The sequence below is a fragment of the Artibeus jamaicensis genome, unplaced genomic scaffold (assembly GCF_021234435.1).
Source record: "Artibeus jamaicensis isolate MK-2021 breed Jamaican fruit bat unplaced genomic scaffold, CSHL_Jam_final scaffold_916, whole genome shotgun sequence".
Lineage (NCBI taxonomy): Eukaryota > Metazoa > Chordata > Mammalia > Chiroptera > Phyllostomidae > Artibeus > Artibeus jamaicensis.
Genome location: NW_026522059.1, coordinates 9,064,580 through 9,136,668, shown reverse-complemented (window position 1 = coordinate 9,136,668; position 72,089 = coordinate 9,064,580). Strand labels below are relative to the sequence as shown.

The 72,089-nt window shown below is 45.3% G+C and overlaps 1 protein-coding gene across 1 annotated transcript; it reads right to left on the bottom strand.

The window, feature by feature from the left end:
- Window positions 1-40,858: 40,858 nt before the first annotated feature.
- Window positions 40,859-46,496, bottom strand: LRATD2 (LRAT domain containing 2). Its single transcript, XM_037166694.2, has 2 exons — window positions 46,054-46,496; window positions 40,859-45,508 (listed from the first exon to the last, which is right to left on the bottom strand). The coding sequence occupies exon 2, from the start codon at window positions 45,410-45,412 to the stop codon at window positions 44,480-44,482; it is 933 nt and encodes a 310-aa protein (XP_037022589.1). The 5' UTR covers window positions 45,413-45,508; window positions 46,054-46,496; the 3' UTR covers window positions 40,859-44,479.
- Window positions 46,497-72,089: the final 25,593 nt, after the last annotated feature.

Here is a 72,089-nt window from a genome sequence, read left to right as displayed (position 1 = left end):
GCAGGATCCCCCTGGGGGAAGGCCTGGGTAGAAATTTGGGAGTGAAAGAACTGAGTTTGAGACAGAGTTACCCAAGAGGAAGAAGACCAGGGATATTGCCCACCAGGGTGCCCTCTGCTGACCTGGGCAGTCAGGGTCAATACTGAACTAAATATCTGTGGATCCACAGAGCTTCTCCGGCCACACCACAGGCCCTGCTGCCTGCAGGGACTTTGCATTGAAAAGCAGAAGCACAAGGCAGGGGATGGTAGGGACTGAGGCTTGGATGGCTGCACCTCCCTTTGTCATCTCTCTGAACGGAAGGAGGGGCCCCTCACTCACATCCTTTCTTCTCAGATCACTCGTCCTGAAAGGTGAGGATATCACCAGCACTTCTCTCAAAGTTGTTTTTTGAGGATTAAATGGGTTACTGTATTTTGCCGTGTATAGTGCACATTTTTTGCCCCAATTTTTGAGGAAAAAATAAGGATGCACATTATACATGGGTATAATGATTACATACCATGGGCAGAGTAATGTGTATAATAATCCCACACATGATATGCACACAGCATGAGTGTGCACTATACATGGTGAAATACAGTAATGCCCAGAAAGCCCTTTGAACAATGCTTGGCACATGGTAAGTGTTTCTTAATGTGTTAGCTATTAATATTGTAGTTGTTAGAATATTATTATTGTATTATTATCTAGTGGATGAAGTTGGGGGTAGAACTCAAAGAGTCAGCATTTCAGTGTCTACCTGGACATGATGTCTGTGATGGGTGAGAGGGGAGAAGGGAGGAAAGGGTATTGGTTGTTAAATAGAAGCCAATTTGGTGTCACGCCAAGATAAAAATTTAGAGCCGAATCAGAGCCCTTGGCTTCCAGAGAAGCCACAGTTCTTAGAGCAAGGACAGTGATTCTTTTGAGAGTGAGCTGGTTCACTCCTCAGGGTTGTCCTGAGTGACAAGGGCCCACATCCAAACAGGTGGAGCCTCAGGTATGATGGCCTCACTGCCACTTCTTTTAGCTCAGGCCCAGAAAAACAATATTCTCAGGTACAAGCCAGACTCAGAAGGAACTGGCTCCAGCATCCTGACCCTACAGACCAGTGGGCATCATGACTGTTCTCATTGGACACTATGTAGAAACAGACTGTTTGTGAATGTAATCAAGTTAGATGCAGTCATACGAGACTAGGGTGGACCCTAATCCAGTGACTGTGTCTTTAGAAAGGGAGGGAAATGGAGCTCGATCACAGAGGAGAGACACAGCAGAAAACCACATGGTGACAGAGGCAGGAACCACACGATGTACCTACAAACCAAGGAACACCAAGGATTACCTGCAACCACCAGAAACTGGGAAGGACTTTTCTCTAGAGCAGTGAGAGAAAGTAGGGGCCTTCTGACATCTTGATTTCAATCGTCCAGCTCCTGAGCTGTGGGAGAATAAGTGTTTGTTATTTTAAGCCACCAAGTTTGTGGCAGTTGGTTAGAGCATCCCTAAAAAGCAAGACAAGAACTACCATTTATCAGTCACTCCATCTGCCTACCTGAGAGCAGGTCATGTTCTCTTTGCCCACTGTATAGCTCTGTCTGATTTGGACATCTTTGGAGAAGTGATTGGGGGGAGGTACCAGTCCTTTTTTACTCAAAATACCACCTGGGCCCCTGAAGCACATTGGCCCACCTGTACCCCAGAGCTCTGCTTACCACAAGGAGCAGCTGGAAATAATCCACATGGAATATAATTAAAAAGAAATACAATTTTGGATTAATCTTTTCCTTTGCGTGGGGCCATCTGACATCTACCTGCATGCCTAATGGGGGCCTGAAAGGTCAACACAAAGGTGACGTTGTTACCTCCACCTGTTCTATCTGTTCTGAAAGTACTTGGTCATGGGTTTTTTTGGGCAGCTTTATTAGAAATTTGTTTATTAGAAATTTGTTTATTAGAAACAAATCTCTAGTGAGTCCTTCCAACTTATTCCTAATTGAAATATTAAGGTACTAAGACTCATAAAGGCAAACCAATGCATATAGTAGAAAATGAACTGCAATGCTTGTGTCTCTAATTTTAAGTGTGTCCCTTTTCCATAACCATAATAAACTCTCCATGTAAAATAGAAGAGGCATGGACTATAATCAAAAGACCAGGGTCCCTTAAATGCTCTTCTCTGCATTCAATTTGTGTTGTTTTTGTGTTTGCATTACAAGGCATGGCGTGATCTTAATGGAATAATGACATGGATTAACCAAAGTTGGTACTTGCTAAACACTAAAGGAAGGAAGAAGGGCACTTGAGAAAGTTGAGGAAGAAAAGGAAAGGAAAAGAAAGAACAGGTTTCAGGAAAAAAGGGAAAAGAAAGAGGAAAGAACAAACACAAGAAATCAGAGGCTCCAGTTCTGAGCTGAGGCACCATTTGACAACAGCAGGCAAAAGCAAGTCCAAACTAGAAAAACCCACAGCAATGAGTGGGGCTGAACCCAGCTCAAATACTGCACCTATACCTCGGACTATAAGACCCAATGGCTTTAATAGCAGACTTCCGGAAGGGGGTGGGGGAGTTGGGCACCAACCCCTCATTAAGTGTGCTCAGAGCAGTGGTTTCTCAGAGATTATAATTATGCTCCTTCATCTTCTGAGTTTGGAACCCACTGAAAATAAATACCAGCATCAGGTAGAAAATGAAATGTCACCTTCATCATGGATGGAGCTGGATTGGAGAACTACCACCTGAATCTGCTGCCCAAGAGGTGTGGTTGTACACGGTGCCCCAAGACTAGACCATCACGCTAGCTAGTTCGGGTGGGCTCTGCGAAGTAGCAAGGCCCTTAGAGGAAGCTTTCAATGCAATAGAAAAAGGTGCCATTTGCAGCCAGGGCAGTCCTGTGGGTACAAAGTTTCACATATACAGGGAGGGTCGAATTCCAGCCCTCTGCTGGTCCCCATGGCTGGCTGGGTGCTTTCGTCAGAGCACTAACCACCCAATTCCTGGCACCTGTGCTCCCAAGTTCAGACTCACTCCTGGGTCTGCGGCATAGAGAACTTCAGTCTGACTCCAACCTCCTGACCCTCACAGAGTGCCAGGGGAACCATGGGCTTCTGGACCAGCCTCGAGAGGAGGCTCTGAGTCTGGCTGTTCCTACTAGGTTGAAGATGTGGCAAGAAAAGTACACATCCCACTAATTAAACAGGTCAAATGGCGTGCAAGAAGGAAGACAGGGAGACCATGCAAGACCCATGGCCTGCAATGGTCCATCACAGTCAAAAGACACCAATTAAAGAAGGGGTTTAAAATATTTTGGCCAAGACTCACAGCAAGAGATATGTACTATCTTGTGACCTGATACACATGCACAAGCACATACAAATATACACATACACACCCCCCCGTATAAAAGTTTTCAGAAACTATATATACAATGTTTTCTGTGTTTATGTAATGTACAGCTCAAGTTTTATTGCTTTCTGGACCTCTAATTAGTCACAACCACAGTTTGAAAGACTCTGAACTAATTCAATTTAAATTTCCTCCCCATTAATCAGACAAATAATTCCTCCCTCCTTAGGGAGGGAAAAGCAAGTATCACCTTCCTGAGACTTGAAAGGTGGGTACAATTCACATTCTAGGGGCCCCAAACATGTGGGGAGAAAAAGATAATAGGACCCTGGTCCTGCCCAACACAGACACATTAGTTGGAATGATGGGTATTTCAGAAATACCCAAATGGCTTTAAGTACATCTTTGAATTAAAGAAACAGCATTTTGTTTTGTTTTTCCTTGAACTGTGACTTGAATCAAAAGTATTTTTTGTTTGGTTTTTTTCTGCAAATATGCCTACTGGAGGGTTTCAAAGTGTGACCAGACGAGTATGCTGTCTGAGGTGACTCAACTGAAACAAACCAAAACAACAAATCTTCCTTCCAGCAAAGCCAATATTTTGTTTCCTTCAAGCCTCAGTGGTTGAGACTGAAGGCCTCTGAAGGGCTGATCCTGGAAGCAGAAGGGCCCTCGGCTCTAGGGTGCTCTGTCTCCCTCACTGGCACCCTACAGCTCTCTCTAGCTGCTCTCCCTTCCCCTGAAGACCTCCAAAGTCTTCATGCCTCCAAGCCGCTGCTCATGCAGCCTGTTCTGTTTGCACTGCCCTTCTTTCTACCCCCTGGCCTCCCGATCTGCTCTGCAAACACCTACTCAATCTTTTAAAACTCAACTGAAGGATCAATTCATTCATCTAGTCATTGACTCACTTTTCAACCAACTTTAATCGAAGATTCAGCATATGCCAGGACCTATATACTGGTTATTGGGGAACCCAATGGAGAACAGCAATACATAGTCCCTGTTCTTAAAAAGCTTACAATCAAGTCAAGTGCAATAGGCACTTATAACATAATGTGGTGATTGTGATCATCCAAGCACTCATTCAAGGTATTATCAGAGCACAGAGGGGAGCCCTTAGCTCAATGTCACAGCCTACAAGAGGCTCCTTGGAGGAGCTGATGCTCAACACAATGGACAGGTGAAGGAGAGCGTGGGATTACCAGGGGGCAGTGATAATGGAGTTAACTACCATTAGTCCCAATTTAAAGGTGAATAGACTAAGTCATGGAATGGTTAAATACATTTCCCAGGGTACAGTTATCAATTAACAGAGCTGATCATTTCATCTCAAAGTGCATTTATTCTAAGGCAAGTCTCTTAATCATTAGCTCAAATCGTCATTCATTTGCTTAGGAATCCAGACTAGGAGACTTAACAAACAGGAGGAAGAAACTGAATGGGATAGGCATGTTCTACAGATCCACAATGAAGCCAAGTACTAACCTTGGGGATCACAAAGGGTCAGGGGTTGGGGTGAGTATGCAGACAAATGCTGATGTAAGAATCTGCCATAAAGCCAGTTTCCCCCATTAAGTCCTTGTAGAGAATCTGTGCCAATGCTACTTGTTGATTGGCCACTAGTCATTTCAAAGTCAAACCAAACTAAGTATAAATCCTGTCTCTGAGAGTTATTAGAAGTGTGCCCTTGGACACTGCATTTATCCTTTGTGAGTCTCTCTTTCTGTGTCTGTACATGGGGAAAGCAGTGTCTATCTTATGGTGCTGTGATGAGGATTTGTTTAAGTGCCAGGAAGTGTGGAAAGCACCAAGCAGAGTTCCCGGGACACAACACATGCTGAATTCACGTTACTTCTGCTTCCTGTTTGCATCCATTAGTCTTCCCTCCCTTACTAAGGAGATATCCGGGTCCATGCTTCACAGAGCAGGCAGGAGCCTGGAACCCAGCCCCATTCCCTGGCAACAGCCCAGCGAGGAAGTGGCTGAGAACAGAGTCCCCTGCACTGAGCCGAGCTTGTTAGAGTGAAAATGGAAAGAACAGGGTCTATCATTAAGAGCTGCCAAGGGAGCCAGGAACCACCCATCCCCTGCAGGAAGGAATTGTTAATTGTGTCATTAATAATACTTAGCATTGTCCCTGTGCTCTTCCAAGCTAATTAATTCCACTCCAAATCCTGGAGAACAAATGACTGGGTGTGCCGGAGACAGACCTCTGTTTCTGAAATAGAGGGTAGAGAAGTGTGTCCTCTACAATTACTGGGGGAAGACAAGAGTTGCATTACCACTTCCTAAGGTCATGTTAACTGGGTCAGGAGAGGTCACTGAGGCCTGGTGAGGACTTACCTTCCATTGCCAAGACCCTCTTCAAGAAGGTATAATCACCAAGGGTACAATGTTATAACAAGACTCACCCTGCCCTAGGACATGTTGCCCAGAAGTGGCAGATGGTGCCACGGTCTACCCCTCTGTTTCCCAGAACACAAGATGAAGTTCATGTGCCAGAGGACAGGATGTATAGTTAGCTGCACAACTCTGCTGCCCTTGGCTCAGTGGAGACTTACCCAGAGCCCTACCTGTCCCCTCCCTTCCCAGGAAGGCAGAGTCCAGTGTGAGACACAGAAGAGGCAGATGACCAAGGAGGAAGCTGCAATGCAAAGAGGAGCACAAAGGACCAGTGCCAGTTCTGAAAGGTGCAGGAAAGGTTCCAGGAAGAGACCATGTTGGGAAGATAATTAAGAGACAACACAACAAAAAAATGGAGAAACTGGTCGAGTGAGGACTAAGTATGCAGATGCTTCAAGTCTAGAGAAGGCCAAGTCCATTCGGGGACTTGCACACAGTTCCGTGCAACTTGCAGAGCTGGAAAATTGCAATCAGACAGTGACACATGTCAATTCAAAGTGACGGAGGACCATGGGAAGACAGACAAATGTATACACATGTAAAGCACATGAGAAGGGCCCAGACCAAGCACAAAGTATTAAGGAAGAGGAGACTATTTTTTGTCTTTCAGGAAAGGATCAAGTAAGTGACAGAATGACAGGTGAGAGTCCTGGCTTGATGAGACCAGAGGAAGTATTTCTCAGGCATGTCCTGGAGAGACGCTCCTGTCCCATAAGATCCTGATTCAATAGGACTGGATTGGGGCCCAAGAACCTACAGCTCTAGCCAGCATCCCAGGTGACCCAGATGGGGGCCATCCAGAGACCTCACTTTGACAGGTGTATACAGAGGCCCTGGTGCCCAGGCTGACCTCACGTGCTCTCTGACTGTGGCCTGTTTTCAAAGACGTCCTGGAAGTTACTGCAGCCACTGTGGGATGGGCATGGTGCTGCCAGAGGCTCTCTTATCTTTTTCCCAGTGTTCTGTCTTTTCAAACCCAGAAAAGCACCTGAAACATCTATATCCAAAGACTCTGTCCCTTATAGCAAATCCCTTGAGGGAAGGGACTCAGCTTATTTGAAGGCACATCTCAGCTCCTGATACAGAGACTGACTGTCCAGGTAGATAATGTGTGCTTGTTTAGTTCATGGAAGTGAGCTTCACTGCTTTTCTGAAGGTGTCCTGTGCACCTGTGAGCAGCCATCATGGTTATTTGCATGGATGTAACCTAGTTGGGTGATGCCCTGTTATAACGTCTCTCCTGAAAACCAGGAATGTAGTCTCCAGCTATTCCCACCTCACAGCTGGAACAGGGGCCAACGACTGTGTATTTGAGGTGTCACATTGCTTCTGAGGGTTCTATGTGGTCACCACCAAGTGTGATCGATGTAAGAAAACTCAGGTGTGCAACTTTGCTGCTTATTAATGATAGGACCCTGGGAAAGTATCCTGTGTCTCTATATTTATTTAGTAAAGTGAAGGATTTAGGCAATGTATTCCCTTGTTCATTCAATAAATAATAGCCAAACACATACACACAGTCTATCACACACTCCCCTAGTGGCAGGGAGTCAATGTTCAGGAAGACACACTCAATCCCTGTCCTGACAGCAGGATGATGAATGATGAGACCACCCACTCACCATATAACTACCCATATTCAAAGTTTCGAAGCATCTTGAAGCTGCCCTCCTTTCTCAGCCTCCTGTCAATCACCAAGCCTAGATAATTTTATTGCCTAAATAAGTATATAATCGATCCCCCCCTCCTCCATCCTTGTCATTGCACAGATATCCCAACCACCTCCTAAATGGATCAAGCCTTTTGTAGGACCTATTAGTGCTCATCCTGGTCCACGGCCCCCAGCTGCGCTTTCTCAAATGCAAATCTGATTCTGTGACTGCTCTGTATACCCTGCCTGACTCCCTCGTGCACCAGATCCTACAATAGTAATAATTACTAACAGCAATGTTTACTATGTGCCAGGCGTTGCTCTAAAGGGCTTTGCCTGCTTTAACTCATTAACACGAGCAACCACAGAAGGCAGTTCCATTAATGCTGGTTACTTGTCTGTTTGCTGTCAGCTGCATTCCTACCCTCCTGTGTCCTCCTTTATGCCACAGAAGCAGAGGAACCCACAGACAACACTTCCCAGGCTCCCTGGCCAGCTGCCTTCTGGCTGGGTTCTCCCATTGGGAGAGTTTGCTTTTGCATTGCTTTGATCCCCCCTCCACACCCCCCCCCCGCTTGTGCTGGTGCCTCCCACAGTGGGAGCAGCGTTAGTAGGAGCAGTGAGAACACAGCTTCTCTCTGCCCAGGTGCAGGAGTGTCCTGAGAGCAGCAGCAGCAACAGGAGCTCCGGGAGATCAGCAGCACATGTGGGCTGGGCTCCTGTGCCTTATCCTGAATCTAAGTCATGTGTTTCTCATTATTTGGGGATGTCCTGCTCAAGGAACTTTTCCAGCAACAGTTGGTAAACTAATTCATTCCTCACCTTTGAGTCACTCTCTTCTCCCCATGACTCCTCCACCTCTTCTCAAATGAACTGCCTGCATGAAATCCTTCTCTGTTGTAAATACGGGCAGTGCATTTGAGAGTTCTCTAGTCTTGACTGCCTACTGATGCATACACCGTTGAACACAAAGGAAAATGAGGCACAGATAGGTTAAGTCACTTGTCCCAAGTTAAAACACTAGGGAGTATTAGAGAGCCCAGAGAAGGGAAAAAGATGCTAAGTTATATCAAAGCCCCTTAAGCACATCACTCAAAGCCTTTCATAGCTGTTTTCCTGTCCATCCGCATCTCACCGCCCAGTAAGTCGGCACTGGCACTGTGTTTTGTCGGGTTTGCTGCTGAATGAATTGCACACTTGTTCAAAATCCCAGCAGGATCGGTGACTACAGTGGGTATTTGATGGCTCAGTGAGGGGATACATAATAATCAAATGAATAAACACAGCAAATTGACCTGAGACAATTCTCTACCTCCGTATTCCTTCCAGCTTCCGTATCAGAGCCTGCTGCATACAAGGCACTGAAATTTCACCTTCCTTATGCAGAATCAGCATACCCTACCTGCACATTTATTAAGTGAATGAATCAACCAAGCAAGCAAAATGTGATCAATCAAGCCATGGCTCAATGATGCTTAAAATCCAGGTTTATCAAAATACAAAATTTTCCAGGAGTACCACACAAAAGAACATCACATTTCCCTAAAAATAAAATCTCCAGCATAGCAGCCTGCAAATAATTAGACATTAATTTTTTAACTTAAAACAAACAAACTTAATACCACAGTTAATCTCGGGGGACATCCTATATGAAAAGGGAAAAACAATGTGTCATAAATTCTAACATCCTATTTATAACCTGGGCCCATGAATGATCTGTTGCTAAAGGAGAAGAAAGCCATTAATCTCTCAACTCAGGGAGCAATTTTATATTTTGAATGAAAACAAAATAAACAGCATTAAGGAGGGAAATAAATCAGATATGCCATAATTAGTTTGAAAGAGCTGGATCTTCCTGCCTCTTTGGAATTGAAGCCTCATCCTTCAAAGCAAAAGTGTATCCAATGACACAGAGATTTTCCATTCCCTTCACAGACAAAATTAGCCAGTGGATCTGAATAGTAAGCTGAGGGGACCTAGGAGGGAGAGCAGGAGTGATGGGATCAGAGGTGAGAGCGAGGCTTAATCGAGTTCGGTGAAGCCCTGACTCCTGCATTCTCAACAATGCTGGATTCCTTAGCTCCTTTTCTAACAGGGAAATCATGGAAGGCCCAGGATTCATTATAAAAATAGAATCTAATTCATATTTTAACTCAGCATCCTATTTGACAGATTTGAGAAGCTCAGCCGACTGTCAATAACTGACTTAAATTTGCCCAACAAAATCGGCTGAAATTACAGGCCCGAAATCCTGGACCTGGACCACCCAGCCCTTTACCACAAAGCTCCATAAAGACAAAGGCACCAACAGGCACAAGGTGGCCCTTTACTTAAGCAACCTCTGACTTTATGCAGCACTTTCTGGGGAGGACCCCCCTTCATGCTGAGTTACGAGGAGGAGATGTGCTGTCCATTTCAATCACTGTTCCTGTGCATGCCTCTTCCTGGAGCGTTTTTCTTTCCAATCAAAAACCCTCCTAAGATCCCTCTATATAACATTTGCCCCTTGTTCTGAGCTCTAACAATTTGGGGATGTTCTGCTCAAGGACTTTTTCAGCAAGTTTGGTAACTAATTCATTTGAGGCATAGGCATAATACATTTCTCCAGACACATTTACAAATCCTTGCACAGGATTTTAAAAATTAGTGTGAATGAAGCTCCGTGAAGAGCTTGCTCCTATTATCTCCCATCATCCCAGCAACTTGGTTTGGATCCATATAGCCAAAGATTTATAATTGCACTCATGGATAGAGCAGGGAGATACAGGAAGATTAAGGATTTCATCAAAGCCTTGGTTTCTAATAATAACCTAATAATTCAAAAGCTGGCTATAAGTTAAATGCCCGTTACTAATGAACGGTTGAATAAATGATGGCTCATTCATACAACAAGCAACTATGTAGCCATTTAAAGTGATATGCAGAGGAATACAGATTGACATAGAAGGATGTTCAAGGTGCATTGTTCATGTGGGAATGTGAATGACACTTATTATACAATCCTACTTTCCACCACAAAAATAACAACAGATTCTTACTGAAAAAAGCATGCCGTAATAATACTCCGGAATTTGTAAGATACATATATATATATATATAAAGCTTTTGTACTGCATTATATAATAAATATGTGTGTTCCTTTTGATAAGAAAATACTTTTATTTATGTACTGTTTATTATTTAGTCACTATTCTACCTATTATATATAATTCACATATTGTTATTTTCATTGTTATTTATTCATTGTTGTCTTTAAAATTACCACTTTCTTTAAAATATAAAGTAAAACTACCCCAGCAGTTGCCCTGCACAATTAGAGATACACAATGTGAGAAATTAAACCCAAGTGTTCTCAGTGATAGGTAATATTTGAGGGGGGGGTGGAGGACTATGTGGTCCCATCCATATTTCCTCACTCTTCTTTACTTTATATACATATAAAGTAAATATATATATATATATATATATATATATATATATATATATATTGTTTGTGCTCATATATGAGGTTGTACTTGAACAAAAGTTCCTAAGGGTAGATACATGCATGTGTTTTGCTCAGTTTCCTCTTGTAATGAACAGAATAAGACTTCATCTGAGAATAGTTTTCTTGGTGCGGACAAAAGCAGGCACATAAACAATTATCGAAAGGGTTTGATGTATCGGATCTTGGCTTAGGACTGAGATAAGCAGAAGGACTGATGCTATTAGTCTTTGTGAGATAATAAATTATTGTTATTTAGGCCACCCTGCTTGTAATACTTTGTCACAGCAGCCCTAGCAAATGAATGTGCTCATGGGGAAACACGTGCAACGTCACTTTAGATGGCAGAAAGTGTGCCTGAGCAACACAGGTGAGTTGGGGGCCACTAGACGGAAGCAGAACACTTTGAGGAGTGGGAAGGAGGAGACAGAAGAAATGCCCAGCAGGAGAGAGGCCCCATGCAGCCCCGCTGCCCTCCTACTTATCCGACCCATGCCAGTCCTGCTACCAGGACTACATCTATGAGTCAGATTATTCAGAGCCATCTGTAATGGGGCCAGAGATGCATTATTTAGTGTTTTTTTTTTTTTTTGCAGCAGATGTACCTTTTTAATTCCATTTTGTTTGAGGCTAAATTTACAAAATTAAAATTTAACATTCAGATACTAGCATGAGTTTGCATTCCCTGAACAACCCTTTTCTTCAGCACGTGCAGAATGGTAATAGAGAAGGGCCAGGCACAGAGTGCAGCAAAGAGGATGAGGCTACAGTTGCTGCTCCTCATCCTGCACCAGAATGGCCGTGTGACCTTGAACACATCACTTCCCTCCTCTTGGGTCAAATGATGGAGAAGACCTGGATGTTCTTTAAGTTTCCTCCAGCTCAAAGTGTCTGCTAGTCTGTGTATCTCTAGATCAGGAGTGTCAAATTCATTTTCACTGGGGGCCACATTAGCCTTGCAGTTGTCTTAAAAGTGCCAAATGTAATTTTAGGACTGTATAAATGTAACTACTCCTTAACAGTTAAGTGAGAGCTCAATGCTGTCACTAGGTAGAAACAAGGTGCCGGGCTGGATAAAACAAGGTGGAGGGCCGGATTCAGCCCTCGGGCCTTGTATTTTCCACCTGTGCTCCAGAGACTATAGGGAATCACCTGGAGATCAGCAAGAGATCAGCAGGGGTTGAGTCTTTATCTGTAGCTGTGACTTTGTCAGGGCTGGGAGGGGTGTTGGAGAGGAGCCAATCGGAAGTGAGCATCTCTAAGCGTTGACAGGTGTTGCCTGAGCAAGAGACCTTTAGAACCCTAAACAAAGAAAAGTCCACACTGCCTGTTCCTACCCTCCTTCGTAAAGGATAAAACATAGAAATCTATTATGGTAAAAATAAAAGATTTCATGACTGCAAAATCTTGGTCATTTATTGAAGCTCCCATCACTGAGTAGGTCTGACTCTGGGTGTGTGTGCATTCACATCACATACGAACACGTCTCAGTTTTCCCCGTATCCCAAGCAGGCTCTTGGTCTCCTTTGAGGGTAATTGAACCTAGAACAGCAAGCATGTCAAGACTCCTTGTCTTCACCCTAAAGGCTGCCTCTTCATTTCTACTATTGGTGGGACTAGGAGTTAGTGTCATTTGACTCAGTGCTTGGGCCTTCTCTTCAGCAGCCCAGGCTGAGAGTCCCTCTGCTGTGACTGAAATCCTCACCCAAATCTACCCAAGGAGAAAATCCAGCCAAGACAAATTCTTTGCCAGTGCTTGGAATGAAATGATCTCTCACGATCTTTCTTCTGGCCCCCTTCCTCATCAGTCCCACCAGGCAACTCCAGCAGACTGTAAAAACACTGGAAGTTCTTCACTGGAGAGTCAGGGAATGCCAGAAAAGCATTATGACATAGTAAGAGCAAATGGTGACTTTTCCGCTGACTTAGAAGTTTCCTAAAGAATGCATCTATACTTAGGCCTTGGAGAGAAAAGACATTCTTTGCCATAAAACAGAATCTAATCAAGGAAATGACATCCCTTCACCCTTGCCTTTTTGCAGCTAGAAAGTAGTCACAGGTTCTGCCTACACTAAAGAGGAAGAGATTTTGTATACAAGGAGTAACTCATTGGGCAACCCATGGTTCATTGACCCTTTTTCTATTTTCATGGCCAGCAGCATCTGAATCCTTTTGTGCTGCCATCCTTCTCTCTTTTTTCTTCTTACCCCTTTAAGGTCCCTTGTGATTATACTGGATTCACCTGGATAATCCAGGATTATGATCCTATTTTAAGGCCAGCCAATTAGCCACATAATTCCATCTGTGTCATTAATTCTTCTCTGCCAGGTGACATATTCACAGGTTCAGGGGATGAGGATGTGGACATCTTTCAGGAGCTATTATTTTGCCTGCTATCACAACTGTTGTTTTTTTATGGGCTTGGGGAGTAATGTTTATAGTTGTTATTCTTTTAAACCCTTATCTTTTGGAAATACATATTGCAAAAGTTACAAATGAAAGGATGCGATGCTTGAAATTTCCTTCAAAATAATACAAAATGAAAATCATGAAGATAGAGATGAAACAAAATTGGCCATGGGCTGGTAACTGTTGAAGCTATGTTTTTCATATATAGTGGTTCACCCTGTTAGTCTGCCAACCTCTGAATACATCTACAATTTTGCATGAAAAAAATAAAAACTAAAAAAAAAGAGACCAAGGAACCAAGAGATCTTAGTATAAATTAAGCAATTTTCTGTGCCAGGCACTATGTTCAATGTCTAATTTACATCCTCTCATTTGAGTCTCACAGCAGCCCTCTGAGGAAGATATGAAAAATCCCACTTATGAATAAGAAACCTGCTTTTCTAATAGGTTAAATGATTTACACAAGTATACCAGGAACTAGGTGCCAGGAACCAGAAATCCAGGTTCCCTTTGATTCCAAAGCTCATACTTTTAACCACTACTTTAAGTTAATCAACAAATATAGGCTAAGTGACTATACAAAACACTGATAGAGTGAGGCAATATTTTAGAAAATATGGTGTTTGGTCTCAAGGAGATAAGACCTAGAAAATATTTCTTGAATTTAAATTCTCATTCTGGCTCATCCTCTTATAGATGAGGAGACGCAAGTTAACGCAAGCCTCTAGAGGGCAAGCCCTTTTTACCCATACGATGAGATCATGGAACCCATTCCTCAAATGGTAGAAGAATGCAATAGGGATGATCAAATGAAGTCACTTAAGTAAAAAACATTACCAACAGTAAAGGACCATATAAGTCAAAAGGACAAAACACAATGACAATGATGATGACAGTGTGGTTGAAGGTAAAAAAGCTCTGGTCCACACACAAAAAATATATTTAGTGCACTCCTAAACCCGAGTTCTCCTAAACCCCATGATTTTTTCTTCATGCAAGTGCCTCAGAAAATTCACATACAGTGAGGCAGACCCTAGAAACACCCAGGACAGTGACACTTCAGAGATTTGTTCTTTACACTGAAGTCTGCTCTCCCTCAGGTATTATGCTTAGCACCGAGGGAGAGCCAGGGAAGGGGAACAGGGATTACTTATTTTAGATGTGGTAACTGGGAATCTGTGACATGGTGTATTAATAAGGAGACAAGAACAGATGGTGGCCGATGGATAGTAACCTTTAACATCATGTCCTTCAGGGTCTGGTACCCACTGCACCTCCAGCTTTATCTCCCACCACACCCATTCCCTAGCCATAGACCCTCCACTCTGGCCTGACCCAAAATGCAGTTTCCAGCAAAGCTATCTCACTCACATGCCTTCTTGTTCACAATTCTCCTGCAAGAACACCCTTCCTCCACCCTTTGTGTGGTTCTTCCTCATTCTTTCAGATTCAAGTCACTTCCTTCATTAGGAAATCTTGCTTGATTCAGGTCCAAGTTGAATTAGCCATCCCTACTTTGATTCCCATGAAATCTTATGACTTCCAAACCATACGTCTCTTTTAACACTAGACCAACAGGTGCTGAAGGCAGCAGCTGACTCTCACTGCTGTACCTCTAGTGCTTACAAAAAAGGCAGAGAACATATTATGTATTTTGTGATTGTCTGTTGAATGATACAATGACATGTCACAGAAAATAAATACTATTTAACATACCCCTTCTTTTAAGGGTGCAGTTCTTTGTAATTGAAGGTTTCTTTGCTGAGCAGTACACTGGTTGTGAGGGTGTAGGCATGAAAATGGCAGCCTGAGATCTATGTTGCTCATCACAGGCAAGAGGAAAGAGATTTAGAGGAACACAAAATCAAAACATGCAGAAGAGGCATCCTCAGGAATACAGCTGTATTAGTTTATGTAAAGCCAGCTGCTATAACAGGTAAACCTTGAAATATCTTTGACTCGATATAATCTAAGTTTATTTCTCACTCACTCAAAGTTTAATTCTCATATATATAGAATTTCTCAGTCCTGTCAGCCCCCCAAAGGTGGTTCTGATGGCAAGGGGTAGAAGTGTGGGTTAAAGTTAGGGTTGGTTCTGCCCTGACACAGCCAGGTTGATAGAGGCTTCAACACCATCAGCAGCCCTGGACTTCAACAACAAGCCAGAAGGGGAGTAAGAGAGAGATGGTTGTCTATTGTGAGAGTATTTTTTATGGGCCAGACCATCAGAAAGTGGTACACATCATTTCTACCCATATTCCACTGGAAAAACTCAGTCATATGACTACACCTAACTGCAAAGGAACTGCATGGGAAATGTAGTCTAATTATATGTCCAAGGGCAACAAAAAATCACCTTTGAGGAACACAGCAGTCTACTGCAAGAGCTAAAGGATGAGGAGTGTCAAAAAGGAGGGAAAGCACTGGCAAGACAGAAGGGGAGAAGAGGGCAATGGGGAAAGGAAGAAGGAAAAAGGAAGAAGGGAATGATGGTGAAGGAGAACTTAAAGGATTTTATGGTGAATAGTGTTATAGAGCCCCAACCCCATTGCCCCTAGAGCAAAGAATCTTTGGTGTACTACATTGTTCAGTAACGACTGTGCATGAGCAAATATATTTGGAAATGGACCAGAATTGCCAGGTTAAATGACTTACCCATGTATATCAAAAACCAGGTGCCAAATCAGGGTGATAGAATGTGGCTTATACAATTAAAGAGATGACATGCTTCTTCCAATGATGATTCCATTTGTTAAGACATGACTGACATCGCTTTTGATGAACTGCCTCCAGAGCCAATGCTCAGCCTTTCAAGAAAATCTTTTTTTTTTTAAGAAAAAGTCACTAAATGAAAATACTAGTAATGGCATAGCCAAGATTAAGTCCCTAGTCTATAAATCTTGCTGTCTCTCTACTCCACTAGTGGACTTAAATACAAAGAAAGAAAATGTGTGTCCTGAACCACTCAGGGATTGAGAAAAAAGCCTCCATAATCCACGTGTCAATTACGAATCTGCTTTATCTCACTTAATCCACCCAGCCTCTCAGTAAGGAAGTGTCATTAACTCCAGTTATAGATGCAGAAGCTACGATTTCCAGGGTTGTGTGGCTGGTAACTGGCAGAACTGGGAATAAGAATCCACACTACAAATAGTACCAACAAGAATGAAAAGTAATATTTACTTAGCATTTCCTATTTGGTAAGCAGAATATTAAGAACTGTAAGTTACTAAATTTTACAACTCAAGAGAAACATATGAGGGTGGTACTAAGTATTATTTCCATTTTGCAGATAAAGAAACTGAGATAGGAAGAGAAAAATCATGTATCTGAGTTTTCTTAGCTGTTATACAATAAGGCTGGCATTTGCCCCTGTGTTCTAACTCAGTTTCCTGATTAGCTTCCTCTCTCCCCGAATCAGTTTCTATCAAGAAACATACACATACAGCTTCCCAATGACACATTTGCAAGGCACAACCCCCTTTGAATATCTATCTAGTCAGAATTCCCAGGGGAGAGAATACATGTATTTTGAAACCGTTACATCTGAGGAGATCTCTTTAAGGTCCCTTCTATCTGGGTGATCAATCATTCCAATTGTCCTGGATCTGTCCTGGGTTAGCTCCGAATGTCTCATGTCGGGAGACCCCTCGGTCATGGACAAATTGGGACTGCTGGTCACCCTACTTCCAACTTTGAAATCAGCATATATAAACTTTATGCAAGACCCTCTCTGTTTTTACCTTAGAAAAAGGAGGGTCCATTAGGTGCACCCTCAGAATCTTTCCCCTCAATTACAGCTGAGTCACCTCCTATACTATGTCCTGTTTTTTCATAGCTGGTTAAGGAACACATGTGAAAAATTTGACACCACTGTCAGTAGTGAGGACCCATAATGTGCTCAATGGGTTGTGCAGTTTTATGATCTGTGAAGACTGCAATGGAGGGCCATTTTTCATTTTCAGTAAGTCATCTAAGCCATACATTTGAAACCAGGCACCATTAGAAATTAGCAAGTCTCTGGCCTCTGATCTTTCCAAACCAAGAGAATTGAGAGAAGCCATGGGCAGAAGCTGAGAAGGGAAGCATCTGGGGGAGCTGGGACAACATCTTCAAGGGCTGCATATCTTTTAATATTTTTGGGGGATTCACCCTAGAGTAGTAATTCAAATGTGGCACAAAAGTGAGCATTGGAGATGCCATAGTTTGAGCTGAGGCCATTTTAGCAGGGCATCCATAGAAGAAAAAGTTGGCAGAGGCGGAATCAGAAATTTGAGTAAAAGTTAGCCATTACCAACTTCCTCACATTCCTGTGATTTCATTTTATAAGTATTATTCCTTTAACTTGCCACCCATAACAAAGTATGTGATCCCACATGTCTTAGTTAACTGTGCTGTTATAACAACATACCACGGATTGGGTGACCTAAACGATAGTTATTTATTTCTCACAGTTCTGGAGGCAGTGAAGTCTAAGATCAAGGTGCTGGTAGGCTGAGTTCCTGGTGGGAGCTCTCGTCCTGGCTTATACAGGGCCACCTTCTTGGTGAGTCTTCATATACTGAAGAGTGAGCAGTCTCTGGCCTCTGTTCCTTTTCTTATAAGGATACTGATCCCACCACAGGGACCTCATTTTCATGACCTCATCTAAACGTAGCTACACCCCAAAGGCACCACTTCCAAATACCACCACACTGTGGATTAAGGTTTCAAACATGAATTTGGTGGGGGTGGGGAGCATGAACATTGAATCCACAACACCTGTGTCAGGAACACCAGCTGCTCCTTCACCACACTGAGTAGTGAGCCCTGACCCACAGGTTTGCCCCAGGCCCTGGGGGAAAGACTGTATTTGCACTCAGTAAGGGGAAAAAACCAATTTTGTTAATAATAACCTTCCAATTTTGGAATGCTTTTAAACGTATAGAACTATGTAAAGATAATACAGACAGTATGCCTATGCCCTTCCCCCCTGTAACTACTATTGTTCAGTATCGTACATTACCATAGGGCAGTGATCAAAGGTAAGGAGCCAACATTGGTGCATGATTTTCAACTAATCTTCAGACTTCACCTGGATTCTGTCAGTTTTTCGTTAATGTCTGTTTTCTGTTTCAATCTAGGATGCCTCATTGACTGTATTTAGTTGTCATGTCTCTTTAGTCTCATGTGGTCTATGACAGTATCTTGGCCTTTTTTTCTTTTTTTTTATAAACTTGACAACTTTGAGAAATATGGGTCAGATATTTTATAGGATGTCCCTCGATTTGAGTTTGTCTGATGAAAAACACAGTTTTTATTTAGCGATACATCAACCAGGCCTTTGGTTCTGCTCTGGCCAGGTGACATAACATAAATTGGACCCTGCCTTTCTATTGGGAAGCACATCTACTTTATATACAGAATTTCTGTAGTTGAGTATTAATCCATCGGTCCTCAGTCCTTCCAGCACTGAAGGGCGTCTGGTCCAGAGGAAAGGACACAGGTATTAGAGCTCTAAAAACTGGATTCAAAAATTGACTTCATATTTATTAACTTTGGTCATTCAATTTCTATGGGCCTTAGCTTAGTCTTTTTTTTAAAAATGAGAAGTATTTTTACTGTGTTGATGGTATGTTGTAAAGATTAAATGAGCTATGCATGCAGCACTTAGTATATTATGTAGCACATGTGGGTGTTTTATGAACATCAGTTTTCTTCCCCTACATTCAGTCTTTTTAGTCCCCCCAAAAGCCTGCCTCTGAATATCATCTTGCTCATAACAATACATGAAAAATATATTGGAGTGATTACCCAGGTTATAGTTAACCTGGTAGTCTCATCTATGTGATTCATTCCTTTCTTATATTAATGGGTCCTGCTTTGATGGACACAGGAGGGATGTGTGACCCAAATGGACCAATAATAAGCCCCCTTTCCCCTGGCTATAGTGATTGGTCCAAGCCCAGCGAATCAGAGATCTTCCCTGGGATTTTTCTCAACAGAATTTCCTCTCTGTTCATACAGTGGTAAGGATGAACTGCTGGTACTCATGTCCCCTGCTGTGGGGAGGCAGCCAGCCTGAGAGCAGGGAGCCAGAGACCCTGAAGAGGCAGAACTGAGAGATGGTGTGAGCACTCCCTGGAATTCTGGTCCTTGGGTCCATTGATCCCTGAGGTCAGTTCCCCTCTGGCCTTTCCATAGTTTGCTGACTTGAGCAATTCAATTACCCTTTTTCTTTAGGTGACTTTGGATTGCGGATCTATAAAGTACAACGAAAATGATCTCAATAGATTGCCTTTCTGGATTTTGCTGCCTTCTGCAACCTGTTCTAAGTGCCTTGCTCCACAGCCTTCAATCCTGTCCTCCTTTCTATATAATAGGTGGCACCAAAGGGCCCTCTCTCCTTGGCCTTTTCCCCAGCATTGGCTCTAAATTTAAATGTATAATGTACTCTGAAACAATCTATTAAAGGAGCAAGCTTCGAAGGACCTAGGAGAGGGTCTGTGAGAATGTGCTGAGAAGAAACAAAGTCCAGCATAAGTCACATAGTCCTTCAGAACATGGGGCCTGGAGTCCATCAGATCTGCATTCACATCCTGCCTCCATCACTTACTCTGAAGTCCTATGACTTCAGACAGCCTACCTAACGTCTCGAAGCCTCGGTTTAGTTTCCTCATTTAATACAAAAAGATGCTAATACCTTTTCACACAGTCTTTGTGTAGATTCTCCAAGATAATATGTGTGTGATGCCAAGGACAAAGCCTGCAACACTGCTATTGCTTAACTTTATAATATCATTATTAATAATGATAGTTAAAATTTTTATGAGTCATCTCAATCTACCAATTAATTGTAGCCACATGAAAGGTGGGATAGTTGGGCTTTGTGTCTATCCTCATGTGCTGTAATATGAAACACACAGCCACCACCCTTTAAGGGTTCCTGTGAAAAACAAAACAAAATGAAACAAAATCTGAATCTGAAATCAGTCCTCAAGGGCTCACTTATGGAAAATAGGGCAGGTGATGGAGGGACAAGTTGAATTAAATGAGAGAGAAAGAGAGATTGAGAACAAACCGAGGCTGTCCTATTATCTCACCATATTATACCCCATTGAAAAGCACTTGAAAGAGCACTGACTTCGAGCCAGATGACCGAAGCTCATATCCTATTTCAGCTGCTGTCATCACACCAATAAACATGGGTGACTCCTCAAGGAGCCATAATTCAAGTGCTGATGTGAGGTTTCAATGAGCCAATGTACACAAAATGCATAATATCAAATTAAAATTGTAGAGACATCACCTCATTTTAATGCTTACACAGGTAGTTACTGCAACGCATACCATTTCTTTCCCTTTGCTCACAGTCCCCATGTGTTTCAAGCTGATCTGTAGCCTGTCCCTGCAGCCACTGGTTCATTCAAACTTTCACTGAACGTCCATGTGTGCTTGGAATGATGATATTCATGAAGACAGTAAGTAGTCCCTGCTCTAAGAGCACTCACAATACAGTCAAGGTATCGTGGTGACATAACAAAATAAGGGCAGAGGCAACACAATGTGGCACAGGGTTGAAGGCGGGAAGACATGGTTTTAGTGGCATTTTCAATGGCAGGTCTGCCATTCCTGGTTGAGTGGGCTAGATCCACTCTCCACTCTTCAACCCCTGACCCTCTGTTCTGAGAGCTGGACCTGTAGGGACAAGCTCAGGTGTCCTCTGGCTCCCTACTGAGTTTGGTCCCCAGAGGATATGGGAGGTTGAAAGGAGAAACAGGCAGGACAGCTCCCTCCCCAAATTATGACTTAAGACTGGCTGTCTTCTACAAGCTGAGATCCCTGCTCCTCTCAAAGTGGCCCTCTGGGTACACTGCTCTCTTGTCCTCTCTTTACTTCTACAGGTAACAGCCCTGCTGCTAACGAGCCCTGGGGAACTGTACTATCCCTTATGGCTTCCTAATAATACTGCCCACACCTTTTTGAGTAATCCTTTATTAAGCTGTCTTTGAAATAAACCTCCCCTGCATGAGTCATCTGTTTCTGTAGGGATCCTGACTAGTCCAGGTGGTGATCTTAAGCAAGTCTCTTAAACTCTTTGAGTCTTTGTTTACGCATCTGTAAAATAGAATTAAGTGGGGTTCATTTCTTCTGGTGCTGGGTAACTGGTTAAAGAGAATGCTGTGGAGCACAGGAAAATCTTGGAGTTTGGGAGAAGGATACCTTGGGGTTTAATCTGACTTTCACTCTTACAAGTTGAATGATCACCAGCCTTTTGCAACAAATCTCTTTGATTCAGCTCTTTGTGGGTAAAAAGGTTATAACATATGTTCAGTAGAGCTAGATTTTTGGCTGAGACCCCAAAGAAGGGAACAGAGCTAAGTACCCATTCATTAAAGGGAGGAGCTGGACCCTTCCACACAAGAACTGCTAGTTGGTGACTGAATCTAACACTCCAAAAGCTTAATTACAGGAAAGCTAGAAGCTTCCCTAGAGAGAAGGAAATTCCTTCAAAGAGCCCTTGAAGTATTGGGGATCAGTTTGCTTTAACTTACCCACAGCAAAATGAAGAAGTCTATGATAACCAGTCTTGATTGTTGCAAGAGGGCAGACTGGCACCTTATTCCCAGGCTGGATGCTTGTTTGTATGCAGAAATGCAAAGACCTCCCCTGAGGTGGAGCAAGGTGGGGTTCTTGGGGGATCTCAAAATATGTCCCCTTGGCATTGGGAACATAGACACTAGTGCTTAGCACTTGCCTGGAGAAGACTAAAAGTGGACTCATCAAAATTACCTATGATGGCCGAGCAAATGTGTGTCCATTTTACCAGGGCCAGGGGAATACCTTGGAAGGCAGCCAGCTGAACTCTCATCTGCTCAAGAGAACTAGAGCACCACAAGGGACAAGAGCTGAGAGAAGTCATGAGATTGGCCTAGTACATTGTGAAGGCATGAAAGGTACTCTCTGGAAGAGCCAACATTTGGATCCCAGCCTTTGGAATGACTTCAGTGGCCTGGAGAGCAACACAAACAGCATCTGCCACCTGATCTCTCCTCCTTCCCATGACCCCAACCTTGGCAAATCCATCAGCAATAAGGTCAGTCAGGTAGGAAGTAGAGTCAGACAAGTTGGAGAACAGACAAAGAACCTTATGCCCTTACCTGAGCATTGGAACATGCCTGAGCTAAGCAGAGGGGAGGGACTTGATACTGAATGTGAGATTAAATTTTGATTTAGATTGGAACAGACACTTTAATTCTTGAAAGCTACTGGGAAGCTCTAGAGGCTCTTGATAGCCATCAGGGAGAGAAGAAAGGAAATACAAGTAAGTGAGTTTGGAAGTGATGGAGAGAAAAGTCAAGCTCTTCCCTGATTGTATCAACCAGATCCAACCTATTTCCAGCAAACTTTTTATACTGACTTTGCAGAATATTTGTGAAGAATAAGTGCAGTAGCAGAAAGCAGTCCCTAACATAGTACATCCTTGTTATCCTTATTAAAGATTCAACTGCATGCTGCATGTTCAAGGTAACACATGAAGTAGCCACATGGTTGCCCCCAGTAAGATTCAAGCCCAGATATCTGCTTGTAGGGGACTTTATGCTCCGGAGTGGCCAGGGTGGCATCCAGAAGGCCACGAGCAAAGGGAACAAGGCCCACAGGACTTTTCGCAGTGATTAATTACTGAATTGATGTCTCATCTAAATCCACACCACCCTTGACCTCCTGGCATGTCAGATCCACGTAATAGACTTCAGACTCTCACAGCAGCTTGTAAAACATCCTGTTTTCCAAACCCACTTTCAACAAGTCCCACCTTACCTGTTAGGGTCTTCTTCCTGGAAGCAGTTTACCCTGGTGTTTTGGTCATAGTTGCCCATTCAGAACAATTAAAGTCTTTCCATTAAAACTAGAATACCTAGGTTTCTACATTCTTTCAGGCCTCATTTTTCCCTTAGTGATTCAGCAACTCTATCATTCAACTATTACCTCCTCACCTGGATCAAACAGATAAGGAAACCCTGGCTGGTATAACTAGGGACTCGTCAAAATTCACATGCAAAACACAGAGAGGAACTTGCTAATGTATCATTCGCTAAGAAGACTCACTCTCTGGTTTTGTGGGTGTACTTGTGGGAGTCCATCTGTGGGAGCACATGGAAGTCACTGAACTTGTGTAATCAACGTGCCCTTTCCTGGCTGTCTCTGTGGCCAGCTAGCTCTGTGGACATGAAGCAGATTCTGGAATCCAGGTTTTGGGTTGGCCAAAAAGTTCATTTAGTTTTTTCCATACGATGGCTCTAGTTGTGCATAGTTGCCTTTAATGTCATTCAAAATAATTTTATTAGATTATACTGTGATAGCTGTCATATCAGCATGCATTAAAAAACTTATCAAAATTGGTAAATTTTTGTATAGCCATCTTAATATTGAAGATGGAAAAAAATAAGCAACATTTCTGGCATGTTATGCTTTATTTCAAGAAAGGTAAAAATGTGCCCTGGCTGGTGTAGCTCAGTGGATTGAGTGCAGGCCTGCAAACCAGAGGATTGAGGTTTGATTCCCAGTCAGGGCACATGCCTGGGTTGCAGGCCGGTTCCCAGTGGGGAACACATGAGAGGCAACCATACATTGATATTTCTCTCCCTCTCTCCTTCCCTTCCCTTCTAAAGATAAATAAATAAACTAATTAAAAAAAAACAAAAAAATAAAATTAAATTTAAAAAAAAGGTAAAAATGCAACTGAAACACAAAAAAAGATTTGTGCAGTGTATAGAGAAGGTGCTGTGACTAACCGAACATGTCAAAAGTGGTTTGCAGGGTTTCTTGGTACTATTGACATTTTTGGCCAAATAATTCTTTGCTGTGGGACTGGCTTATGAATTGGAAGATGTTTAGCAGCACCCTTGGCCTCTGCCCACTAGAAGCCAAAAGTAGGAGAGAGCCAACATACTCAAAATATCCAATCAATGAAGTTATTGGTGAAGATGAAACATGTGTCTTTTATTTTACAGAGAAACATGGACTTTTTGGCCAGCCCAGTAGCATCAGAGTCTTGGCCACAACCAGCCGCACTTACCATGACCCGCTGGCCGTGCCACACTGCCTCCACACACCGCTCTCTCGTTGACCTCCAGGCAAGGAGAGAGAGTCCTATAATAGAGGAGAAGGAGTGTTTTATTTTCCCTCTGAGTTTTGCCTAAAATACACTGTGTGTAGTTAACAGAATGCTTCGATGAACCCTCCAGGTTAGTGGTTCTTAACATTTTGGAGAGCGTGTTCAACAATGAGAATCTCCTGAAAGGTATGACAACTTCCTCAGAAAGAGAAGCTCGCTGAAGACCTAGACGTAAGTGTTGCATAAACATCAGAAGGCTTGTGGACACTATGCAGAGACCTTCGTAGAGATCCATGAACCCCAGGCTGAGATTCCTGTCCTCATGGAACTGAGAGAGGACCTTCTTCTTGGGCACCTGCAGAACATCAGTAAGAACCAGAGGACTGATGAAGCTGAAGTGGTTCTTCTTCCCAGGAGTGCAGAAGGGGAGGGATGGGATTACTTGGGTTAAGGTCACTGACAGATGCTTTATGGGAAATTCCCAAGTTCCCATGCATTTTCTTGAAGCAGGAAGCAATGTTTACCAGAGCCGAGAATTTCAGGTGAGTTTGCTTAAAGTCGAACTTCATATTCACTGAGCTCCATGTTAGTAGGAATCATCAGAATCCCTATTAACCCAGTGTATGGTCAGCTGATGGGTTTTATAAAAGTGGTTTTTAAATGTTTAGTGATCTCCTGGGAGGAAAGCTGCTACATGCCTTATATTTCACAGCCCCAGGTTCCGGCCTCCTGTCTCCTCCTCCACCATCCAGGTTGCATAGGAGAGTGCTGAGCACATGCTAGGGACCCAGCAAACACGAGCAAGGAGAATCCTTGCCTGCAGCCTCCTGGTCGTACCACAGGTGATTATACTTGTATGAGAGACAGTGCCAGTTCAGAGAGCAAGGGGGAGTCAGTCCACACCATTAAATGTCATTTTAACCGACCGTACCACTCAAGAGAAAGATTTGGGTGGAGTGAGGGGTGGAGGTTATGGAAATGTGGGTACAATTATGGTGAGAAGAATGAAGGCAAAACGATTCTAACTTTTACAGACTAGGAAAAGTTAACAGAAAAATAAAAAATAAATAAAAGAAAAATAGTCACAACGAACCTAGAGAGGACCTGCTGGAGCACCCAGCTCATGGTCCAGGGTCGCCCTGGCTTGGGAAGGCTGAGCAAACCCCTGCAGGGACAGCTTCCACCCGAGAGGACGCGGTGGCATGGCTGTTACACGTTCCTTTTCAACAGCTGTCAGCGGCAGCCAGTGAAGCTGCCCAGCCGTGTTGATAGTAGTTTACTAGATGGGCACCTATCAGTAAACTGTGTCAGTAACTGAGGTCACCTTGCTACCTGTGCAGCTTGCCCATTTGCTCTCTTCTCAAGGGGGAGCCTCAAGACCCGTTTGTTCCTTCAAAGGAGCTGCTTGGAAATAAACTCGCTCAAATAATGGAGGGAGCAAAAAAATAAAGAAACCCTTAAGGGAAGTTACTCCTTCATTATCAAGGTCACTGTCATCATATCATCCTGGTTACCTTGCTGGATGCAAGTGTTGAGTGTGTGTGTGTGTGTGTGTGTGTGTACACATATATACATGCAGTATATTGACATACATGTAGTGTGTTAGTGTATGAGTGTTAAGTGTGTGTGCGTGGTGTGTGGTTGTGGATAACTTCTCCACAGACGTGGGGATTTCTCATTTCAGTTTCATGTGTGGGCACACTAAGCCTTACAGGGCCTAGATGGCCGCCCCCTGGTTTCTCACTCAGTAATCAGCAGGACCAGAATAATGTTGCTGATATCATGGACTCCAAAACCCTCCATGGTTCCGCTACCTGCTTTATTTCTAGTTTTCGGTTTAACAAATATTTACAGATATCGGCTACTAAGTAGAACCACGCAAGGTGGTAGGGATACCACACTGGGAAGGTGCCTTAATAGCCTACAGTCTAGTCCAACAAACTACTATCTAGGAAAATATTTAGGAATTGGCTTTAACCACTAAAGCACCATATGAATATTAGTTGCTTCAGACGGACTATTCTCATCTTTCACCAGTTTCTCAGGGACCTGTGCCAACCTTGCTCACAACAGAGCCACCCTTTATTTCTTTTCCCCTTGGGCTGGCCTCCAGTCTACAGGTGAAAGGTCTGCCCCTGCTCCCTGTATTCCTTTCGGCTGGTTCCATGTTCATGGTTGCCTGGCTCTGTCTGTCCACCACCTGCCAGCGTTCGTGTCCTGACCCTACTTGGTCAGGTCCTGCCTGTTAGTGCCTGGACCCAGTTTCTTAATGTGTGATGATCAGTGACCCAGTCCACATTAGGAGAGGAAGGAAAAGCAAGGAACCAGGTCAGACAGCTCCTTAGAAGTTGAGGAGGAGAAGTCTGGCCCAACGGGAGGGTGGTGGTTGTGAGCAAGCTCTCGGGAGACTTTTTCTTTTTCTCGTCTGTCTTTCTCACTGTGTGACTGGGGGCAGATAATTCATCACTATCTGTGTTGGTTTGGGTGGAGGTAATAGTGAACCTCTTTCATGGTGACTCAAAATGCAGGGTGCATGGAGGAAAATAATGATCATTATCCAGTATTTTGGTATTTAATTTGAGAATAATTAGCTAGTCAGGTGAATACAGAATGAGTTGTGGTCTCCATGGTTTTTGTGCTGGGCGTATTCAATCAACCTGCCCAGACCCCCCACCCCACACTTCTCTGTGTCCCAAGAGGTCAACCTGAATGACTCACCAACTGCCTCCTTGCTATTTGCCTTCTAGTTGGCTTTGGCCCATTAGAAATATCAGCAGAAGAGAGAGAGACAGGAGAGTGAGGCGGGGTCTTTATTCTCCGAATCACCCAGGGAGCAGGCCCCTCCCTCTTAGACTCAGTTCACACAACTTTCTCCACACCAGGTAGGTCCTTCCTAGCTGTTCAGCATTCCACTCTTTCCCTCTAACTCAGCAGATAAAGAATCCTTCCTCTTATCAGCTCTAATACTGCTGCTTTTTCCCTGAGGATTTCCTTATACCCTTGTACCTGCTTACAATGTCACCATCTCTCAATGAAACCCTCCTTGAATTTGACTAACCTGAAAGGGATGACTCCTCCCAGGACCCTGACAGAAACCACCTTCTTCACTTTGTCTTAGGCCCTGCTTCCCTTGAGAGAGCGCCAGAGTCCAATTCTCAAGTTGTTTGACTTCTGGCTTGAGTCTTTGTTGGTGGGATGATTGAGAATGAATTACCGGTTAAAAATATATTATCCTGGGGAGGGCAGGTCAAGCCCCAGAGGATCAAAGGGGAGCCTTGCAAAGAGATTTTAGCCCCAGGGAACCCTATGGAAAGAACTGGTCATTGAAACTAGGAACTAACTACATCAATTTTCTCACCTTCGGAAATCACCCTACCACATTCCTCCCTGACTAGCACCCTGGGGTCCCTTCCCAGGACTCTAGAGAGCAGGTTTGGGACCATACTGGCTGGAGGGTGGGGGGGAGGGACAACTGATGAAGAGCAGGGCAGATGTTTAATTTCACCAGTAACCAGGGAAAGGAAATTCATCAACAATTATGACTTTCAAAGGAGGAGCGCTCTCTAAACCAGACCACATTTTTAGATTCATGATTTTAGCAGAAAGACTTCCAGTGTCAGCTCAGAGATGTGGAGAGCTGGAGACAGCATTGCTCCCACTCTTACAACACAAAAAAGATGGACAGAGGGCAAGTTAACAATTTTGCTTGGACCCATCAAAGAACCTAGGTCACAAAGCTAACCCCAAATCTGGGAGAATCAGGCATCAAAAGCAGACCCAGGAGCCAAGCACTGGCTTGTTTACTAACCTGGGCTACATGTTATGCAATCTGGTAAGAAGATTCAGTTAATACCCTGTGTGTGATACACACACACATGTGGTTAAATGTTATATGAAAAATATGTACATATTGATATAGACATATACATATATGTCTATAAATTCACTCACACATATACCCAGTGTTAATACATTAATTTGAGTGAGTTGAGGGTAGTGTAAATTTTACCATGTTTAGTTCATTCCATAATGTGCAATCATTTTTATTTAGTCTTTTGCTACCTTTACTTTTATTTTTAAAAACTTCACTTAAATAAAATTACAAAGTAAGGCAAACATCTATGGTGCACCCACCCCGCAGACTTAACCAGTGCCGACATCTGTCACCTCCCACACTGGCTGTCCCTCCTCTGTCGGAATGAGGCTGACCCAGCTCCTTGGGCTCTGCAGACTTCCAGGGGCCCAGGACACTGCCTGTCCCATCTTTGCATCCACACACGGCTTACCATGCCTGGAGAACTGCAATGCACACTCTCCCCTGGTTCAGTAACCCGTTGCCCTCTTCCAAATGGGACTCCGTGTAATGAGAGACAACATCACCATTCACTACTGTATCACTTGGAGCTGGTGTGTTTCCGGTTTGTGGGTTAAGAAAAAGAATCTGCTCTCTGGCTCAACTTTGAGACAGAAATTGGCCTATAACCAGACTAAAATAGCATGCTCCCTGTCACAGGAAGACCTTAATAATAAAAGCTCTGGTTTTTGAAGCCCTGAGGTGTACTAACCCATTTAATGTATTGTAGCATTTGTCTTCCCAGCCACACTGCCAGGTGCATGGGATGACCCCTGTATTAGAGGCAGTAAACAGAGCCGGAGAGGTGATCAGCTTACTCAGGTAAAATGTATAGATCTGTACCTGTCAGGTGCCAAAATCTGTACATTTTTTAATGATGAAGGTACAGATTGCCTTTTATTTTACAATATCTAGAGTAGTTAGTTGCTCATAGCCCCTTTCTATATTTTTGACTATGTTCCAGGTAACTGAGGTTGAGGTAAATGATCTCTATATTAGTGAGAAAATTGGAACTACCTTATTTAAAAGGATGTTTCTTCATAGCAAGGCCTTTATTACCTGAATCTAATTTTTTAACCTAAACAGATGAAGGGTACAGCTGAACTTTTACATTTTTTTAAATCCTCACCTGAGGACATGCTTTATTGATTTTAGAATGATGGGGACAAGAGGGGGAGGGAGAGAAACATGAATGTGTGAGAGAAATATTGACCTGTCACCTCTCATGTGCACCCCAAACCTGCAACCTAGGCATGTGCCCTGATCAGGAATCAAACCTGGGACCTTTTGGTTTATGGGACAATGCTCTAACCCACTGAGCCACGTGGGCCAATGCCATTGAAGCAGCACTTGAGACAGTGATTGGGTGAATGTAGTAATTCACTGATGGGAAGGAAGCAGGATGGGCAGGGGAGGAGGCACAAGGAGAATGTGTTCTCAGCAGGATCCAGCCTCAGCCTGGTCCTCTGGAGCAGAAATCTCACCCCTGGAGTTCTTTCCACTTCAAAGCAAGGGCATGGCCTCTGCGGAAGGTGAGAATTGCCTTCTCACAGCAGCTGGGGAATCTGTACAGGGGCCAGGGAAGAGTATCTTCCCAGGAAAAGGAGCCAACATCCCAGCCCCACTGCCCTCACTCATCTGAAGGATCGAAGGATAACGACCCTAAGCAGTCACCTGTGCTACCACAGAAACACACAGAAGAATGAAAAGGTTTGAATTGGAACTCAAGAAAACCCTGTAGCTTTCAGCTGATTGGACACACTGAACCAGGAGATTAAGTACAGCGAGGCAGGAAGACTGGTCTTGAATGGCCAGTGTCTTCTACCACCTGCCAAACCATCCAATTTAAATGAGAGTGAGTTTGGTCAATGGCCGACTACCTTCAGAGCCTCTGCTGTTCTTCCTGAGGGTGGATTCACTGAGGGTCCATTGCCAGCTGTGAGATTGTTGATTTCAAGGCACTTTGAAGACAAACATAAAAATTCCATTTACTTTCTGTGGGAATGACTGTCTGCTCCCTTTGAGCTGGGCCAGAGGGAACATTCAGAATATATTGCTGGAAGTAAATGGAATTTCTTAGCTATTTAAATTGCAATTCACCCCTGAAAACTCCATTTTGTCAAAACTCCTGGTTAATACTATTTTCCACACTTAGGTATTTTCTGCAAACATGAAAGCCGAAGATGCAGAAGCCCAGGGAGAGACTGTCTCAAAGACAAAAGTCCCTTAAAAAGGCCTCAGGTACTAACACCCTTGCCATATAGAAACCCAAACTTGGACAAGGCTGACCTCTAACATGGAAGGCAGGTGTGTGATTGCTATTGCTATTTGCTATTATTAGCTATTGCTAATTGCTATTTCTGGGGAGTGAGGATCAGCAGTAGAAGGGAGAAGGTTTTCGACTTTCCTTTTGCCCCTTCTGTACTACGGGAAACAAACCAACCCCTAAATTATGAGCTGTCTCTTGTCATTCCCTCTTCCTCCTATAATGAAGGCCAGGCCTGCAGTGGCTGAGCACCCTCTATTGCTGCTAGCCAGGGCTGCTGGGCAGTCAGGGCACGAGAGTACAGCAGCTGAGAGGTTTCCATCCTGTGGGGAAATAGCCACATCTTGTCCCCAGCATCTCACAAGGGAAGGGTTCACTGCTGCCTGCAGGGGGCCTCTGGGAGCAGCAGGGATGCTGATTCACAGTGACTGGTTTCTGTGGGCCCTGGAGTCCAGGTTAGGAAACGTCCTCACTCTCGCTCCCGGTGCCAGGCACTGAGCTCTAGGCTGTGCCCCCATGGTTTCTGACTCTAAATAACTCTTCAAGGGACTTATTCTCATCTTGTAAATAAGGAAACGAAGGTTACTTATCACATGACTCGCCCCATGGGACGCAGCTCGTACGTGGAATCTACCTGGCTCCCCAGGCCACGCTCCTCTCACCGTGTCTTCACCTTCACTGGTTCGGATTCCCTCTCTAAAAATATTCGTCTGCTCTGCTCCGACTAGTTATTTTCAACAAGTTTGTTTTACCCGCTTTGTAGTTGTGGCTTGTCGAAACTGGTTTAAGCAGTTTCAAAAGACAAGCAGTTTCCAACTCTGTGAATAATTAATGAGTTGAGTTTGCTCTCTGGCCTAAAACTGACCCTTAACTTGATTATTTGCCCTGAACAAAGAGACAAGGGAGTTTTCCCTCTCTTGGCGCGTTTCAATGCCTAGAGAGGTAGGGAAGCCAGAAGAATCATTGTCACTGTTCCCCCTCTAAGAGACGCAGTCCCTTGCCCAAGGCCACAGGGTCGAATTAGACTCGGAGACAGGGATTCTACTCCACAGAGACTGGACATGGTTTAGAAATTAAGTAGTCTCAGGTTTAAGACATTATTAGTTGTGTGACCTTGGGCAAAATTACTCATTCCCTCCTTCATTTCCTTCACCATTTGTAAATGGATGTGATACTACTCACAAGTATCAAGCTAATATGCCGCCGTGATGTTAACATATTTCTGAAGTCATCAGCCAATCAAAATGCTCCATGTAGAGGCGCAGCAGGGTGCCGGAGGCTCCAGCTCCGCAGGCATGTACCTGTAAGTAGGACGGTGGAGTATCCATGGGGGTAGAGTACCCCAGTGTAACAGTGGATAATTGTAAGAGTGAAAAATTGTAACCCACCCCACTATTCTTTTGACATTGTTTCTGTAAGTGCAGAATCTGACTACTATGTAGCTTATAGATAAGCACCATGTTTGTATAAGAATCCTAGGAACTAATTTTAAAAGATACAGACCCCAACCTTCAGGCATCTCAGTTCCGGGGAGATTTGCTGACCTTCAAGCATGGAGCCAGGATGATGAGAATCCACGATGACTAAACCAGGATGCTGCACACCGGACCACCACTTGCCTTGTCGGAATGGACCGTGCTAGTCTGCGTGTAGAGAACTTGGCAACCCCCTCCTTCCACCTCTTCTCTCCCCCTCTCCCTCCTTCTAAAAACCTCTGCCTCCACTGACACGGGAGATGGGCTCTGAGACGTGAGTCCCCTATCTTCCCAGGTGGCTGGCACCTGAAAATAAACCACTTTCCTTTACATCAGCACCTGCCCCTCAAGCACTGACTTTTGTGTCGCAGACAGCCGGACCTGCTTTTGGTTACAATGGCTTGAGGAAAGACTGCAAAGATCAAATGTGATAATCTGTGAAACACGTTTTGGAAATGCACCATGTTACAAATGAGTGCTGCGTTGCTGGTGATAACCAAGATGACCCAAATGTCCTCTGGCCCCTCACTTCATGTCACAGTTGAATGTCTCATTTTGTCTCTATTTACTTTCAAGTTCCTTTTGACTCTTTGATTTGATTTCTGCAACAAGCACACAAATATTAAATCATTATTTATACCTCTGAACACGATTCCTATCTCTGTAGTGTAATTAACCCAGTAATGTGGATGTATCTAGTGTGGGGTAAACATTCATACTTTCAAAATGAAGCTTAAGAATGTGATAGGCAGTAAAAGGAAAGGTTTGTCCAAAGTGATGTGGTACACTGGTGAAAATAGGAGGCTCTGGGTATTTGCTCCCCTTCTCAATGGATCCTTAACTTTGGGATTTTGACAGGTCAGAAAACATATTCACAGGTCTGAGGATTAGCATACAGACATCTTTCAGGGGGGTAGGCATTAGTGTACTATAATATCATCTTACACATGGCATCATAGTATAGCTAGGAATTCTTTGGCATGGTTTTAGTTTCAAATACACACACACACACACACACACACACACACACACACACACCTGCTCTAAAGCAAGAAAGAAAGACCTTGGTGAGCTTAGGAGAATAGGTAAATAAATATAAGCCTGTACATCTGGAATAAGACTGCAAGGGGGAGGGATAGGTAGTAAAGCCAGCAATAAAGCAGAAGGCAGATTGTACAGGCAAACAGGCCACTGCGAGAAATTTCAATTTAATTCTAAGTACTATTGGAGCCACTAAAGGGTGTAAATCACCAATTTACATTTTTAAAAGGAGGATAATTTTGGATATCTTCTTGGATACCACTACTTTCTACTGTTCATTCAAGTTCATAGATTGGACTCTAGAATTTGCTAGGCTAATCCAATAACCAAATACTGAAAGAATTAGAATGTGTGTAATGTTGGATTGGCCAAAAGTCCATATGGTTTTTTCCCATTAAAAACATTTTCCATTTTCACCAATAACTTTATTGATTTGGATATTTTGAGTATGTTGACTCTCTCGTGTGGTAGAACATTGATTGTGCTCAATTAATGTCTCAGTTTGATCGCTGTCAACTTCAACTGGTGCACCCGACTTTGGAGCATCTTCCAGGGAGAAATCTCCAGCATGAAACTTCACAAACCACTTTCAACACATTCAATCAGCCACAGCAACTTCTCCACATTCTGTGCAAATATTTTTTATGTTTCAGGTGTACTTTTATGTTTCTTGAAATACTAAAGCATAATATGCCAAAAATGTTGCATATTTTCTTCTATCTTCAATATTAAAATAGCTATGCAAAAATTCACCAATTTTGGTAAGTTTTTTTAAATGCACATTGACATGACAGCTATCACAATAAAATCTAACAAAATTATTTTGAATGAAGTTAAACACAGCTAAGCACCATCTAAGTGCCATCTTACCGAAAAAAAAAAACCAAAAAAAACCAAGTGAACATTTTGGCCAACCCATTACCCTACAAGGGGGCATGATGAGAAGTGAAATGGGCACATAAGCAGAAGCCAGATTGGGCAGGCGAACAGGCCGTGGTAAGGAACTTGGAAGTCACTAAAGGGTGGAAAACACTCTGATTGACATTTTTAAAGGAAGGGTAATTTTGGATACCTTCCTCTACTACTTTCTACTGTACATTCAAGTTCATAGATTGGACTCTAGAATTCACCAGTCTGATCCAATAACCAAAGGCTGAGAGCATTACAATGTCTGTAATAGAATAAAACTAGTAAACCACTGGTTTGAATTCTTGGTGATACCAACGAGACTAGCCCACATGGTAAAAAATAAAACTCTCATAGAAAATCAAACAACAAATATTCTCAAACATGTGAGAATGTTATTAGCAATACTGTAAATTGGCACAATCTTTTATCTAGAGCCATATGGTTTTCCTATCAAAATATAAATATCGCATAACCTTATATCCAGAAATTTCATTACAACTACATCCTTCAGAAATACATATATGCCAAGAGCAGGTATAGTAAGATGTTTGTGGTATCATTTACAATTAGGAAACACTGGATATAGTTTAAATATGCATCAATGAGAGAAGTTTTATTCTCAATGAGAGAAGTTTCATTCTCAATGGGAGAATAAAACTATTCTGCATAGATAAGGAACAGAAGCTTTTTACTATGAAAAACTTAAACAGCTGTTTCAAAAGAATGTTCTAGACAATCTATTAATGTAAAAGAAAGTCTTAATATATTGATGAGTAAAAAAAGTGGCAGAACAATATGGGTAAGGTAATCTAATTTTTAAAAACTGGGGAAATGGATGCAGATAGCGTATCTGAATATTTGTAGAAAAAAGTCTGGAAGAAACACACAGACGCACCTACTATCGATAATCCCTGTAAGAGGAGGAACAGGGTGAGAGAAGGCAATGGAGGGTGTCCTTTACTTTTCTTTTATACACTTTGGTATTTGAACTTATTTTATGCTAAACACATACTAATTTTGAAATGGAAAAAAGTAATAAAATGACAATAATAAAAAATATCCATAGGCTTAAAGGGCAGACAGAGAAAGGCATTATTACCCTGGGAGGTAATGAAACAATTATAGCTTTATGATGATATTAGTACCTAAGCTTCACCTTCTAAGTTGTCAGGGGACAAGCCAATAAGTCAGATCAAATGATGTACTTGGCTTTTTGGTGTATGTGTGTGAGAGAGAGATACTTATACTTATGATTTTCCTCCAAATACCTGGAGCCAGAGAGTGTTAACTATTATAAAACCAAATGTCTCACCATCTGTGACCAAACTCAGGTCAAGTTTGGCTCATCCTGCTCCAATCTCAATTTCACCGGTGAGATTTTGGTGTTAGAGTCACAAGCACAGGGCAGGGCAAAACCACAGACCAGAAAACAGGCAATGATGCTGCGTAGTCCCTGAGCATATAGCTTGATGCCAGGACTGCTCCTGAATGAGTTATGTGTATTTCCACTAATGCTATAACCCCACGAGGTAGGTGAGGTATTATCCCCACTTGACAAATGAACACATGGCTGCCTCCTGAGCCAGGTGAGGTCCAGGGGGCCCAGAGAGGGGAGGTGCTGGGCTGACAGCCCTTGGCCTGACTCTAGCACCAGCCAGTGCTTCCCACAGTGCCTCCCAGCCCCCCCAAAACACAGAGCAGCCTGTCCTCACTGCACTGGCGCTGCGTGGACTGCCTACAGTCCGCTGGAGGACGGTGCTCGAGGCATCCTTTCAGCGTTCTCACAAACGTCCCAGAGTGGGCTGAACTCTCCATCAGCACTACAAAAAAGGAAAAGGGAATTCCTACCCAATTTATAATATTTGTCCTCACAAACACCCCTGCCCCCGGTCACACAAAGACAGATGTGCACTTTACTCCTAAAATAAAGGATTGATGAGAGGGGGGCCAGGATTATGTCCGAATCTTTCTCTGATAAGACCTATCCTAGCTGCTTACCCTCCCCAGGAAGCCCACTCGGGACCCTTCCTCAACCCCATGGCGGGGAGGGGGAGAAGAAATGAGTGAAACTATTCTGCATGATGCCATGATGATGATGGACACATTTGTCAAAACCACAGAATGTGCAACACAGAGAGGGAAACCCAATGTAAACTATGGCTGAGAAGGATGTGTTAGTGTTGGTTCACCCACTGTAACCAGGTGACCTCACTGACACCCATGTTGATGGCGGGGAGGCTGTGAGGTCGGAGACGGGCAATGTGGGAAGTCTGTGTTTTCCACTCACTTTTGTTGTGAGGCCTAAAACTGCTCTGAAGAACAAAGTCTATTATTTTTTTAAGGACTACAGTAGATGTTGGCACAAAGAACTGCCACCATGTAATGCTTTATGACTTTATGAACAGCCTTGCTCTTTCTGAAATACAAAACAAATAGACTTCATAGAATAAAGTAGAATGAGGCATGCATATTCCCTGAGATACAGGAGAATTCTCTCCATGTATTGGCCAAGAGTGGAGCCAGGTAGCAAAGAGAAATGCACTCTAGTGTGGGAGAGAAAGTCAATGTTCAAAAATTTTTTAAAAATGGAAAAAAAAAATCCTAAATACCTAAAGGAGACTTGATTTAACTTACTCCTCTCATCAATTTTTTTCCCTCACCCTTGGCCCACATTTGGTCCCAATACAAAATCACAAAGTGTGCCAGTACAAAAAAATGTTGGTGTACAATCCCTACTTGTCACGATAGAAGCACTCCCTAAAATTCAGTCCTTACTATTATTCATACTAATGTTTTCACATTTACTATAGCCAAGGCATCAGCACTAATTAGCATTAATGAATTATAATTAAGTAGAGCACCTAGGAACTTCTAAAACGATCTCAAAGGATTAAGTTGCACTTAGCATCTTGTCATGGACTCCTCTGGCTCCATAGATCCAGGGTCCTGACGTAGTAAAGGGACTTGCTCAAGGCCCTCTGTCATATTCGCAGCAGAGCCACTTGTGGCAGAGCCAATAGGGCCACCGTGCCACACCTAAGTGTCCCATGGGGCACTGGGTTTACATTGACTTACGGAAAGCGATGAGCAGTCCCGTGGACCAGGTACTCCTAGTAGCCCCATTTTTTACAGAAGTCACAGTGGTTTAAGCATGTTACTAACTTAATAACTTGCCCAAGGTCACATAGCAGGTCAAGGGTTAGAGACTTGATTTGAGGCAGGCCTGTGTGGCCTGACCTTGGCCTGAAGGGAAAAATAGAGTCACAAAAGAGCAGGCAGAGAGCAGTTCCAGCAGGAAATGGCACAGTGTTCACCAGCAGGGAAGGCAGGAGTAATTATGGGAGACAGAACACTGGCCCCAGGCTTGTCACTGTTGCTCAGCGTAAGGATGTAAAATCCTCCTTGGCTGTGAGTTGCCTCCCTCCCTTCCTGCCTCTTCCTGCTTCCCAGTGCCTCAAAGAGTTGCTGCAAATACAGGTGCTGTTCAACTAATGCTGCATACAAGACGTTGATGCAGAAGATAAGGCCTTCTTCACAGGTAAGGAGAAGGGAGAGAGGTGGACGAAGGCCCGGGAGTGGTTGGATGACCTCTCAGTGGAGCGACCACAGCCTGGGGCTTGGAGATCAGCAATCCTGTTCCGGGCCAGAAGTTGTCATTTATTAGCTATGTGACCATGGACAAACCACCTCATTTCTCTAAACCTGTTTCCTCAACTATAAAATGAAAATACTAGCATCTGTCCAGAAGGCTGTGTGATGATTAAAATAGGACAGAGTGGACAAGGTCACCTCATCATTATTAATATTGTTACTGCCATATCCCTTCTTACCCGCCTCCCTTGGCTCTCCAGCATCTAGTACCTTCAAAGTTCTCAGGAAATACTGGAGTTAATGAGTAAACATAATACAAAATATTAAACGGTTCATCCACTAAAGATCAAAGCTCAAAAAACATTTAAAACACTACAGCAGTGGCTAAACATCTAAAGTGTTAACTAGAGTTATCTCTTTCTTATCTTACTAATTTCTTGTATTTGGCTAAGAAATTCTCCAAGACTAAAGGGAAGACCACCTCTCTCTCCCAGACAATAACTTTATTTGTTTAGAATAAGGCTTCCGAACACATGCAATAGACCAAATTTTCTCTAATCATAATAGGTATTGATCTGGGCTTTATGGACATTGTTCCATTTTGTGCTCACAATGTCCACATGAAGTATAGTTATTATAGTCCCATTACATTACATTAATTAATTACATTATTTTACAAATACAACTGAAATGGAGAGTTAAGTCAACTGATCAGTGACATGAGCCACATTGTACAGAAAAGGAAGTACATTTTTTTTCAAGCAAGTATGTAACTTCTCCCGAGGTTAATTGTAGACAGAGCCCAGAGTAGAGAAACCCAGGTAGTTTGACGGTCAAGCCTTAACCACTATGTGACCGTGTGTGCCTAGGTCAGATGTTCTACCTCCAGTTTGACCTAACCACTGGTAATTCTCAAACTTATAAAGCTGAAAAGAATGCACTGAATATCAAGGTAAACAGACCTTGGAAGTTAATGACATTGTTGTACAAGTTCCCTGAAGAAAGTAGCTGAGAGCTCACCTTTTGAGTCATTATGGTCACTCTTGACAAGGCACAAGAGACTCTATTACAGCAGTGGCCTGTGTTGGCCAAATGAACGAAATAAACTCTCAATCATGATTCCACAGCTATGGCAGTTGGGCTGCAAAGCCTCTGCCTCTGGGCCACTTCACCTCTCACTTCTAGCAGGCAAAGGCCCCAAACTGCCCTTTACTTCATAACCTGCCTGGTAATTTAAGTCACCAATAGGATTAGCAGTATAACCTCTAGTTCTGGGAGACGGCTGGATAGTCACTCATTTGCTCTCCTTGTTCAATCCATCCTAAAAATGACTGCCTTCATCAAACTATGCTTTGCGCTCCTCAAACTAGTCATGACATCACCTTGAGATAATGAGGGCTTTCTAGTCTGCCAAACCCCATCCCCAAATTCATCCACTTACTCCATCTTTGAGTGAGGGTCACCTTGCCTGGTCCCATGTCAAGCTCCTGAGGTGCATGAATGAGTTAGCATGGTACAGAGGAAACCCCAAGGAGACATGCTATTGGAGCGTGAAGCCAAGGCATTTGGAGAGCACTCAATGTTTATCCATCTATTCCCCAGCCTTCCTCCCCAAATGAATGTCATCAAGCCTACCTTGAAGTACCTGGCTTTCTCCTCTACCTGTTCCAAAGTTCAGCATAAACACTTCCTCAAAGAAGCCTCCACCGATTCTTTTATGGACATTGATCCTGCCACATACACCTTGTACATATCTTTCATTGCACGTATCACCAATGTAATGATTAATGAAGAACTTCTTGTGAACTTCTTTTTGGTAAGTAGTGGTCTGCCTCACCTATTAGAATATGAGTCATATGACAGAAACTATGCATCTGGTTTATCTTTGTGTTGGGAGCCGCCCAGTTAAGTACCTCGTGAATATTAGATTAGTTGTATCCCATTCTCCTTTATCATTTGCACTTCCAGGGTTTTTTGATCCAATTTCTCCAACCGGAGTACCTTAGTTAAACCTACACACATTTACTTTATTTGAATACCTATCAACCATCAGCATTTACAGGGCCACCTTTGATTATAATCTGTACTCCACGTAGGATTGAAATTGACTTGCCCTTACAAACAAGCTCAGGGGCAGGGACTACCCCCAGCGGTTCCTGTTTAACTTCTGCATGTTCTAATACTCCAGGCTAGGGCTCAACATCCTTTAAGTCTTCATCAATACTTAGTAGCCTGTTGTGATCGAAAATGGATGCTAATCATTCTTCCATCTACTCTGCAGATAAAATTGCTGTATTTGTTCAATCAGCAGCTTTTCCAGCAAATTCAGTAAGAAGTAAAAGCCCTTATGCACATATTCTGAGACTGTTCATTTTGAGCTCTTTTTAAATGCTTTCCAACATGTCATTTTCCTACATTAAGCAAACTCAGTCCATTTAGGAGAAATGGGAAGAGCAGCCTCCATCAAAATCACCCAAGAATAAATACACATTCCAGATTAGCCCCCTCCCCCCACTGGCTACTTTGTTGGCAATGAGAACCATGGCAAACTAAGGATTCCCATGCTAGGGAGAAAGGGTCTCACTGTTACTTGAGCTCCTTACAACCTCCACAATCAACTGTCTTCCTATTTAAAATTCTCACAGGAGTCTGTTGATAAAACTCAGGCTTTTGAACCTCATAGGATTGTGGTAGCATTTTCAGGTGTTGGCATAAGGAGGGCAGGTGGCCTTCCCCACACCAGTCCCAGATGCCACATCTGCTCCTTTACCAGCCATAGCACCTGCATTCCTTATCGTGCCAACAGTGGTACAAGCTCACACTTACCCCTTTTCTAGAATCACATGACTCGTTGAGCCCATTCTCTTCCTCTGGGACTCAACAACTACCCAAGGTGCAGCCTGGCTTACTGATTGTAGTCCCACAGGTCTCCAGTGCGGATTACAAAATGTGTGTGTGGTTTCCAGCCTTGTTGGCATGAATCCCCCCAAATCGATGTGTATTGAAGATTTATATTCACGAGACATTTCTCATGAACACTGATAGCCTAGAGACCATGGGTGATTAATTCTCACAGTCAACACAGTGAACATTTTCAGTCACTCAATGATTCATCAAAATGTTTACTAAGCAACTAAAAGGATGATACGCACTAATATCCTCAGAAAAATCTGCAGGTAGGCTGCGTAGCTTGGCTATGGAACCAGAAATGTCAGAAAAAAAAGGTATACAAGTGGGAAAAAAATACATAAATTTGGTTAACTCCAAGTGATGGTTTATTGGAGACCCTCATAGCATTTTTCAAAAGAACCTGACAGATTTTATTTTAATAAGACATAGTGAAAAGGAAATGGTTTAAAAGATGTCATCAATCTTTTATTTAACTAATAAGCACTGCCCTTCATTTTGAAGGAAATGATACAGTTTCAAATTGGAACCTCCTTCTCAAGAAGTCATATGAGAACACATGGATTTAACATACAAGCTCAACAAAAAATAAGGGTTACGCAATTCACTGGGAAATAAAATACACGTAGCATTTATCGCATTAGTGTGATTCTCTGTGGGTTACAGTGTTATCGCGAAGAACAAAACATAATGAAAAATTGAACAATCCAGTCAAGTTTATAGTTAAGTTACCCTGATTAAAAAAATTCATAAATAAAATATAACTTCCCAAACAAACCCATTCGATAACCATGATCGTATCAGATTTTATTCCAACTTATGAAAAATGGTTAGACAGTCACATAACATCAAGAATCTTCAACACAGTGGATTCCATTTTGTTAAGAAAAAATAGAAAACAAGTAGTCCTTAAATTTTCTTCACTCTCCATAGCATATGTCATATAAAATTAAAGTTTTGCTTCCAAAAATATGTTCCCGCGTGGCTGTGTCGTCTAGTGGTGCTAAGTAGGGTCAGGAGCACCAAGACACGAAACGTTTAACCACTGAAGGGCCATTTTTCATAAAAACTAAAAATTTCCTCACAGGTCTGGAACACGGCCTTCTGCTAGGCATGTTAGTGCTATTAAAGTTATTTTTAAATTAAATGTGGAGTAGGAACTACAAAAAGTTGAGTTATTTCGGTACAAAAGTTGCGTAGCTGAAGTCATGGGCTCCTCCGACATCCATAAGCAGTCTCAATAAAATAGTTGCTCAAGTAAGAAAATATAGTTTGTCTGATTACACTTAGCACGCGTTCTAGTCGGGTGTCCTGCTTATCCTGCCAGAGCTGCCAAAGGACGTTAGAGTCGGTATGTCTTTCCTTCACAGAGCATCTGTTATTCAAAGTACAAAAACAGGTCTAAGGTCCTGAGCCTAAGGAGAAGCAAAAGTTATTAAATATGTGTATTTTTAAGTGCCAGATGTGATCATTGCCTGGGATTAAAAAGTCACTTATCCACAACACTGCCATCTTGAGGACAGAGCCAAGGGTGGATTCTCTTTTCTTGGCACCTGCACTGGTTGGTTGTGGCTTTTACTTGAAGCTCTACAACCTTACAGAAACTTTGATGGAATCACTGTTCCTAAGTATGACATATTTCACATCTCTGGTGCCCTGTACAAAATGCTTGCTTTACACAGGAAAGCAGCCCCATGGAGTCCATCTAGTCCCTCTGCTAGCTCATTTCTGTGCAATGCTATCAAAGACCTCTTCTCTAGAGGCAGAATGCAATTGTTGGTGCAGATCTCACAGTTCTCCTTCAGGTTGAGATGTCTCACAAAAAGCAGTTCATTTGCAACAACAGATACTCACTGCTCCACCTCAGTGTGACCAAGGACATTCACTTTCCACTTGGGGGGCAAAGGAGGAAGACAGAGATGGGGGGCTGGAAAGGACACCTGGCCAGCTAGCCCAGAAGTGCTGGACAGTGATGATCTTCTCCCTTCCTGCTGTCTGCACATTAGTCATTACTTTTAAATTTTACTACTATGTTAAGCATAAAAGCAAATCCAAATCTGTAAGGTAGAGTAGGCTCTCATCAATGTCTTCACCCATGTTTCTCTTGCTCCTCTTTTCCATGAGCAAGAGAAACAAAGAGAAAGGGGTGAGATTTACTAAACACGGAAACTAGACTGATGTGTCTCCAAGTCGTAGACTGGAGCTGAGTGTGGTTCATCTCTAACAAAGTGACAGACCTGCTTGGTGAGCCCTGTCACCAAAAAAAACAGGGAACACAGTTAATGCCCTTGTAACTAAATAATGTCATGTGAAGGGGCTGTGAAGACAACAACGGTGACCTCAAGTGCCACGTTTGGAAGAAGTATACGAGGAAACCCTTCAAGTCTGGTTGCCCTGATTTAGAGATAATCCAGGCAGAAGACCCAAGGATGACCACAGCTGTAGAACACTGAACTGATTCTACTCCAACTGTAAGAATTAGGTCACAAAAATGACCTGTTCAGTGCAATCTCTCATGACTCCCAAGAGAAATAAAAACTTTAGTCAACTTCTGAGACAGTATTAGCAATGCCATTGTGCAGCAGAGATGCATTCTGAAATACAGGGCACACATCCTTAAAGAGCTCACATGACTACAAGGAACAGAGCAAACTAACTCAGCAGCAGATCCAAACAGTACTGGCCAGTCTGCTGTCAACAGATTTCACAACCACTAACCTGTGCTTTAGGACTGTCACCGGATTTGGCACTGACTATACCAGGTAGCATTTGTGATTGCTGTCAGGTCTCTTGAGAAAGCCTTTCTGAAGGTGAGTTCTCTAAGCCACAAGCAGAATGTTACAATAACAAGACTTTGCATCTTGAATTAAGTGTGCATCAAGGCAGCTACCCAAATAAACACCTTATCATTAAAATATGCCTTAGGCCTGAGATTTTTTACCAGCAGCAGAACAAAAGTGAGAGATGGAGTGGTGAGGGAAAATTAAAATTCACAGGACCACCACCAAAGCCTTACATTTTAAAAAGGTTACCTTCACTGTTCAGGAATAGGGTTCAGTGGGAAGTGGGAGTGATGGACTAGTTCCTATCAGGGCAAACCTGTTTGGCTGCTTCTGTAGTGGATAGTTTACAGGGTGGCACCAGCCAATGCCATGCGTGACCTGGGGATGAACACAGCCAAGCAGGTTTAATTAGATCAGAGACACAAAAGGCTATTCCCACCTTTGATAACAAATAACACAGCTGTAAGTGCCTACAATAGCAGGCGAGGAACAAAGGCAGCCAAACAGAGCTATAATTGAATCCTTCCCCTAGTTGGCCCATGACAATGATTTACTTGTAACGTAGGAAGTGGCTGGTGGAGCAGGAGGAGGCAGGAGGCTCAGCCAGCCCCAGAAGATGAATTACCTGCGGATGGGGGGGGGGGGAGGTAGCAAAATCTTTGTTTTGTGGCCCAAGTTTACTGACTCTTTGTTACACTTCACAGGTGGCTGATCCGTTTTGGTCTGCTGCTCCCAGCCAGACCTGGTCCTGCTTTCTCCAAGCCTGCATCCCAGGAATCCTATAAAACAAATCGCCCCATCCTTCTGGATCCCATACACAGCTCCACAGGGGTAGCCAATAGGCATCTGGGCTGGCCACAATCCCACTCTGGCCTTAGCACAGGGCATCCTGCAAGCCCAGAGTAGGAGGGCAGCAGGTAGAAGGCAATGGCAGACATGGGTAGTCCGAACTCTTCTCCACCCCTGGTCATAAGGAGGGTCGATTTTGGTCCCAGGTCCAGCAGGGACATAGTGTCAGGCATGCCTACAGTTTGCCCCACCTCAGAAAGAAGACAGATTGAGAAGGTGGGCAGGCAGTGTCCCCAACCAAAATGTTCCTATGTGCTCCCTCTTCCTCCTCTGTCCCAGATAACAAGCTCAAGCCACAGCTGGCTGCGCATTTCACCAACTCTCCGTTTTCCAAATGGCCCAGGAGCCCAGATGGGTCCCAGAAGGTGGTGGAGGAGGACTAGAGGGAGGGAGCAGCGGCTGCTGGCAACAGCTCCCTACTCAGCTCTCCCATCAGTGCACCACCGCCTCCCGGTCCTCCTCCTCCCAGCCCGGCGCAGGAGGGCGCTCGGGAGGCGGCTTAGTCCTTGTGGCATCGCTGTCGCCCTCTTCGGGCTCAGTGGGGTGCAGGTGCATGGCGAGCTCCTGCAGCACAGCAGCGCGCCCTATCTGGTCGTTGCGCCGTTTCTCCATGATCAGGTCCTCCAGGCTCTGGAACTCAAGCGTGTGGCTGCGCTGCGCAGAGAGCTGGATCTGCAGCCGGTAGGGCTGCTTGCCAATGCGTAGCTCGCCGCCGATCTTAAACTCGCGCTTGCCATAGCGGCACCAGGCTGCAAAGCTCTCAGAGTTGCGCCAGCTCAGCTCTCGCTCCTTGGCGCCCACGTGCGCCAGTGCATTGCGTACCACCGCGCTGGGGCTGAGCGGCTTGTAGCGATACAGATCGTTTACCACACGGCCGCGCCGCCCCTGGCTCGCGTCGGTGAGAAAGCTGTTGCTCACCTCCAGCCGGTGCAAGTGCACCACCTGGAAGTTGCCCACGTACACAGCCCAGTGCGGGTACTGCGCCTGCGACACGAACTCCACCAGGTCGCCAGGCTTGCACTTGTTGAGCAGGTTCTCTGGCGTGTAGGTGCTCAGCGCCGAGGAGCCTGGCGCGAAGCTTTTCTGGTAGATGCACTCCTCGCGGTAGAACACGGAGCACTCCACCTCGTGCAGCCGAGGGTCGTAGGGCTGCGGCGGGGGCAACGTTGGCCCGTCCCCTCCTTTGGGCAAGCCACCGCCATCCGGCCCCTGGGGCGGCGGCTGCTGCTCCACGTCCTCGTCGTCATTGGAAAAGATATAGGAGACCCCAATTCGAGGGCCGTCGTCTCGGTCCATGCCAGTTGGGTCGGCTGTGGGAACTTCCTTATAATTTAGGTGAGTCAGTTTCTCCACCTGGTTGCCCATCACGCTGCGGACACACGTTCACACCGCCGAGAGGGGAGAAAGCGAAACCACCCCTAGGGTCATTGGCACTTGTCCCCGGACAGGGGCTGAGACCACCTGTTGGAAGAGGAAGGCAAGGAAGCCATGTAGAAGCCCCTCCGTGTAAAGGACGATTTGTTGAGAGGCAGAAGAAAGGTTTGGGTGGAGCACCTGGAGCCATTCTAAGAGGAGTCTCAGGTACCGAGCCTTCCTTCATTTCTCCACCTCTAGGGTCACGGTCTCAGGAAGCCAGGCGATTCCAGGTCTACCCCCCCTCCGCCCCGCCCTCACTTCGCTCGGGCAAAAGTCCATTGCATCAGCAGCTCCTAGGGCTTCCGCCGGCACCCCACTTGCCAATCCCAGGCAGGAGGGGTAAGAAAGAGAAACTTTACTCCAGTCCCTTCTTTCCTGACATCCCCTCCATCCTACGGCCCTAACTTAACCCCTGAGACGATCCCCAACCCCCAAGCCTCCTTCCCTAGGAAACCAGCGAGGACTGCGTAGCACGGTCCTAGCAGGTGAGCCACCTTACCTGGCACACCTGCGGCGCTTTCTCCTTCCGTCTCCCCCGCCTTTCCCCCCGCGCGCGTGCCCTCTAGCTCGGGTTACCTGCGCAAACTCACCCGCGGAGAGGTGGAGGCCCTGGGGAACAGGGAGGAGGCCCCCGCCGCACGCTGAGACTTCTAGGACGAGTTTGCAGGTGCGGGCTCCACAGTCTTTCCTATCCTGGCGCGGGCGGCAGCGAGGCTGGACAGAGGGGAGCGATGCATGTCTTGCCCCACTCGGCTACACAGTCTCAAGATTTGAAAGTGGGAGTCAATGTCTATTCACCCTGCACCTCCTCCCTTCTGCTGGTGTTGCCGCTCCCCTTCAACCGGCTCTCGGGGAGGTGGAGTGCGAGAAGGAGGAGATGGAAGCAGCTTGGCTGCCTGGCGGCGCCAGCTCCCGCTCGGTCCCGGCGAGCAACAAGCGCTGGAGCGGGAGGAACGGGATTGTAGATCCGGCTCCGGGCTCTCGGGGCGGGAGCGCAGCCCCTAGCATTTAAAGAGACAGGCGCTCCCTCCCGGAACCCGGGTCTTTCCCACGCGGTGCAGAGCCTCTGGGTTACCCGCCCGCCCCGCCCACCGGAGCCGCAGAGCTCCGCCCAGGCCACGCCCCCACGCCACAGCAGGTTTAAATCTAGCTGGTAAATTATCAACGCGCGGGCTGACTGACGTTCTGAGCACGGGTGTCTGTGCTGGTCCCTTCGAACTCGCTTGCCTTCTTAGAGCCTGGGCCTGCTGTGGGAACTCTGTGCCTGCTCAGTTCGCATTTTTCCGAGCTGTGGGCTTTAAAAAGAAGTTGGAAGGTTAAAGCCATCTGCCAGTGTCAAGATGGGAGAGGGAGTAAGTGTGCTGTTTGTTTTCTTTCCCTTTGCCTCTTTGCCAGAGTACCTGGAGAGGGAGGGACAGTCATTAGGAAGCAAACGCAAGTCTTTTCCTTCCTGGAACATATTTCTTGCCAATATTCACAGCGAAGATTGTTTTTTTTTTTAGTGGAACAGCTGGGAAAGTGTGCCAGTTTAGAGGTATTTCCAGGATGAGTTCTGTGAAACTTCCCAGTAGGGGAAAAAATTTCACAGAAAAGACACAGTACAAAACAGTAGGAAGACTTATTCACCGACGTCCCCCCGAGGTTAGCAAAAGTCAATTTCACCCGTTCCATTGTTTTGAGTTACTAGTTGGCCTGGCAGTGAGAGAAGGTATTCAGTTCTGTTTTTCTTGTCTGTGAGGGACGTAGAAGTTGCCTAAATGTCCTTAAATTAAGAACAAATAAGCAGAGGCCCCTGGTGAATATATTTCCTTCCGGCTGATTTACAGAAGGAAGTGACAGAGTGATTTACAGAAGGAGAGGAGCATTGCCTATTAACCTCCACAAGAGGACACTTCCTCCCTTCCCCCTCCATGCTGGTTTGTATTTTGTACTTAAGATACAGGCTACCAATAGATCTGAGTGGAGGTGGAGGGTGCACAATAGGCTAGTTTAGGCATTCAGTGAAACACCCTAACTCATTCCTGCTGAGTTTAAGAATGCAACTCAAGACCTCCTCTACCCTGTTTTCCATCACTGTTTCTTTGGGCTAAGTTTTTCCAGGTAACGCTATTATTTATTCAGTGTATATACCAACCAGTGGAAACAGAAATATACTAACACTGCCACGATCCTTTTCAGTTTGGACGGAAGGGGAAACCAATTTACTTATGTACTTCTGAGCCCAAACAATCGATATCACCTGGGCTGTAATGGGAGTTTGTCCTTCGGCAAGTCTGAGATCACAGTATAAGTTAGACCAAAAAGAGACTTCTGTGTGGACTGCGTTTACTTAGGTATTGTCTGACCAGCCTTAAGCAAGTGTGACCAGATGAGTCCCCACTTCCCACCTTTTGATAACAGTGCTCTGGAGGCTGCTGTTACCTACGTGGCATTTGTCACGACCATGTGAGCTCATGTAGACAAACATTGCACAGCGAAGACTTAGGCTTAGGAAGGCAATGGGGAATCATCCCATGTCTCCTAGACTGGGAAACCTTTGCTACGGTCAGCTGCCGAAGGCCCCTGTGTATGTTGGCTGGTGATCCGAGAATCCCTTGGACACAGTAGTATGACAGTTCACAGCCAGCACTCTCAGGTGAAAGCTCTAATAGGGAAAAGCACTGAAAAATAAGACAAGCAAAGCCACTTTAAAATCATCAGAGCTGCCATCCCAGAGGAAATGCCTCGCCTTCTCACCCCTCAAGTCTTTGGAGGTCAAAACAGGCTAAAATAACCTCCGGACTGGTTCTAATGCAGCACTGTATTCCAAACAACTGGGTGTTATAACTATATAGGGCTGTGGTTGAAGACATTCTTGTTAGAATCACTATGTTAGCTTACCTGCACCTATAGTAATTCCTTCCTTTTCTTCAAGTAATTGCAGTTCGAAAGGTGGAGAAGCTCTGGGGTTTTAAGATTGGCACCCTGGCTGCTCTGTGGGACATGAATGAGAGAGGAGGCAGGTCTCAGAGGCAGGCAGGAGCCTGGCCAGCGAAGAACAAAGCCTACAAGGCACCTTTCCCAGGAGCAGCCGCTCAGACCAGAAATGTTAGTTGGATTTGAATTCTCAGTCATACTGTCCCCGTATCAGTGACCCAAGTATCGAATCCCACACACCTCCTCCGAGAAGGCACTTAGTAAAAATAAGGGTTGAATGCCAGTTAGTGACTCACAGTATTCCTGTCCGGGGCAGTGGAGAAGTGGCGTTTCTACCTGACCAGACATGGACACTGAGCCTGCCCTTGTGGTAGAGATCTTGGTTTAGATGGCTACCTCTAAGAATGTACAAAATAGGAGCACAAGGGCAGAATTATGTGATTAGGAGCCTGTTCCTCGGGCTGGGCCCCAGGTTCATGGCAGCAGCAGCAGCAGCAGCAGCTGTGTGAGCTGGCTGGGAAATAGGTCCCTCCACACCTCCCTCGTCAGGGGACTCCCAGACTTCCCAACTTCTGTTACCCACTGCTGGGGTTTTGATGTGACCTCAGGAGGTGAGAGGTAGCAGAACGGAAACTGATGCCCCAGACTGAAGTCCTGCTTGCCAGGTGCATGACCTTGGAGCAGACTCTTCTCCATCCAGGCCTCCTTTTCCAGTCTCTACAATGACACAGTGTATATGGAAGCACCTTGTAAATGCTAAAGGTGGTGTGTGCCCCACATTACTGAGACAGCACGTAAGAGCCAGATGATGATTTTACTATGGTTGCAAAATGATAACCGTGTGATGTGGGCAGCCTCTAACTAGATCCTACCAATCCTGTTTTCTACATTCCTGGCTAAGAAGACAAAAGCCCAGAGACGTGAATGTTGCTGGATTCAAATCCCTATCTGCCTGGCACCCAAGCTGCTTCTCATTCTGTGTCACAACACCTAGGAGCCCCAGCCTATGGGTTCATCCAGACCCTGGTCAGGGGGCTGGTATGTCTTCTGGATGTAGAGTGACCAACTTCTCCTGGTTTGCCTGGGACTATCCTGGTCTTAGCACTAAACGCCCCACATCCTAGGAAACTGGGACAGCTGACTGCCCTGCCTAGTGCCTCCCTACCCCGGTCACTGCGTCATTGCCTTCCCTAAACCAAGGGCTTCATGGACATGGAGTAGGGGGCATTGTGGGGGTGGGACAGGGCAGGGAGAGGGGAACAGGAAAGTCAGGTGTTTTTGTCCAGATCTTACTCTCCACTTCCAGGTGAAGTGATACACAGAGCAGCCACCTCGTAAACAGGGCCAGATAATAAGAGACAATCAATGTTGGAAGCTGCTTTGACAATTAAAAAAATGGTTTTTAATTGTACCATTTCCAGGAGGTGAGGTCTCAGCTGGTCTCCCTCTGAGAGGTCTGGCCGCAGCTCCTCTCTCCAGCCAGCCTGTCTTGGGCTTCAAAACCGGCATGGAGAGTGTTGTACGTAGGCTGATTCTTCTTCCTAGAACTTCTGATTCAGGAAGGGAGCCCAGAGGCTGCTGAGTGGCATCCTTTCCTTTGGCATCTGTATTGTATTGTGCTTTTTCCCTTAGGTCACCAGAGCAAGCTCTCCCAAGAAGGCTGAGCTGGTCTACCCTGTGGGTGGGGGTGACCAGGGGATAGCACGAAGAGGGGTCTGGGGCATTCACCCACCACGGATCTCAGCCCTCCGCACATTAATCCTGTGGCTCCATTGTAAGGCAGCTTTTAATCCTTTCCGGGGAGAGGGCTCACCAGTGGGAACACACCGAGGCCAGTCCCTCCCGGAGGCTCCCTGTTCTAGGGGGCCCCTGACATCACATTGTTGATGTTGAACCAGAGTTTGATTTGTGCTCGGGAGTCTGAGCGTGTAGCTGGCTTCCTGCAAAGCCTCATGAAAGATGCATTTCACCAAGCGGCTCCAGGGGAGAGACCGGCTTAAATTACAGCTCGACAAATCCAAATATTGGCATATCTGCAAATCCAAATGTAGGGGTTCCAAGGAAAAAATCTAAATTCTAAGAATCTTGTTTTGTAGGTCTTGGGCAAGACGGGAGGATGAGATATTCAGCGAGGAGACAAGGCTCTTAATAATGAGAGAAGCTTCAGCAGAGCAAACCTATCCTCCTTTTCTCGCTGGACATTCTTCATGCTTCCTTGTGAGTGAGGAAGACAGCAGCCTTGTTCAGCGCAGGTTTCCCCCAAACCACTTCTACAGTCCTGGGTCCATGGCGTTTTCCACTAGAGTCTGCTCACACACAGCAGCCCCAGCAGGCCTGGGAGCCTGGGAGCCTGGGAGCCACACCAGGCCGCTTCTCTGCTCAGACCCTCCATGGCCCCACATCTCCCTTGGAGAAGGCCAACCTCCCTAAAATAACCCCATGAGGTCAAAGGCTTCCCCCATTACCTCTGTCAATGTAATAAACAATGAAACCTGTAGAGAATTTTTGTGAGTTTATTGGAACCAAACTGAGGACGATTGCCGAGAAGCCAAATCTCAACAGCTCCAGAAATGCTCCAGAGAAGGGCAGTTTAACGTTTTATTTTATACATTACAATCAAAGGAGGAGACATAAGGGGGTTACATGGGATCCACTGGTGATAGATTAGGGAGGCAAGAGAAAGCAAAGTGGGAAAATCTGGGACTGGATAAAAAGTACATACAGTGGAAAGACACATGCTTCCTTTACTTTGGTGGGTAAAGCACAGTTAACAATGAACATTTACAGCACCCGGAGATGGTATTCCGGAGAACAAGATAACAGTGGGGGCTCTGGCTGTCTTTACTCTGGTGGGAGAGTATGCCCAAAGAGGTCTGGAAAAAAGGAAATTATCTTGACATTCCAAAGGTATGTTATCTTAGATGCAAAAGGACAATAGACAGGCTCGGTGGAGGTAAAGATTGACCTTGATTAGGAAAAGATACCGATCTAGGACAGGACTGCACACCGTGGCCTGCTTTTAGTCAATCAATTTTAATTTCAGACCATCCTGTTTGGTTACTTTAGAACTCTTGAGTTTGTCAGGCCGCCAGCCAGGCCTCCCCTGAGCTTGTCAGGTTTAGTGCGTGGCCCCTGTTCTCCCTCTCCCCTCTGACACCCCCTCACTCGCCCCTGCAGGCACACTGGCCCTTGCTGTCCCTCCCCTATGGTGGGCATGCGTCTCTCTCTGGGCATTACCCTTTTCTGCCCCCTCTGCCTAGAACACTTTTCCCTGGATTCCTTCCCGGGGTGATCTTTACCTGTTGACTCAGGCGTTATTCTTGGTGAGCCTTTCCTGATAACCCTATTTAAAATTCCGAGTGTCTGAGTGTCCTACGTACACCAGTCCCATTTCCTTCTCTATTTTTTTCTATCACTTACTGGACTCATCATCTTTAATATTCTACATAATTTATTACTTCATTTTTGTTTATCATCTCTCCCAGATAGGTCAGAAGTTCTGTGAAGTCTGGGATCCCTGTTTGTTCATGGAAGCATCACCAGCTCCTACGATGGTGTTGGGACACATGCTAGGCTCAATAAATCATAGTTAAATGAAAAAATGGAAGGGGTTTTTCTGTATTCATCCTCACAGATGAATAGGTCTAATGGTGTAGGATTGCTCTCAACTGACAGATGGGAAAATGAATTATGAAGTTCCCTAAATATGTGTGGCATATAAATATGGCATCTCAGCAAAGAACAATGCTTTTGTAGAGAAGTGGTGAGACAAAAGAAAAGGACTTTGGGCTTCTAGTGGTGGTCAATTGTGAGAAAGCCAATACGAGGGGAGAGGAATGGTAGATAAGGGCTGGTAAATAAGGTTTGCGTGTGCAGACCATTCTCAGGCCACCTTGTCTCTCGTGATAAAGTTGTTGTCCCCTTCCTAGTGCAGGCAGTGGGGTAGGGGACACCTTAACACAGGGAATTTATGTTCTGTTTTCAGGTAGATCGGGTGAGGGCAGAGAGCTTTTCTAATATCTGCTGCTTCTTAATTGCCTTCCCTTCAAAGTAATCCTGTGCAAAGTGCCTACACTGAGGTAGCAGACTGTACTACTCTTTGCTGTAAAGCAGCAAAAAGATGAGGCCTTGTCTCTGAGATAGTAGGGGATTTATTCTGGGCCAGGTACTGTGCTAACTGTCTATTATCATTGCCTGTTTGACACTCCTCACAAGCTCTCAGGGCAGGCTCTGTTGTGATCCTTATACCCATTTTATAGCTGGGGAAAATGAAATGTCAAAAGTGACTTGTCCCTGCCGTGGAGCTGGTAAGTCAGCCAGCCAACAGGATATGGACCTGGGCAGATTTGAGTGGAAACCAACCCCCAACCCTCAGACATGGCACCTTGCCTGCCCCCCCACCCCAGGCCACTCTTTGTCACACAGATATCACAAACCACAGGAAGGAGCTTCTTGGTAGGCAAAATGCAGCCATAACTGTTTCTTTTTCCTCCTTCTCCTCTAAGTGAGGCCCACTTCACCCAGAGCAGCTACCCCAAGGGTTCCGGCCAGGTTTCTTTGAAGTTAGCACACCCGTACTGATGGCAGAAACACACTGGTAGTGGAGAGCCCTACTGGGGAAAGGAACCTGAACTTTCATCTCAGGATAGCCCAGGGAGAAGGAAAAAGAAACAACCTGGGAACCTCGACTAATCTGACAAAAGCGTGCATTACCATGGGAGGGTCCAGTCATTAGGTCTTTGGGGACCTGCCAAGTAAGATAAAAAAATTGGATTGCCTTTTGCTGCGCTGAGTCACTACATCCCTGCAGGCCCTTTAACCCAACACCAACCGAAGCATGAAGAAGTCTGCCCTTGTGGCAAGGTCAGAAAGATTCCCCTTTCCACTAGGTCAGTTTCCCCCACCTAGTACAAATTCCTGCCCAAGTTGTGACCGACTAGACAAACATTTGAACATTGGCTAACACCAACCTCAGCCCTTTCTCTCCCATGGGCCACAAGCCCCAGGGGCTCCTGACTCCTGAGTCTTTCTGTCAATGACTTGCAGGCAGAATCTAACAGCCTTAACGAGGAACACTTCCCTGAAAGGTCTCCAGTTAACTGGATTTCTGTTTAAATGAAGGTTAAGCAAAACCTGCCTTGTTTCATCCCTTGTTATTGAAAATCTTTCTAAACTCTGTTAGTTCACCCACCTGCCTAAGTTTCTGGAGCAGAATGAACATAATTACATTTTTGCTTGATGATCAGACATCTTACAGTGCCTTGGGGCATGATTCTGCCTAGTGGTTTAAATTAAAATTTCACTGTAGTTGTAGACTTTTGTAAGAAATTAGGCTCCAATTGTTCCAAGTTGAAGAAGAAATTAATTTAATATACTTTTGTTGAGAGATGCACAACAGCTTGCCTTCCCAGTGCCTACAAGAGTGTCAAGAACATTCTCTTGAAAATATTCTCTCTAGTGTTGATAGAGACTATGAATACTTGATAGGGATATTTTGCAGACTTTTTTTCCCAATAATAATTTTGTAAGAGGGTGCAGCCTGGGGGTCCCCAAAAGAAGGACTTGTAATGGGGTCCAGAACTCAGGATGTCCAGGAAATATTTAAAATGTGGGATGTCCTCACCCCCACAAGTCTGAACTGGGGGATGGGACACATGGAGCAGGGTCATTGAGAGTTGTTTTCCATTAACAACAGTTTTGCTGATAACCTCTAGAACAGTCATTTAACATATCTATAACCTTTAACTGGTTTCATGGATACGTTAAATAGCTGTGGCCCTGCTTTGAGCCAGGGAGATGGGAGTGCCTTCCACCCAGGATGTAACTGGGAGGCAACTCCCCCTGGTGACAGAGCCCATGTAAGAGCTTGGAGATGATTGGCTCCACGTCACAGGGCCACACCTGCTCAGCTTTACTATGACAGCCCAGAAAAGCTGGAAAAATACAGGAATGCCAGGAGGTGTAGCCAGTTGTGGGAAGAGTCAGAAACGGGGCTGAAGAGGAAGATTGGCACTGGGATTTAAACCCAGGTGCGGCAGCCATGACAAGAATCACATGCAGCTTCGACAGAGAAGAACTATGCTGTGTGGCTTAGGAACCCAGGAAGCACGATGTAGTGGCGATGCAGAGCTCTTTCTTAGCAGTTTGGAAGAATGCAGGACAGATGCTGTAGGAAGGAGAGGGGTGAAAAGAGTCTTGCTGGTGGGCCATGAGAAGGTGCCACATGGATTTGGACTAAGAACTGGAGATCATGGCGGTGACACAGCTGATGGGAACTGAGGGAGGTCTCCCAGCTGAGCACAGATTACTGGGAAGAATCAGGGGCTACTTGAGCCACAGACTTCCATTTCTTTTCCTGAGATATGGTAGCCCAGACTTGGCAAAGGGGGGAAGGAAGGATTGTGTGTGTTTGTGGGTGTTTTAAGGAACTTTAGAGTTTTAATGAAGACATTGAGTCATTACTCTTAAGTCTACATAACTTTTGAATAAATAATTTCTTTCCTTTTCACCAATCTCTGACATGGAGAGCTATAATTCTTTGGTTGTGGGCAAGGCAAACCTAGTACAGGGGGACCCCAGAAAAGGGGGTTTATTCGGTAACATTGGGGGACCTCCTTCTCCAGTGGCCAATCAGGGAAAATCATGGGAGACCACATGCCCAGTACCCTAAAGTCATACAACTACTTGTACATGCTCAATAATAGCCCGCCAAAACTAGCCAGGAAGAATCTGCCCTATAAGAATAAAATCCCTCTAGCCCATGAGGTCAATCTCCACTTGGAGTTGGCCTGCTCCCATGTTCTCTGCCATAAACTCTGTGTATTGAGTTCAATTTGTTGTCCCGATCACCAAGAACCTGGTTACCTGTGCCCCCCTGTTGACAATTGTACTGGCTCTTTATTGATTAATCAATGATTGTTCCAGATGTTGTGCATGCTTATAATTTCATCTCCCATTTTTACACAGTGGGTGGACTTTATTCTACAGAGGAAAGGGAGGGAGCCTCTGAGAGGCTGAGTGACTAGGCAGACGTTCTAAAACTTGGAAGGAGCAAATCAGAATGAATATTACTTGGGTTTTATGGATGGCAGTCTCCACCTGCTCTTGGGGCTAGATATGCCAGAACACCCTAAAATATAAGGAAGTGGAATCTCCGGAAATTGGGAATTGAGGTAGGGGGATCCCCCACACACAGACCCAAGGGCCCTACACTCCCCATCCATTAGGAAGCCAGCAGAGTGCAGAAGTTTAGAGTAGTGAGCTTTACATGATCTGTGGGGAAACACCAGGCAGTATGTCTTGTTTTGTTTGTTTTATTTATCATCTCCAACTTTGGGTGAACTGATAACTTTGTAAAATAACATAGATATAAATTGCTAGAAGAATAAAGTAAAAACAACAAAATGAGGTACAAGCCCAATTATTATTATTATTTTTAGATTTAGCAGACATGAAATAACTGTCAAATAGTTATAAAATTTCTAGCAGCTCACTCCCAGTTTTTGTTCTTGCTCTGTGGACAGGTAACAAGCTGTTGGTGGACAGACAGGGGTGCTCACGTTGCCCTTGGCCGGGCTGGCCCAGACTGCCCTTGGCATCTGCAACTGTGAGCTCTGGACTGGCAGCATGGGCCTCACCTGAGAGCTGGGCTTGTTGGAAATGAGGCACCTCAGGAAATCCCGGGTCCCACTTACCACCTCTGAATTGCAATCTGCACTTTTGCCAGCTCACCAGGAGATTCTTGTGTGTTAATACTTAGGAAGCACTGGTTTAGAACATAGGTTCTGAAGTCTAACCACCTCTATTAATCAAGCACCGTCTCATATATCTCTGCCACGTTGGGCAAGTCACTGAACCTCTGTGTGCTTCAGTGTCCTCATCCTAACAGTACCCCCTCTCTGGGATATTGTGAGCACATAGAGGTAATAAGATACCTGGTGGGGTAAGGCTGGATGAAAGCAGTCAATGGGGCCTGGTCTCAGTGGAGCCTAGCATAGCAAGGTAAGGGCTCCGTACCTATTCTTGTTATTGTTAATGATTAAAAAAAAAAAGATTCCCTAGCCCATCCTTGTCTTTGAAGCCTAGGCATCCTGGACAATGATGTTTACTTTGTTGGTTAAATTATGTTAGTTGTACACAGGGTTTCCCTTCTTCTACCTAATCCCAGTTATTTACCATAGTTTTTGGACTATAAGGCATACCCTCTCCATTTGGGGGGGATAGTGGTTGTTAATGCTGCTGTTGAGTTCTGTTTACATTTACATTGGTGAAATATTGTGTTATTTATGTTAGTAAATATTTTACCACATTTTTTGCTCCAAACATTTTTTTTTCCTATTTCCTTTCTCTAAAAACTAGGTTCATCTTATGCTCCAAAAAATATGGTAAATGGCCACTGAATCCACTTCAAACCCACCTGGACTGGTTCCTCACCCCACTCAGGATTATCTGTGTGTGCCAACCATTCTGAACTCAGTGAGTCTACAAGAGGCCCTGAAACCAGAGTTCTGGTTTCCCAGGCTGTCCAGGACAGATCTCACTGGGACTTGGTGGCTCCTTCTGGCTGATGGAGCCCCGGTGATTCGACTGAAAGAGAGGACACCCGGGGTACATGCCCTGGACAGTGAGGTTTCCGTGGCAGCCACTGCCCTGACAATTGTCCTTCTTTTCTTCTATGATCTCCACAGACGAAAGCCCCGAGTCCTTCAGTGAAACTGACAGTTCTGTGAGCTTGAATCCTGGCAAAGGCTGCCAACAAAAGTAAACAGTCAGCCAAGTAGAGTTTGCTGGAGACTTATGCGGAAATCCACCCATAGATACAGGACTGCTGGACTTATAACAAGGGCGGGATCATTTGTTCTTGTGTGCTAAGATAAGGGTAAACAAATTTCATGCTGTGATGTAAGCCCCTAACTGCACGAGTCAGGAAAAATTCCCTGTTCTGTCGCCAAACCGCGTACTTGACAACTGATCCCCAGAGACTTCTTTCTCTGCCACTTCATCTAGAGGTCAGCTAGAGGGGGAAGGACGTGCCTGGGTGCAGAGGAGGGGACTCTTGTGTTCCTGTGTGCCTGGAAGCTTGGAAATAAAAGTGGCCATGGCACTGGCCATAGTATTTGGAAAATTCTGGACAGAAGCTGGGGTGATGTTGAGTAACAACCACCCCTGAACATGACTGAGGAAATTGTGCCAGAAAATGTATGTTTCCATTTCAGCCCACGACTGGCTTCGGTCCAGCAGTCTCACCCACCTTGGACCTGGCCCTGCCCTTTCTATTGTCCACACCAGGTGGATCGGTGTTCTCTGTTCCCAGAGTTTCTGCCTGATAAGGAGCCCTCAGCGAGCAGTGGCAGCTGGGGGGTTGTCTGTCTCTGTCACAACTTCCTCCGCTGGAGGGCAAAGGCACTGTTTGATGAGTTGTGTATCCCTAACGCGTAAGCTGCTCTCCATGTGCTAATAACACAGAAATGAGAAAGAAGGCCAGAGCTCTCAGGGTGAATCTCTTTAAGAAACACAGGTATGCAACTTAAAATTTTGAAAATTATTATTTGGACAATATACATGATTTTGTGTTCCACATGCATTTTTGTAATTCTAATTGTTCTATATGTCACTATTATTGCCCCACTTCTCAGGTATTGAAACCAAGGCTCCAGAACCAAGAGAACAACAGCTCTCATCCAGAGAAGCCAAGGTTCCAAGCCTATGACTGCATTAGACTACACAGCTCCACTGTGCCAGAGCTAATGCTGGAGAACAGGTTCCAGGCTATACAGTGTCTGTGTTCCTCTGGGGCTTCCTGAGCCTAAGACTAAGCCTCCTTTCCCTTATCTGTGCAACAGGGGGTGATGGACTGAGATCCCACGGGTGCTTGTCAGTGGGTGTCAGGAGTGGGGGAACAGGTGTATATCTGGGAAACTGAGCTTTTAAGCCTTGAGCAATGTCAAGTGTGAGTCTCCCAAAAAATTGAGCATAGACTAGGGCATGAGAAAAGTGAACAGGGAGCCAATCTCTAGCACCAGGCCTGCCAGAGGCAGTTCATCCCAGGGCCTGCAAGTCTAGTCTAAGACTGGATAACCAGGTTGGTATGATAAAGAACACTGATCCCTAAAGATGTTCAAGGTCACAATTGTGTGCAGAGCAAGGCAGACATACATGCACGTGTGTGCACACGTGGATACAGTCATCAAGAGAGTGTGTGTGTGTCCAGAGACACAAGAGACGCAGGATAAGATTCTTTTACATTGCAGATAATATCGTCAAAACTCTCCACCTTCCCCTACATGGGATTATTAAGGTCTCTCATTAGCAAGTTTCCCTCTGTGTTGTGTTTCCCATATTCCTGGTGTAGATAATACGTATAATACAATATATTACACTTTGCAGAAAACAAAGATTATATATATTACATATAACCTATATAATATATGTCTATGTATCTATATGTCGATAGCTATATAATACCTATCTATATTCTTGCTTTTTTGCCTTAGTTTCTTTCTTGTATAGAATATTTCTGGAAGTTTATCCAAAAAGCTGGTAAGCTTGGTTGTCTCTGAGTAGAGATCTAAGTGCCAGAGGTAGAGAAAATAATTTTGCATAACACCCTCTTGTATATTGTTTGCATCTTTTAATCATGGGCATGGATTCCTTATTTGAAACAATGAACTAAAAAAAACAACTATAGTCAAGTGTCTGTCTCATGCCTGGTTTCTGAATGGGTTCCCCTGAGTGAATGATTGGTTTTGAGTGTGATTACCTCCTAGAGTAATGATGACATGGTCAAAAGCTGTCTATGGTTTTTTACTCAACAATAAAGTTTGCTGTGGAGACCTCCCTGCTCCCATGTGAAGGAGGTAACTCTAAAACTTGGTGAGATAAACCACCGCCATTTCACTTGCTTATGACCCTGTGAGTCATTATTTTGGGCTGGACTCAGCTTGATGGTTTGTCTATTGATCTCTGATGTCCATCATGTGGCATAACGGGGGCCGAATGGACTATGGTGGTCTTTCTCTCATGTCTGGCAAATGGAGCTGGCTATTGGCTGCACTGCTTTTCGGCAGCAACTGAGCCTGCGCTCCTTCTGGTGATGATGTTCTAAGAGCAGCAAAAGGAAGGGTAGTTCCCAATGCCTAAGTACTTTTCAAGCCTCTGCTTCCATCACATTTGCTGATGCCCCATCGGCCACCACAAGTCACATGGCTGAGACCAAAATCAGTGTGAGACGGGCCTGCACCAGGTTGTGTGTATAAGGAAACACAATTTATTGGGGCTGAATACTGTAGCTGTGCTACAACTACCTTAAACCAAAGACTCAAATGTCCACAGGGTTCTTCGCTCTATCACGTCTTTGCTTTGCTTCTGCAAGTCATCTTCATTCCTTCAGCCAAATGCTTTCTTCAAAGGCTGGAACCACAGCCTCCTGCCCAAAAGGGTCTTTTCCCTTTTAATTCTATTCTGAGAGTCACAGGGAAGAACTCTACTTGGTCCATCATAGGTCAGATGCCCATCCTGAGCCTAAGCAGTCGGCATGCTGCAATTGGCAGTTCCCACTAGACGCTCCTATTTGGACAGAGGTTGTAGAAGGAGTAAGTGTGGAGACACGGCCCTGAGAATAAAGTTGCATCTTTTCTGGAATAATGGAGATGTACTGGCCAGAAATCACAAGTATGAATACATGTGCACACACGGCGGTGTCAGGGACCATTTGAACAAAAAACCTCACAGATGGTTTTTTGGGTATTTTTTACTTGTTTGTCGGTTGGGAAAGTCTGGTTTTAATAGGAATTTAAGCTAGTTTTAATTTACTTTTTATAGTTTTCCAAAACATAACCTTATTAAATTGATCTACACATTTCGCTTATTTTCTCTGAAAAAAAAAAAAACAACCACCACAGACTAACATCCACCGCTGGCCCCAGTGGGAAGTGACTGGGTGTCTCTGTGGCAAATACATAATAGCGATTAAATGATCTTGTCACTCACCTCCCTCTGAGATCATGTTGGGAAAACAGAACACAGAAAAGCAAAAGAAGAGAAATTTGAGCCCTAATTGGCATATCATTCACACCAATGAGGGTCTAGCTTTTCCTCCAATCCTGTTGGGAATTTAAGAGCATGCTAATGTTGGCCCACATTGTGACCTGTGAATATATGGGATTTGTGGCAAATGGAAGCTGTGGGCCCCCCTCTGTTATGCTCAGCATCTGATGGAGGCGTTCCAGCTGAGCATCCAGGAGAGTCCCCAGCACAAGTAGAGTGGAAGGTCCTCTCTTGCCTTTATGATTGGAGTGAGGGAAAGTAGCGCGAGACAATGGGAGAATGTAGGAATGCTGGCCTTTGGGGGAAGCTATCCAGTTCGCACAAATAGCAGAGATTCCAGAAAGTCTTTGAGGCTGGCTTTGCTGGGTAGCCATGGCGATGCCTTGCATCCTGCCTTCCTGCTGCTGGAGAGAGTTTGCCCCCACTTCCCAGGGGCCTTAGCTGGTGCAGCTGCAGCTCATTTTAGAAATTCTCCCAGACGCAGCTACTACTCAGAAGCACTGCATTAATTGGTAGCACTGGCTCCTAACTGTCTGGGCGCCCTGAGGCACTTCACGGGCACCCATGCTGCCCACGAGAAAACATTTGCCAGTAATCCTGGTGTCAACACTTTCAGCTAACAGGTTCTGGTTTGCCTTCAAGGGGTTGTTCAGTTCTTTTTTCGACTCTTCGTTGGCAATTAGGGTGTGTTTATCAGCAGGATTGCTGAGGAGTCCTGGCTATGACTTTGGAGTATGAAAACAGCCTGGCTCCCCATACACCCAGTTCACATTCATGCTCCCTCCTCCTCTCGCTCTTCTGTGCATGCCCATATCCACCGGTCCCGGTTGAAGCAGGGCCTACCCGGAATAACAGGGTTGTATATGTACTCCCCACCCCAGCCTAGGTAATGAAGAGCATGTGCTCCTTTTGGTATAAAAAGAAGATACAATTTTTTTCTCCTCTCCTGAAGAATGCTCAAATACTTCTTCCAACCCACCCCACTCCCTGCATTCCTATCATCTTTTGTTTGCCATTTCCGGTAGCATGTTCACATTGCTGTTATGAAGAAAATGTGAGTGAAACAACTAATCACTAAGTGTTTAAGTTACTAGTGATGTTTCTAGACAGGATAAGAGTTCTTTAAGTTACTGGAGCGGCAGGAAATGGGGACTCAACTTGCCAAGATGCAGTATGAGTGGGATGTCCAGTGTATGACAATGACATGAGTGCTCGCCATCAGAGAGAAAGACTCAAAAACAGGTCAGTCCCTAATCTTGGTGTTAACAGACTTGACACATGGTCCTTCTTTTCCCTTAACTTTCTGTGTGAGCATAAATAAGTCATATTACCTAGATTTCTATAAATTCTCTCTTATATCACGAAGATTTGCCATAGATCAACATAGATACAGGAGACAGGTGAGTCTTTTTGCCTGAGGAAGGTAGCCTACCCTCCTGCTGCCCATCTCTGCTTTTCGGGTGGGGAGTGGGAGAAAAAGTTTTGGAAGATCAGGATGGGAGGGAGAAAGACCCATCCGATTGTTAAACCCATGATCTTCAAGGTAGGGAACATGGAGGAACCTGGCTGGAGGGGAGAAGGCAGGGGAGAAGCATCTTACTTCTGTAAAACTCTTCAGTAGAGGCTGGGGAACAAGCACAGCCTTGAAGTTCATGAGTCCAGGTGGGGTTTGCACCTCAATTCCACCTATTACTGATGGTGTGAACTCGGATGGGTCACATCACTTGTCTGAGCCTCAGTTTCCTCACTTGTTAAGGTGGAATAACATTTTTTTTCTTGGATTTTTTGAAGTAAACGAAATCATACATGCAAAAGACCCATGGGTGCTCAATAAATGACTCTCAGAATTGATTTTCTTTTAAATATCCCTAGGTGCACCCATAACAGGGAGCCAGGAACAATACCCACAGATTCTCTAACTCACTGAACCAGCACCAGCAGAAGATAGAACTACTCCCCAATTCTCTTACATGGACTGACTCAACTCCTCTGAAAATATCCCATAGGCTCCCACCTCCTTGCACTGGCTCCTGCTGACCTTCTGTGTGGAAGACTGTCCGCCTCATACCTCGGTCACTGTCACCTCCTCCCTCTCCTTCCCCGGGGTCTGTCCTTCCCAAGGACTGTATTCACACTCCCATTAAAGACCTCACATACGGAGATGTTCTGATCTGCCCATGTCTCCCTATTAGTCTGTACTCTGTCTGCAGGTAGCATCTGAGGTTTAACAGCAGCAAACACGTGCATAGAGCTTCTTGGTTCCACACGTGGTGTCACTGTGCTCCCTGCATGCTCTCTCTCGCCGTCCTCACATCCGCCCTATGAGGCATTGCTGCCCCACTTTACGGATGAGGATTCTGAGGCACCAAAAGTTTCTGCGTTTTTACCTAAGGTCTCAAAGTTCCAAGTGGCAGAGCCAGAATTTGAATGCAGTCTGACTCAGAAGTCTCCGTTCTTCTCTATACCAGCTGTGTTGGCATTACTAGCTCTAAATATAATACCTCATAGCTTGTCTTCAGGAAGTACTTACTAAATTAACTAGAATAACCACCCAAAACTATACTTGGAAAGTTTTAAGTTCAGGGACTCTATGTCTTTATATGAAGGATATGCTGATGTAATGAATCTGCATCTCTGAGGCATAGGAGGAAGGCATACTTAATCAACACTTGCAAGTCATTCTGCTGTTACATATACAACCATTTATGTAGCATCCCTCTTGCATGCAGACAATGTCCTAACATGGTGTAAACACACATGATCACACCCAAACTAAATACACCACCCACTTCCCTTTCCCAGATTGGGGCAGGCAGGGGCAACTTGGGGAGATTCCAGAACATCTCTCTGTGTCCCTGTAAGGAAGTCTCAATAGCTCACATTTAGAATATTGCCTTTGGCAGAAGCAGCTAATGGCTGAGTGAGGAGTGAGGTCGATGTTGTCATGGCCATTGGACTTGACTGTAGTTTAACCCAAGGTTCCGAGGAGGCCAGAGCAGAAGAAGGAAAGGAATGTTGACCCTTGGGCCCGCTGAGCCCCTGGGCAAACTCACCTCCCTTTATTGGCCTTCCCAAGGAGTGCTGTGACAGTGTGTACCAGCCCTCAGCAACCCAGCCCGGCTTCCCCCACAGGAAGGGCAGCGGGTCTCCCGCAGGCAGGAAAGCACCTCCCTGCGTAGCCCTTGTTCCTCCCTGCCCACACATACAAAAGACTCTTTCAGAAACTGGTTACCTAGATTTGAACTTTCCAACAAGGCTTTTTTTTTCTTGCTTGCTCGCATTAAGCTCTGCAGCTAATATACCAGATCCTGCTGTTGCTAAGATTAAGGTTTGTCTCCCCCACTTTTCTCCCTCAGCTCAGTTTCCGTTGACCAGGCAAGACCAAGAGATGGACTACTGTTCCCTTGCCAAGTGGAGAGAGGGTGCTTGAGTTTCCGGGGCTTACAGTGGGATTCATCGGGTTTCAGGCTGGTGTTAAAGAGTTCTTAGTTACTGCTCCCACCCTCACAAAAGTCACACATGTTTGTGTTGGTAACTAAGACTCACCGAAAACACTCAGCTCTAAGTACACACAGGAGAGCCATGGAGTTGGAATAAAAGGTGATTTAACACGAATATTTATATACTGTATGTACCGCATATCACGATTCACTCAGCTTGTTTTCATTTTATGCATTTTCCTCCCATTTGCAGTCTTTATTTATTACAAGGTTAAGGCTGTTAGCAAATAACACTTCAGGGTAGGTTTTCTTTTTTCTTTTTCTCCCCCCTTTAAATTTTAGTGCTTTCTAATCTATTTCTGGGAAAGTGTGCCAGCATAGCTGTAAAGTCAGTCACAATTGCCAGTCCCCAAGAGTTTGCTGGAGCATTGTACTGAGCCGAGATCTTTGCCTTAGCCTTGACCGCTGAGGGCTGAGCGTGGGCTGTGTGAACCCAGTGTTTACTGAGCTGGGGCAGCTCACATCAGTCACTATTTAGTGATGAGAATCACCCATTTCTGTGGCTTTCACTGTGGGGTTTCAGGTACCAGATGGCTAGAATGTTCTCTGGGTGCTCACAGTCTGGAGCTAGAAAGACTTGGGTTTATGGCTCAGCACTGCTCCTTACAAGCTCTGTGACAGTCAGCAAACACCTTTGACATTCTGACCACTCACTTCCCCTTCTACAAAATGTGCATAGTAACAGAAGCATCTTCATAGAGGTGGGCATGAATTAAAATCTGTGAAATGTGTCACATGCTCAGCTTGACTGGCACATGACGAGCGCTAAACCAGTGTTTAATTACACACGTGACCCTAACAGTAGCCAGGAAGGGAAACAAGGATGCACACACCCAAGGAGGTAAACATACCTGAAGCGTTTTGGCCCCAGTTATCTGATCTATGCTTGTTTACTTCAAAGCTTACAATCTATTCCTAGTGAATCACACCCAAAATCTCTTGCCTCATTTTTACCAGAAGTATTTGAAATCTGGAAAATTAGAGCTGTGGGGGCCTTGATCTGGGTGTGAATGAGAAACACAGGTAAAAAAGGACCCAGGCTTTCCTCACGCCAGTGCCTGCATAGACTGAATGCACTGCGGAGGAACGTCACGCCAATGTTGACTTGTGGCTGAGTCCCGTTTCGGCGGGAGCTGTGACTCCCAGTGCGTCTTGGCCTCCCTGCAGCCATCGTGGTTTTGACAGACTGGATTTGTGTCATGTCTCTTGATTCCAGAGGAGTATCCGAATGTCATTTTCCAAGAGAAACAGGGGACACTGGGCATCCCTGAGGGGGCCACCAGGATGGTGCAGGCTGTGAGAACATGTTAAGAGGGACAGTTGCTAGGTAATAGGTGAAGAGGCCTGTGTGGGAGAGAGATTAAACTTTACCTTTGAGGCTTCAGACGGAAGGTCTTGAGCCACCAGTGGGAGATCCTGGGAGATAAATTGGGGTTCAACTGGAGGACCTTTTAAGCCTGGAAACAGTTCAGCAATCAGATGAGCTCTGATCAGGGTGTGTGTTTCTCATCCCTACTGGTGTGCATGACGGACTGAGATGCCGTGTTTCACCACGTTGGTTCAAAGATTTATGCACGGACAAGAAGACGACTAAGGTCCTTTCCAACCCAGAGATACCTTCTCTTGTTGTATCTAGTCCCTATAGATAGTTTTCCACTGATGTCCATTCTCCCCATTTACCTTTATAATATAATCCCTGATTTTTAACTGGACACATGGCCACCCAGCTAGAAAACGCTCTTCTCAGCCTCCCTGGCTTCTGAGTGAGACCATGTGGCTGAGTTCTAGACAACGGAGTGTGACCAGGAGTGACTCATGTCATTTCCAGATTGTCCCCTTAGGGTCTGTGGACGAGTGTTCCTTCTGCCTATCATCTTTTCTGAAGGTTGAGCGGCGGATGTGATGGCAGAGTTAGAGGACACACCTGGGGCCCAGGCACTAGGTTGTAGTGTCTCCTGTGTTGAACAAACTCCTGCCCAGTATGAAGGCCTCACCAAAGCTTGAGTGACTCAGGAGCTGCTTGATGGCCACACGTTTGAAGGTCCCTGATCAGGTGCTCACATGGGCAACTTGAAAAAGTTGCTGTCAGCAGCAGGGTCGCACCAAGCCAAACTTCACACTCTTAGACTGCCGCTCATCTCTCTTAGATCAACTGTGATACTGCAGGGACTGTAAGGGGCATGGGGACCTGAAGGAAGAAGGACTGTCACAGGAGTGCAGACAGGTATACCTAAAGTGTGAATCAACTCGGGCTTCTCATTTGGGGTCATTTCTTCTTTGGCCTATTTCCATTCCCTCTGGGTTTTGCTCCCTTCCTGTTGTGGGTTAAACTGTGTCCCCACTCCCCCAAACTCCTTTTCTTTCTATTTTTTATTGTTGTTCAATTACAATCGTCCCCTTTCCCCCTTCCCCCTTCATTATTCTCCCCTGTCCTGCCCACAGTCCCTCTCTCACATTCATTTCTCACCATTGTCCTTTCCATGGGTCCTTTACACACACTCCTCGACTTGACCCTTCTCCTCTCCCCATTATCCCTCTCCCCGCTCCCCTCTGGTCACTATTAGTTTGTTAGGGCACATGCCTGAGTTGCAGACCAGGTCCCCAGGTGGGGGCGTGGGAAAGGCAATAGATCCCCCAAATTCTTATGTTGAACCCTAACCCTCATTACCTCAGAATGTGGCCTTACTTAGCAAAAGGGTCTTTGCAGATATAATCAAGTTAAGATGAGGTCATTAGGATGAGGTCATTAGGATTTAATTCAATAGGACTGGTGTCCTTAGGAGAAGACACATAGACACGTCAGAGAGGATGGCCATGTGACAATATGCCTGCCAACCAAGGATCACCCACGACTGCCGGCAAACTGCCAGAGCTAAGAAGAGTGGAGAAAGGATTCTTGTAGTCTAGACTATGACCCCACAGGAGCCTGCAGTCTAGAGAGAGCATGACCCTGCCTACGCATTGGTTCCAGCCTTCCAGCCTCCTATCAGGTAACATTTTTGTTGCGTTAAGCCTCCCAGTTCACGGTGCTTGGTCATGGCAGTCCTAGGGAACAAATGTCCTCTTTCTGGGCAGCCTGTCTCTGTGGAAATGGTGAAAGTGGGCGGAGCTGTCCAAACAGCAGGGCACCCATAGGCTTCTGTCCCCTTGCACAGGACCCAGGGGTGAATAGCTGGCCAGGCCAGGGCCCTGACTCAGTGTTTCCTTCAGCACTAAAGCCAGAATGAACCAGGCAAGAAAACTGTAATATATCTTGCTTAAAAATGATTCCTACCAGAGCACTGGGGAAAGGAACAAACCCTTGGTGTCTGGAAGACCTTCCTAAGGAGTCAAGCCCATGTCTATGGGTCATATTCTCCTAGTTCCCTTTGATGGTATCATTCTTTTTCTGGAATAAAACCTCTCAAATTTGTACTCACACCTCCTGATAAGGTGAAGCTAATTAAGCTAAGTAGATGAATGTGAACACCAGCACCATTAAAATCACTAGTCGCTTCATTTGCATACAATTTTTCATTTACATTACCAGAAGGTGGGGGGCCCCATTGCCAGGGCAACCAGTAATAGAAACCTGCTGTGTGGCTCTTCCTGCAACCCTTCCCTGCACTTGACTGATTGCTGCTGTGTTATGGCTCCTCTCTCATTAGCCACTCAGAGAATACAAACCATCCCCTAGTTCTGCCTTTTTCTCACCTCGTTTTGCTTTTTCTCTTTGCCAAAGAGCTCAGTCCTTGCCCTCAAGTTCGACCTGATCTATAGAGTTTCCACTAAATTTGCCCATTTGGCTCCTCCATTCCTTCCAGCTGAATTTGATGCTCCTCCTGTTTAGTAGCCTGGCCCTCTGATGATCACTCCACCGGCTGGTTTCCATGCCTGCGTCCTCAGTGCCTGCCACCCAGTCATCAGACCTATATGGCCTATCCTGAGTATGAATTCCAGCTCGGCTGTGAATTAACTCCATGACCACGCAATAAATTCTTCAATAATTCCAGGCCACATGTTGCTCATCTGTAAAATAAGATGTTCTACTTTATGAAAATTAAATAAGTTAATGAATGTGCAGCCTGACGCACACAGGCTTCGTATGAGTTATCTAAAGCCACATAGCATCATGGCTTGGAGCAACAATGGTCATTTCCATCCCTCTCTCTTTCTGTGGCTCAGGAATTCAGGAGCGGCTTGGCTGGGCTCTTCTGGCTTGGGGTTTCTCACGAGGCTGTGATAGATGTTGGAGGGACCTCCAGTGGCCTGAAGGCTGGGCTGTGGCTGTAGAATCCACTTTGAAGGTGGCCCTCTGACATGACTCACTCCTGTTGGTGCCGGCGATTGAAGCGAAGTCTCAGTTCCTCTCAATGTGGGTCTCTCTGCAGAGCTGCTTGGGGGGCCTCATGGCATGGCAGCTGTCTCCCTTACTGGAAGAGGGGGCGCTTGGGGAGAGAGAGATACAGAGGGGGGCGGGGAGGAAGGAGAGACAGACACAGGGTGTATCACTTTTATGACCTATTCTCATCTTTTGGTTGGAACGAGTCACTCAAATCCATCCCCCAATCAAGATGAAGGGATTTAGACCCCACTACTTGAAGGGAAGGGTATCAACAACCCTTCTCTTCATATTTTAAACCCACAACAGGCTTTTACTAAGTGTCAACTTTTATTATATTTTTAATTATATGTACATCTTAACTAAAAATGTTTTTATTTATACCAGCAGATGATCACAGGCCACCTGCCCAACTTTGCCTTGCCTTCCTGCCCTGGTGTGACATGGCAGAGGTTCCAGCAGGGTGACCATGACACTGGGTGAGGGTCCTGGGCATGTGCTGTCCCAGGAGCAGGTTCTCAGGCTCAGCTCTGACCCATCTCTGCCTCTTTGACACTGTTCTCAACTAGACACTCTGGCCCTGGGGGAAGCCGCACAGTGGGACCTGTCCCTCAGGTGCTCGTGACCAGCAAGGCCCCTCCCACGGCTGCCCTGGCAGAGCAAAGCCAGTGCCTCTGGCTGCAGAGCTGGGTGGCAGGGGTTTCATGGGGGATGCCACAGGGCCTGGACCCCTCACCCCCCATGAGTGGCCCTGCCTGCCTCTGCAGAGCTACACAGCACTGTGGGCATCCTGGCCCTGGCCAGTTGGGGCTGCATCTGTGAGAAATTCAAGAAGGTCTGAGCACCAAAGGTCATGGTGCTGTAGGCCCTATTGGGTGGGTCCCAGGTACACACAGAGCAGGCCCGGGGGGGCAGGGAAGCCGTTGGGACAGCCTTAGCCTTTCCTGGGAGCCTGGTCCAGCATTTGTCTTATAAACAGTGCTGCCTGTGGAGAGGATCTGGGCCTGCTGGCTTTTTCAGGGACCTTGGTGTTGAGGGCCAGCAAGAAAATAGAGCAGGCAGCAAGCAGGAGGCTATAGAGGGTGACCTTCCGAGTGTATTCACGTACAGGCTGCACCAACACCCTGTCACCACTCAACTAGTCTAAGAAGTACCAGGTGGGGAGGCCCCTCCCCAGCTCCAGGCAGCACAGCTTGATGCCTGGTCATGAGCTGAGGGTGAGGCCGTGCAGCTGTTCTCTATCAGCTCCTTAGAGTAGCTGTGGGTCCCAGCTGTGTGAGGGATCCACAGTGTTTGCAGAAGCTCCTTGGCCCTCAGTGCCACAGAGGGCATCTGTGGGTGGCCCAGCAGAGCTCTGGGGGCCCTGAGTAAAGGCCGGCTCAGCTGCTCCTTCCCCTGGGCCGGGATGGAGCTGTCCTTGGCCCCCTGAGCCCTCAGCTGCTGCAGGAGGCACCTCAGCCCCTGCCCACTCGCCAGTTATGCAGCACAGCTGAGGTGGCGGGCTGAACCCCTCTTCTAAGGCAGCAACGTTCATTGGTCCAAAACCTCAGGAGTGCCCTGGAGTAAAACTTGAAACTGGCTCTGGAATCAGCAGGGAGAGACGGAAAAGAGGCAGGCCATTCCAAATCGGTAGCGGGGCGGTTTTAGCAAGCCAGAGAACTTACCTATGAGGCCTGTCTTGGGCACCATAAGACGATCTATGCCTGGCCAGCCAGAATCTTGAGTTTATAATGAGACCTTAACTTAACCCAGTCTCGTGTGCTGTCTAGCTGGTCTCAAGACCACATTGCTCTCTCAGGGCTGCATCCTTTAAATGGCTCCAGCTACGGGAACGCTGGACAGAACAGACATTCCAAGGACTGGGAGCAGCCGAGGGGCCTCCAGTTGCCCTGGTCCAGCTCTTTGGTCAACTGGTAGTTGTTAGGGGGTGAGGAGAAGAGCCGAGATGTTTGCTTAAACTAGATGTTTATTTTTAGACTTAGGCAGAAAACCACACCTGGCCGTGGGCAGATGTTTCAGGGAGTTTAGCCAAGGCCTTGAAGTAATCTCTCAGACACCCATTAGGGGAAAATTTTTACTCAAGACCTGGCCTGAGCTCTACGATCCAATCATCAGTAAGAGCTCGAGCTGCTCACGAGCTCCACGGTCCACTCATTAGAAAGACCACGAGCCCTGACATAGCCCGAGCCAATTGCTAACCACCACCCTTGCTTCTGTGAACCCGCTTGCTTGCCCGCCCCTATAAGAGCCCTAACCTGTGAGCGCTTGGCGAGACTCTCATTTGCAGCCACTTTGGCGCTCGTGTGTCTCCGGAGGCACCCCGAGAGTTCGCCCCTGCGCAGGTAAAACTTTGAAACTTTGGCCAATAAAACACCTCTGACTACCCAGCAGTCTCCGACCCTTCTTGCTGGCAAGGACGGGATGTAACAGTAGTCACCTCCTCTCAAGGACCTTCTCCAGTGAGGTGCCATGAGTAGCCAGCGGTCTGTAGTATCAGCTTCATCTTGGCCAGGGTTTGTCTTCGGTGCTCCGGCCAGAGGCCGCACCCTCGTCAGCTTAGACGGCCTCTGTGGTGAACGCGGTCCTTTGGAAGAATCTCCATTCAAGCCCTGAAGGCGCAGCTGGACTAAGGAAGCTGAATGAAGGTCCCAAGGCCCATGTAGGAGCAACTTCTTGCTGCTTCTCCTCAAACATGGCTCTGAAGTTGCAGACATAAAACACCTTGAAACAATCCTTGCAGAAGGCGGCTTCCCCTCGGATCGCCCCACAGGTAGGACGTTCTTGCACTTCATACACTTCTGCTCTTGCCAGGCCAGAGTGGCAGTGGCCCCTTGTAGTCCTCACCAGATGATACACACACACACACACACACGAAATATACATTTGTGTAATATATAAAATGTTAATATAAATATAAAATATATGTGGCACCTGGCACATATTGTATATGTGTGTATATATAATATAAATATATAACAAAGGAAAAAATTATATGTGTATTTATTTTTTATTTTGTGTATAAAATATATATTTTTGTTTATAGGTAATATGTAGATTGCACATGTATACATATACTGGTGTAAAAAGAAAAAAGTGTTATTTCTAGAATTTCCCTCGTCTTGCTCAAGCACCCTCTTAACTACTGATGCTGAGGGTGATACAATATACTGAATGTTTGTGTCCCCCTCAAATTCATTTGTTGAAATTCTAACCCTCAAAGTGAGGGTATTAGGAGGTGGGGTCTTTGGGAGGTGACTAGGTCACGAGGAAGAGCCCTAATGAATGGGATTAGTGCCCTTAAAAAAGAGGTTCTAGAGGGATCCCCCACCCTTCTGCCTCCTGGGGATACAGCAACAAGGCTATCAGTCACAAATCAGGAAGTGGGCTCTCAGCAGACACTGAATGTGATGGAGGCTTGATCTTGGACTTGCAGCCTCTAGAAGTACCAGAAATAAATGTCTGTCGTTTATAAGTCACATAGACTACGACACTCTGTTACAGCAGCCCGAAGTAAGACAGGAGGGGGAGAAAGAAGACAAGTTTCTTTCTTTTTGTAACAGTCTCTTTCAGGTCAATAGGGCACTGATGAAAAGCTCAAACTCCCCTCAGGCCTGATGTTTTTTGACTTAGGGAGTCTCTTCTTTCTTCTCGGAGGACCCACACCCACTCACCCTGGCTGGACCTGTTTTCTGCATACTCTTTACCACACCCTGGTGTTCGTCTGAGCTCCGCCCCACCTTGTTCCTTTGACTTCAGAATCAAAGTCATTCTTCACTGTCAAGTCATGACGGAAACTCGTCAAATATAATTTTCCCCTGGAAATATTGTGATAAGTAGTATTTAG

Coding starts and splice junctions, on each gene's coding strand:
- LRATD2 (XM_037166694.2), bottom strand. CDS start 45,412: ATGGGCAACCAGGTGGAGAAACTGACTCACCTAAATTATAAGGAAGTT.